Raw genomic sequence first — 60,717 nt, forward strand, 5'->3', positions numbered from 1 at the left:
CTCCCCCCATAAAATACCCAACTGCGGAAAAATAAACATTTACAATATTAACGTATAAAAATTCATATGTATACATATGTTCTGAAACGATATGAGCTTGAAGTTTGAACCCTGTAGAAAATTTCTGCTCAGGTTGTTTCACATTTCAGTGAAACGATTGCAGGTTGTGCAGACTAAACTGCTTTTGAATCAGTCTTTTGAGGAGAAATATGAATCTCATGTCAATAGGACAAGAAATGTTTCGGAAAATGTATTGTTTCTAATGGGCGAACACTTAAGGTCTATTCCCCATGAACTCGCGTTAGTCCTGGAAGTTGAGGAAGGGAAAATTAAAGGGAAATTCTTTGTGGAAGATGGGAAATTTGAGCATTTACGTGGGAGTATTTGGGAAGAGTTCTTATTGCATCACTGCACATAGTGCACAACTATGATTGTTGTCAGCTGATACCGTCATTTCGTGAGCGGCTGGATTGTATGAAAGAAGAAGAAAACACAAGGTAAGCAAAAATTTTCATAACACGTGCTCCAGTTACAATAAAATTATATTGATTCAAAGCATTTTAGGACATTCGATCATTAGTAGTTATAAATTACATCAAGTTCACACGTGCGAGAGTGTCTTTGATAAAGTTAAATTACATATTTCATTAGAAATAAGATGTATATACTTAAAAATTAGAAAGTAGATTTCTAATGTTACTGGGTCTTTTCACTCGTCCTGTACAGTCACGAAAGAAAGTACTCTTCAGCTGACAAAATTTCTTTTTCTTTAAACAATAAATTAATCTATTAGAATACCGATTTTGTTAAGTTATCAAATTATAACTATTCTAAGGATAACAACAAAAAGATCCAAATTAATTAATTTGTTTCTGAGTTATTGGCAAAAGAAAATTTGTCAACTGTCAAATAGACTTTCTTTTCCCTGTGCACAGTAGTGTCATTTCAGGTTTAGCTAAGAAGGCGGGGATGACTGATATAAGTAGTCAGTGGCGTACACAAGGGGTGATTTTGGGATTTTAACTCTCCTTGAGCAAGATATATATATATATATGAAAATAGTCATTTACCATATCAGGATATGTATACTATATAGACATCAGAAATTATATGAAGGTGGGGAGCTTGAACCCTTTACTTGACAAACTCCGGCAGTGAGTAGAGTAGAGTAGAGTTGAGTTGATTTTGAGTTTAACATCCTTTGAGCAGCCAGGCTATATGAGACGGGTCCTACTGATTAACGTGGAATCCGAACCACATGAGCTCCCGCCGGAAATCGAACCCGGGTCTTTCATGCCAAAGGAGCGTATGCTAACCGCATAGACATGAGTTTCACACATTTCATTAGTAAACGCACCACAATAATGTACCAAGGCTAAGGGAGACAGTGAATAAAATAGTGAAATGAAGAAAGTGGGAGGAAACGGAAGAACCTGGAGAAAGTCCACACACTACGTTTATCCACTACGAAGACTACTTGGGTTAAACTGAGATTGAATAATAATCTCACACACCAGAAGTGTGCATTCTACCACTGAGTCCCTCATATATAAATTGTGGGGAGCAGCGGCGCAAATCCAAGGTGACCAGAACTTTTACTTTCAAAAACGGGACGCATACGAATCAGCGACGGGGGGGGGGGACTTCCACATTGCATTTTGGGACTCAGCAGTGTTTCCAATTAACAAAATACACAAGTAAGAATGATAACACAGCGTTTCCAAGTTAAGTACTACTCAAAAATACTTTTAACTACTTTAACTACTTCAGAATTCCCACTCAATTCCCACTTGAACCACAGAACACTCAATTCTCATTTGAATATTCAGAAGTTCTAGGCACGGCTGAACCTTCCCAATGAGTGTTGGTACGGAAGAGTGTAGAATTAGCATTGACCATTTATATTTTGAATAATAATTGCGGGACACCTGCGTCATGTTTGCTTAGAAACGGGACATTTAGACGTCCCGTTTGAGAATCAGAAAAAAAACGGGACAACGGTTTAAAATAAGGGATTGTCCCGACTAAAACGGGACGGCTGGTCACCTTCCGTAAATCTGTCTTCAACATTGGGGAGGACAAGTCAAGGCTGTTTTCTTTTTCTTTTTTGTTAAGCATGCTCAAAATATTTGTGAATTTCAAAAACAATCCAGTGGAGAATCAGGAAACAGAGTAGTCTTCAACATTGGGAGGCGGGCAGTTGAGGCTCATTCTGGGGGGACATCAATTTCATCTTACCTTCCTTTGTGGCAATCGGATACAAATCATCACATTTTCCCCCCAAAAATACGTATCAAATCGGACTATTAGGGAAGGGGGGGTACAGTCCCCACTTCCAAGGTTGGAGGGGACATGTCCCTCGCATCCTCCCGGGATTTGCGCCAATGGTGGCGAGAAGGCAGTTCTCTACTTGCAGATTCAAATAACACTCCCGATCTTGCAATAGGGAGTTAGAACATTTGTGTTGTAGAAATGAAATGAAATGAAATCTTTGAGTTTTACGTCCCATGGTTATGCCGGTTAGACTAAAGGAGACGGTGATGATGAGTAATGAATAAAATGGTGGAATGAAAAAAGTGGAAGGAAACGGGAGAACCGCGAGAAAACCCACGCACACGGTGTTTGCCCACCACAAAGTTCACTAGGCAGGGGCTGGGATCGAACCAGGGACCCCAAGCACCAGAGGTGAACGCTCTACCAATGAGCCACCGCGGCCCTCATTTCTGTTGTAGAGTTTATTGTAGTTCGTGTACACTAAAATTTGCACAATATCTTGATATATTCCCTTGTACCCAGTCTATTATCATTTGCCTATATTTTGGGTGTGTAGTTCTAAATGCGAGCGCCGATAGGAGAATGAGCATTCTTTTTCACTCATCATAAGTACACAAGTATGGCCTCGAAAGCCAAAAAATAACTAGTTTAAGTATCGATGTGATGACCACTTACACACCAATGATATGGACTATATGGAGGAGGTTCAGTAGTAGAACGTTCACCTCTGGTGCATGGTATCCCTCGTTCGATCCCGCAGCTTCAAGTAAGCTTAGTGATGGAAAAACACCATGTGATTGAAATTTTCTCGGGGTTCTCCCGCTTCCTCCCACTTTCTTCACGCCATCATTATCATCCATCTCATCAACATCGTCCCTTCGTCTCGGTGTATAATTGTCGGATGTTAAATCAAAGAAAAAAAAGTCTGACAGGATTACACTTTCATGAGCCCCACATGTTATTGGATTTTTCAGTAGAAAAGTATAAAATGTTTGCCTGCTGATTACTGACACATTTATTGACGATATATTAGTAATAGTGAAATAAAACGATTTGTTGATTTGTTAAAAAAAAAAAAAAAAAAAAAAACTGAAGATCAACATCGTATGTTGGATGGTTTCCTTTTAAGTGATCAAAAGTCTTTCTTTTAAGTGCGAATTGTATCAAAAGTATCAGGACACCATTTTTCGAAACGGAAGACATGTTGTCCAATCCGAGTTAACCATTAAATCAGATAGGAGCTCTTTGTGTATACTTACAGCTCACGGACGTAACTTACAGCTCACGGGAAATCGTCATTTCTTTTATCAAGATTATTTTTTTTCAAGTGCATAAGTGGTCTGTGATATATCAAATATAAATAAAACGTTTCCCAGATTATATACAGTTTATAATTACAATAGATTTTACATTTCTGTTGTCATTTAAGACTTAAGAGCATTGACGATCAACAGAACTTGCAATGTCGACAAAAATTATTGCTCGGAAGGCTTACAGGACAATCATTGGCTTACACACATGCGCAATTACAGATTGTATTCGTTCTGTTGGCCGTCATAATATGTACAACAGCTGAAAATTGGACCGGATCTGGCGTAAACACACTAACGAAGATGCTGTTATAGAAATATATTTAAGAAAACTTGCAAGTGCTATTTTTATTCCAAATGCTCCCCTTTCTATATATATATATATAAAAGTTGATCCAATATGATGGCTTTCAAGATGGCACCCATGAACTGGAAGTACTCTCAAACATAGAGCCCATATTCCAATCCATAATGAACTCGGAATGGTCGACTCCTCTTCCGTTTCGAAGAAATAAGGACGTACAGGGTCTTTTTGACTTGCCCCTGTATAATAATTTTATTGGTATAATTATGAGCTCGAGCATAACGCAATATATAGAGAGCAAATTGCTATCAAATAAAGAAACAATTTAAATTTAGAAAAATATAACTATCCATTCATAATCATCATCATATGTATTCTGTCATTATTGGCAAGTCACTTGCCACAGCTGAGAAACTTCCGTTCTCCACGGTCTTCCGCTAACCTCTTTTCTGTTTTGATATTATCCATTGATTGTAATCTTCTTCACTTCTCCCTCTCTTTCCTGCCACCATATCCTCTAGCACACGTCCCTCATGATACAGTTCCTTCTTACCCAATGTCCCAACCAGTTTCTCTTTCTCTTCTTAATAATACGTACCTAAAATTGTTCTTTTCTCTCTCACCATTTCTAACACCCTCTCATCGTTTTCCAGTCGACCCAGCTAATTCTCATCATTCTTCTCCACGCCGACATTTCGACAGCTGCCAATCTTTTTTCACCATTTTTGCATAATGTCCGTGTTTCTGACCCATATACAGTAATACAATACTCCACACGAAGCATTTTATAAGTCTTTTTCTCTATTCTTTATTCAAGGTTCCACAAAACAGTATTTTGTTCCTCCTAAAGATTTCTTTCGTTATTCCTATCTTTGTTTTTATTTCAAGTTCATACTTCATATCATCACTAATAATACTACCCAGATATCGAAAACTAGACACCTGTTCTATTTTCTCCCATTATACTTCTATATTTGACACCAAATGTACAGGTATGAGGGCTTCTATGTGGCTAAGCGGTTAGCGGAGTGGAGTGGATTTTAGTTTAGCGTCCCTTCCAGCAGCGAGTCTATATGAGACGTGAACCTGCTGATTAAGGTGGAATCCGAACCACAAGTCCACGCCGGGAATCGTACCCGGGTCTCCCACGCCAAAGGTACGTACGCTAACTGCTTAGCCACGAAGGAGCTCTACTAAGCGGTTAGCGTACGCACCTTTGATGTGGGAAACCCGGGATCGATTCCCGGTGGGAGCTAATGTGGTTTGGATTCCACGTTAATCAGTAGGTTCCGTCTCATATAGCCTCGCTGCTGAAAGGGACATTAAACTCACAATCAACTCAACCCAATGTATGATTAATAGCACCATATCACCAGATCTAGAAGGTAAAAGTTGGGGGGTACTCAGAACTCAAACTATGATAAATATATCACGAATTTGTTATAAACTTTGAAAAATATATAGTTTACAGCTTCAATTATTATTGTCACTCAAAAAAACTGGGAGGCCAGCTCCCCCGGCCCCGGGCTAGATCAGCCACTGTATATCACAGATGAATATTAACTTGACTTTTATTAATTGAAAATCAGGTATTCTAGGGTTGACTTAATAAAAATGTATATTTCCCCATCATTCCAATGACAGTGCATCATCATTATTGTATATACTTATTGGGTTGAATAGGGTTATGTCCTCGCAGTGGATGCGCTGTCGGATTTTTTTTCTAACTCTTCTTCCTACAAATATACCTCGAGAGAGCACGGGGGCTCAATGGTTGAGAGATCAACTCTGGTGGAACGGATCCATAAATCGGCCGGCGGCTACGCGAGAATGTGGTGGACAACATAATCTCCATAGATTTCTTCCCACATTTTCATTCTACGGATTATTTCATAACCATTTACTTTCATTAATTAATCCGTCTTTTTTAGCCTAAAGGGCTAAGCGTTCTGCGGTACGTGAAGCTATAAATTTAATTTTATTTCAATAATGTATCGGTAGGTGGAATTTCAGAAGGGAGTAATTTTTTCCCCACTGGTTGGCGTCGCGGCGGAAAGCAGGCGTCTTATTACTTACAATGTTGCCAAATGGGAAACCTCTCCACCAAAACCTTTATTTAAAACCGTTCCACGGTAATTTCTTTCGCATCGTATCGGCGAAAGCATAACAACTTCAGCAGTATCAACTTTGTGGCAGAGCGTTTCTACTGAGAATGGTATTTAGGTGAGAGGCTTGAGGGTAAATAGAAATGGACAAATTCAGAGAAAAGGCCTTACTCCTTGAAAGGTTTTGTTTACATCTCTATTGCTGGAATATTAACCAAGAATGATGCGAACAAAGAAATGTGTTCTTGATTCCGGACAACGTTTGCTTGCAAGCAAGTCTCTTTCTGTCGAAGGTAGCTGACTAGTAGATATTTCGCGATTTAACAATTACATCATCATGTACCGTTAGTAATTGTGGAACTATTTAAGAAATATGTTTTGAGAGTAGATGAACCAGGAGCTTACTAATATATTCTTTTTAAATAATAGCCTACAGTATATTTGTGTTTTGTCCCTCGGAGGGTCTACTGGAATAAGTAAATTAAGTACTCTTTAATATAGATTGCTTCTCTGGTAGCCATTTAGATATAGTGTCATGGATGTTAGTAAATAAAGATGGTTGGTTGTTAAGTAATACCATTAATATAATTTTACATCAACCACGATTAATGCAGTGGCGTATCTAGCCCGGGGCTGGGGAGCCTACCCTCCAGATTTTTGAGTAACCAAAATAATTTAAGTTATTATTTAATATTTTTGAAAGTTTATATAGTTAACTGATGATATGCTTATCATCGTTGGGTTCGGGCTGTCCCTCAGTTTTTACCTAGATCCACCACTGATTAACTGAAAGAGCTCTCTTGTGGCTACATGTCTTTAACGCAGGAGACCGGGTTCGCTTCCAGGCAGGAGCTCATATGATTCGGATCTCACGTTAAGCTGTAGGTCCACGCCTTATAAAGCCTTGGTGCAGAAAAGTTCCCTTAAACTAAAATTCAATCCAAACTATCAAATGAAATGGCAATAATATTGTATGTACTATCAGGCCGGTAGCCAACCTAAAAATGTAGGGGGAAGGGCCGGTAGAAGTCATATAGGGGGCTCGATCCAACTATATTATAGTCCATCACCATATTATAGATCATTTGCAAGCCTACCGTGAAAATTTTAGCGGGTTAGTAAAAATTTAGGGGGGTTCGGCCCCCTAGACCCCCTTGGATACGGACCTGTGTACTTTTTTTTTTTTTGAGACAGATTATACCAGTTGACGTCTCCAGCGGCAGCAACAATGCTCAATACCACTTAGAGCCACCATTTTATAGGAACTTAGACTTAAACTATTACAATTCTAGACTGCGCGGGAGAAACAAAATGTCAGAAATTGGCCAAAATGAAATAAGTCAAAATTGGAGATCTATGTGTCATCTCAAGAATTCAGACACACGGTAGAAACTTTAAGTGGTGATGGTGGTGGTTTTAAAGTCCATTTTAGGACCGAGGATATATGACATATTGAACCTACACCTTAACGTGAGATCCGAACAACATAGCTCCTATCCGGAATCGTACTCGGGTCCGCCGAATCAAAGACGCGTACACTAGCGATACACCGATAGCGGATCTTTAAAAACTTTAAGGATAATGGGAATATCTACGGAATTTCCCTTGGATTTCACTGGGATGTCTTCAGGCCTGTAACTAGGAAGTAGTCAGTGGAGGTTAATCTCCTTGGAATGTCTTCAGTCCTCTTGAAACTTTCAGTTGTTTGTTGATATATATGTATGGATGCAAGATGAACACAAGTTAACCACCCCAATATATATATACATCGGTCCCCCTTGTCGTAGTGTTTTGGCTACGGATCTGCCTGTCAAGGAGCAACATTTGGTGATTCAAAAATCAGTCTCTGATTGTCTCACAAAGAGCCCAGTAATGGCATACACAAACTCCTGTTTCCGAGATAACAGTTCCACAGAATGTCCAGTTGCAAAAGTAGGATCCCGTGAACGTGTCGTTATTTCAACACAGAGTATGTTGCTGCTCAGGTTTTATCTGAGGTAAGTAACCATCGAAAGAGCAAAATACTGTGAATGATAAATCCCATATTGTTGTAACTAGGGTTGCCAGATGTTAAATTTTTCCATAAGTTTTACGCATTTTCTAACAAGCTTCATACTGGATAATACATATCACTAGATTCTTTTTCTATGAAAAATTGGCAACCCTAGATATAACGCAAATGTATTGTGTAGTAACAATGTGTGGTTTGGGCTAGTGATGTATCACTCACGAGTGAGCTGACTCTTCTGACTAACTCTTTTGGATGAGTGAGTGAGTCGTTGTTCACTAGAAATGAGCAACGATTCTTGGAGAGTCGTTACTCTTCGAGAGTCGTTGTTCTTCGGGAGTCGTTGTTCTTTGTGAGTCGTTGTTCTTTGTGAGTCGTGGTTCTTGTGGTTATTCAGGAATCATGGTTCTTTTTGAACCACTGTTCTCTGGAAGGGACGATTCTTTAGGAGTGACAATGTTTGTAGAATGTGAATCTTGCACGTAGCTTACTCGCGAACCGTGCTCATGCTTTTTAATCTTGTTGGTTGATTCAGTCAGTTGCTGTTTTGGAGGGGTAGTTTCGCTGGTTCTCACTATGGTTCTCACTCAAGTACTCCGTCTCCTCTCACTTTCTCATTCCACCAATTCTTTCATCATCATTCAGTTGCTTTAATAATCGTCTTCCTTAGCTTACAGGGCTTAATCGTTTACCATTAAACTAAAATATTTCATTTTATTTCAGCAGCGGGGCTATATGAGACGTGGACCTACTGAAAACGTGGAACCCGAACAACATGAGCTCCCACTTGGATTCGATCGCCGGATCTCTCACGCCAAAGGCACAAACGCTAACCGCTTAATCACGGGGGAACAGGTTACTATGATTAAAATGTGTATTCTAAGGGGGATGTGGTCGCCAAGATTTTTAGGAAAATTTATAGTTTCTCACGATGTTGTAATAAAATTATAATATTTTTGGCATTGAATTTAAAGTTGTAACATTTTTGCTTTAATTCTAAAATTGTATTTCTATAGCATTGAGTCTTAAGTTATAATATTTTGGATTCCGTATTTTGATTCGTTTAGGCTATAATTTGAGTATAGTTTTTTTTGCATTTGTGATGTATTTTCACACTTATTAATAGTAATTTTATTTAGTCTAATTTGTATGTGTATTTTGTATCTGAATTGCATTTTTGTATGTTACATCTGTTAATTGTAATTTGCATGTTTAAAAGTGTAACTTCCTGTGATTTTTTAAAAGTTAAATTTGTTAATAGCTGTATACTTGTAATCTAAAATGGGAGTTATACCTTTAAAATTCATGTTATGTGATGCATTTAGTCTGATAATACAATTTCAGTTTTTAACTTTCCCCTCTCCCCGTTGTAAAAATATAAGTGAGTCACTGAGTCGTTCAAATGAATCGATTCATTTTATTGAGTGAACTATTAAGCGGCGATCTCAGAGGTGAATCGGTTTGCTCATCACTAGTTTGGGCACGAGGATTTCAAAACTATACACTGACTTTCAAGAATTTTTACTATGCACAACAAAACAAATAAATAAACATATCACACTTCATTTGAAAAATGTATTTCTTGACTGAATTTGCATAGATATTACGCAAAGATAGTTAATTATTACAGTAAATCTTTAAAGCTCACTTGCAGTAAAACTTAATTACAGTAAATTTACTGTTTGCGGCGATAGCTCATATGGTTAGTATCTAACATTAAGCTGCAATTCCACATCTCTTATATATAGCCTCGGTGATAGAGCTATATTTAACTTTTATTATTATTATTATTATTATTATTATTATTATTATTATTATTATTATTATTATTATTATTATTATTATTATTATTATTGCCCTAAAAATGAGTGACTATGTGACTTAACTCTTGAACTGCCCGACCAATCTGGATCAAATTTTCAACATAAATGATACTCGGCCTGATGACTTTTATCATTTCACTTTGATGGTGCTACTTAGAGGAAGGGGAGGTATACATATATTTAAAGATGATATTATAAAATGACTGATATTAGTTTCGAATCCATAGTTTTCGCAGTCGCTGACATGAACAGTGACACTTCCGATGCCGTTTAAATTATAATTCAGCTCGCAATAGTAATATTACATTTTTAAGACAAAAAAACTTCGTCTATCAGAGAGCGCTTTAGTAATAGTAAAAAGTGACTGACTATCGGAACCTATTACTAATTTGTCTTATTTTAACACAGCGAGTCGGGTAATTGACGATAATATATAAATAATAAAAAATGTATAATTTTCAGTTTCAATTAATAAAATAATTTTTGATTTTATTATTCACTAATTTGAAGTAACTTCTGAAGAGCAGTATGAAAAAATAGAAATTGGGTCGAGAAAATTTGCCGCCACCTAAAACTTGTGGTTCCAGGCTGCGGTTCATGTTGACACATGCGTAAATACGGCTCTATTTGGTGTTGAATTGGACGCTAGACTCCAAAGCGAACAACAACCGATTTAACAATAATAATAATTACTATTATCATTTGTTTGGTTGGTTATTGAAGTTTGGTCCCTCTTAAACAAGTACCGATGCAATATGAGACATGGACCTATAGTTTAACGTAACAATCAAACCACCATAATGAACTCAAATGTTCTCCCACCGGAAATTGAACCTGGAACCTCGTGTACCAAAGACGCGCTTGCTAGCCCCTCTCATATTTTTTAAATCGCCCCAGCCGGGGGCAATGGTCTCCACAGTAATCCTACACAACAGGGACATGAATACAAAAGGAAAAAAAAAGAAAAAGAATATCGGCAGTTAAAAAATGCCCATGCTCTTCAGAGGACTTCAAACCCCAACGGATTGCGCCTCTTGTGAACCCAAGTCGAAGGCCCAAGTGCACACTGCTATTGTCACCGCCTTTACTAGTCTTGCGAGGAGGGTTGTTAATATTATTATCACTTTCCTGACCTATTGATAATGGTGCTAGAGTAGGTGCAGCACCTTTCCAAAGCAAAATCTAGGGACACTTGATGACAGCAAAATGTAGGGACATTTCTCAATTTCTGAGATGGTAGAGGGAATCTAAAGCTCAAGAGAACATACCATTTACACGTACATTCTACTTAGACCTTTAAAATGAGGGGATTCTAGAACTTTCTGGGAGGAATTCTCCCCAAGCATGTCTGATAAAATACTACTTTATGCAGCTAATGGGGAAAGGGGAAGAAGATGAGATGTACCAGAGATTCGTAGTGATGTATTACATAGTGTTGCCATATTTTAAAATTAAAAAAAGCGTAGTATTCTAAACCGTAAGTACTGATGTGAACTTGTGTATTACAAATACTGACCTAGGATCCTATGGACAATTTTTTTTCTAAGTAATTTCTTTGTTAAGTGACACTTCCAATGTAGTTTTCTAACCAAACTAAAGTAATGCAAATGTAGTTTTTGCCTTTAATGTTTTATTAAGTTCAACAAATGTGAGTCTCGAATTGTAAAGTAAGTATTACAGTAAGATATCTGTAATTGTAAGAATATCTGTAAGACAACTTTTCCACAAAAAAAAAAAAAAAAAAAAAAAAAATGCAGACATTGTTTATACGGTTTTCTCTTTAAGAAACACAAAATAATTTCTAAATTTTTATCATAAGAAAGACAAAATATACAGTATTTAGGAATCTAAGTCCATCTCTTATAAAATTTCTAATCATTTCTGAAGATTGCTACTTGAAATCGCACTTAACATACAAAATTACCACAGTTTCACAATATATGAAATACAGCGTAAACATTTTAAAGGAAAAAAATATTAATAGTGAATCTAATCTAAACAAAATGCTAAGGATACCGTAATTCAATTTGCAATTATTTCTGGATATATAAAGACTAGGTAAACACATAGCTCACAGCGTGAGTCTGAGCGCGAGTCCAATGAGATTGACACAGAGATGAGCGGTTTACGTTGAATACAACAACATTTAACCAACAAAGTCGTTCTAGATTTTTCTCTAATCCAGAAAGGCGGGAGGTTTTTCGTGATTAAAAATATGATTAAGCGGGGGAGGAATATAGGACCTAAAAATCAGGTGGTACCCGCTAAAATCGGGTAATATGGCAACCCTATAGTGTTACCTATCTTTCTAGTGAAGATTGAATCTTATTTATCTAATTGGTAAAAGGAAAGTGAGATAACTTACATCGTATAAAGTTTATAATATATAATAAAAATATGGTCAATATAAATAGGACGCAGCCTATGTATAGGTCTCTATCTAAATACAAAGCTGTCTGCCCATTTGTCTGCTGCTGTTGCTACGTTTACTGTTATTTTGAAGGCTCTGTGTATTCATGTGGAAACGTAATTTCAGTAATAGTAGTTACCAACTTCATCAGTGAAGAATAAACATGAAAGTCGGGGCATTTTGAAGTCCAGATAGAAACACGTCTGGTCGCGGAGCATTTTCTCTGAAATCCAGCGCAAGGAACCGAAGGAAATGGTAGGCCCATTTCATTATTATAATCTTATATATTACTGATGTAGGTCCCATTGGATTACTTGTCTCGGATATAAACCGGATTACATATTCAAATCTCACTTTAAACTTGAGGTTCCGTCTCATATACCGTCGGTGTTCAAAAACGACTTTAAATTCAAATTAATCTTAAATCAGAAATTGAACTACTATTGACAATCAAGGTAAAACATTAGAAGAGATGAATTGATAAACCTTTGTTTCTCAATGAAACGTTCGGTACTCTTGTTCCTCATTTTTCGTATTTATTAATACAATCAAAAATAACTGGAAGAGGAAAGAGTAATTAATGAGATTTTCACTTTATTTAAATAGTTACTTATAAATAGTGATTTCCGTATTCTGACCGTCAAAGCCCGAGATTTTAATTATATTTTGTGTTGTTTAATTTTCAATAGAATATTCTCTATTCACAGCAGTATAATTATATATTTGCAGGATGGATTTCTCCAACATTTTTCATCCTCCCCGGAATGAAGAACAAAATCAATGCGAGAGATTTCAGACAGATAACACGTACCGTACCAATCAGGAGGTTAGTATTTTATATTTACTTTAAGTTGTATTAAATTACTTTTATCGCTTTAGAATTTCGAAAATTCTGAGTATTAAATATAGTTTTATTTATGTGTTTCCGCGGCAGCACATTTGGTACATTCTGCGTTGTAGACGAATGATTGGCACAGTTAGAAATTAGGAAATGCAACAAAAATAAAATTGAAAAATAGCCTACGTTGGTCCAACGAAAAGTTTGCCCCCAGCTATTCAACAGTTTCGACCTCGCGCTCTAAATCGTAATTATATTTCTTCCGTTTGTGTTACGCAGCCCATTGAGTTGGTTGGCAAATGGTTGGCAAAGCTTTCAATTACTTCGTAAGGTCAATATTGCCTCACTTGGGCCTGCTTTCTGTAATGCTATCTTTTCTTAAAGTATTCGTGTCCTGCTCACGTAGAGGGGTACAATTGGCCTAAATTTTTTCTCGAAAATAAAATGCCATTATTATACAGGGTGCTTCAAAATAACACGGACAACGTTTGGGAGGTGATTCCTGCCTGAAACCAAAATAGGACAAAAAGTATAGACCAACCTGGGTGCACAAATGCTTCCTTTCAGAGTTATAGACTGAAGAATACACGAAAAAAAAAAAGAAGTTCAAAGGTCCATAGCTCCAAAACTATGGGACCTACCGTAGTCGGGTCAAGACTTCACTTAGGAATCAGTATGTGCCTTATCCAAATATCTAAGTTTCAGAATCCTGCGATACTTCCGCAACAATTTTTATAGAGGTAGTTGGTGAATACTTCAAATCATATGCCCGTAGCCAGACTCCTCTATAAAAGTTGTTGCGTGAGTATCTTTGAATTCTGAAACATGTATTTTTGGATAGTGTACATATTAGTTCCCGACTAAAGTCTTGACCCGACTACAGTAGATCCCATAGTTTTGGAGCTATGGACCTTTAAAGTTCATTTTTTCATGTTTCCGGCAGCCTGTAACTCCGAAAGAAAGCATTTGTATACCAAAGTTGGTCTATACTTTTTGTCTTATGTTAGTATCAGGAATCACCTCCTAAACGTTGTCCGTGTTTTCGTATGGTATTTTCGACCAATATATATATAGTACGGGGCACTTTTGGTTTAGATAATATCCATCACAACCAGGGGTAAAAGTGGATCTGAAAAGATAAGGGGACGCATATCGTCACACCGTTCCCCATACCTATTTTCGTCCATTGTAATTTTATTGGGAAGTAGGGGGAGTCATAGATATTTTCTGGAAATGGGGTAATGGTGTCTCGCCGCATTCCCCCTCACTTTTACTCCTGATCACAACTATATATAATAAGGGGGATATTTAGGGGCCAATATATACAGAGCGTTCAAAAAGTCTCTATACACCTCAATTGTCACATATTCAAAGCAACGAGAAAATTATTTTACTCAAAATTTATTATATGTTATGGCATAAAAGCACTATGTAGAAGTGCGTAGCATATACACACACATTTTCACAGCAAATGTTGGAAATGTCCCCCATGAGCCTCCAAACATGCTTTCACACGTTTCTTCTTGTTCTCAAATACTCTCACAAGTTGTTCATGTGGAATGCTATGAGCAAAATCTCGGATAGCTGTTTCGAGTTCTTGTAGCGTGTGGGGGTTCCCTTTATAAACAGAATTATTTTCATAATCCCAGAAGTAAAAATCCGGAGGAGACAAGTCAGGAGACCGAGGTGGCCACAATCCCTTTGAAATTATTCGATCTCCAAAAACCTCTTGTAATAATCTCATGGATTGGCGAGTTGTATGTGCTGTAGCTCCATCTTGTTGTATCCAAGCATTACGAATTTTGTCTTCCGTTAGTTCTCCCATGAACTGGTGAATAATTTCACAATAACGAGTTGAATCTATTGTTTGTCTGAAAAATATGGGGCTGACTATTCTTCTTCTGGATATTGCAATCCACACTCCTACCTTCTGGTCATGCAGAGAAACTTCATGTATGACATGTGGGTTTTCTGCACACCACAAACGTGAGTTCTGGGCATTGACGTAACCTGATAAATGGAACCAGGCCTCATCAGTTAAAAAAAAAACATTATCCAAAACATCGTCAGACTTGTCCATAACAAACCGTGTAAACCATTCACAATACTGCACTCGTTTTACACTGTCGGGAGGAAGTAACTGCTGCATCGCTCTCACCTGATACGGGATAAGACGCAGTTTCTTACGAACCGCCTTTTGTGCCGTACTAACACTTATTGCTTCTTCCTGGGCAAGTTTTCGAAGTGGTTTATGGGGGCTACGTTGCATTGCATCCGATATGTGTAGCATTTTTGTTTCATTGAGCACTGACGGTCTACCACTTCGATCATAGTCCATTACCGTTCCAACGTCTTTAAATTTATCGATCAGTGCTCTTACAGTGTGACGATTCGGAACAGGTGTATCCGGAAACCTAGCTGCAAACTTATCTTTGACTGTCTGTTTGTACTCACCTTGTTCACGGAACACATGTTCAACCAGGAATATTCGTTGTTTCAAAATTAACACCATTGTTTCAGAGACCGCTAACTAGATGCAACAATCACTTCAAAGTCACTTTGCCGACTGGAATCTAAGAAAGGAACTTCACGCAAGGCGATAATATAGCAGTGTTGCAAACCTTCGCATAAAATTTTATTTCATGTGACTTTGAATGCGACTTTGACTTGCCACGATTCAGGTGTATAGAGACTTCTTGAGCGCTCTGTATTGTATATATATATTTCATTTTAGATTTTCTCTGAGAACACATTCTCTTCTGCATTTTGGAGGCACATGAAATAATAAAACTAATTTCAGTTCATACCAGATCAGTATCGTACCGAGTGAGTCACGCTTATTGTTATCGTGTTTGCTACTGGTATTCTTTTTCGCAACATGAGAGTATTGCCAATATTGGTATGGCATTTTTATGACGATATCTATCTTTTTTATATATAGCAATTGCATGTTTTACATTTAAGAATGAGAAAGTTAAACACAAGTCTATATATTACGGGACAATTCTTTGTTCCGAAGAACGTTGTCGGAACGCCGGTATACAGCAGATTAGTTAAATAACGGTACTGTGTATCTCATCATTCGTAACTGCTTTTTGTTAGATAAAAAGATCCAATATAGGTCTATTTCAATCAAAAATTTTCTTGTATGCCTTATATCTGGAGAACAAGAGCCTACATATAGTGTAGCCAAACCCAAGCTATCACTTAACACAATGTGATATGTTTATTCCGTAAAAAAATACGAAAACTAATGACCGTTGAAAAAAAAATGTGGCCTCTGATCAGGCACATAGCTAGGATTTTGCAATAGGGAGGGGGGTTCGTGACGAAATACTGTGGTTATCACACTAGGGGCTCGATCGTTCTAAACTATTTTACTGGCAACATATATTCATTCGTTTAGCCAGGATTCCGTAATGGCGGGAGGGGGGTTGACATAAAATACTGTGGTTACACACCAGGGAATCGATCAATCTAAACTATTTTACTGGCAACGTACCCATATTGGTTTTTAGGACAATAAAATAGTGATATGTTAGTAAGTATTTTAATAAGAAAAACTATGAAGAAATCTTGAGTGAAAGAATATAAACAAAGTATTGAAAAAGATATAGTCTTCCAAGATCATTCGAACTCGGTTCTACTTGTCTTCTTCTTTTTCTTATCTTCGTTTAATGCTGTCAAGGATAGCAACGAGATCTCTTTCGTGAGTAAAGACATCCTATAAAATGGATTAGTGTTACCGCGAAATTCAAAATGGCTTATAATATCATTGGTGATTCTGGACATTTCTTAAGTTCTACCTGAGAGTCTGTCTTATCGAACCGGTTTATCGATCGTATTTGTAGCCCATGGGATTAGCATGGAGATAGATGGAATTCGGAATGTTTCGTTACAATAATATCCATTTTCAACTTGATCCCCCCCCCCCCCCCGTTTCCTCCACACTAAGCTCCTCATAAGAATGAGTAACCAAATGCTTGCTGTAGCTTTATATTTTTGACGCTGATTCATCTTTTTCTCGCTTCTTTTGTTTCATCTTTCCTTAATATTTTCATTTCTGCATCCGAAGGGGGGGGGGGGTACGGACCCCCCGGACCAACCCTTTGGCTACGTGTCTGCTGTGATCCAAAATCTAATTATTGGGCAAGATCGCAATCTTTTGATGCATTTTTAAAAATCATTTCTACAATATCTTGCATCATCAAATTTACCATGTGCGGGTGCAAATAGAGAGTATTAAAAGGAAAGTAGAGTTTTATTACTATTATTATTATTATTATTACTTAGCTCCTGACGCATTTCTAGCGTGCGTCACCCCAGTGTGCATTGTCCTTGGTTCTATTTTCGCTGAGAGCACTAAAATTTTCTGATATTGACAGCATCATGAGGCAATTGGAAAGCTATTTAAATGAACAGGTAGCGAATTCATATCCAGAAAAAACGAAGTAATGGCGCCTGGGAAGCGATGTGCTGACTATTCATCATCCAGTTGAATACGGGTGGCCCAAAAGTAGGTATACACCCCTGCATTGATCAAGTAGAAGATCCTAGTTTATGGGTTTATTTGTTTCGGCTCTTACGAGCTTAAGATGAAGTAAAAACATATTAAGAACAAATAATAAAGAAACTAAGTCTACCTAATGGATAACAATGAGAAATGATACAGAATGCAGTACGGTACCGTATACCTACTTTGGTGCCACCATGCTGGTCATAACCTTCCATGGGTGCAGCGTCAGGAAGTTAAATGGTACGTCTTAGCAAATTTCATCAGTATTTCAAACTGTGTAAATAAATAAAGCCTAAAAGAATGTGACTTCTTTCTTATCTGTCTTTTCTGCAAATCCCCTCACCTCTGCGCATTGGAAGTCGTGTAGCAAGAGCCCATGAAGTACTGTGGTCGAACATATGGCCCCATTTCAGCCGGTGACAACACATAATACTTGGTGTGTGTGTGTGTGTGTGTGTGTAAGCGCACTTCTTCGTTATGGCAAGTATTATTGCCCTACCGGTTATGATTCTGCATATGCCACTGACCAGTATTGCTCTAATTATTCTATTTGTAAAGTTCGTAATTACTATAATAAGTTGACGGGGTTTAATTTTTCCCTTTATCTATACATATACTATTATGTAAAATAAAATAAAATAAAATAAAAGTGACTCATCAAGATAAAGACAATACTACTATTGCTAGAAACGTAAAATTTGGAGACAGGAAACTCTTTTGTCATGAAAATAAGGGATAAGAAATGATTTTTCTAAAGGGAGTTTAAATGCACAGGGTTTTCAAATCTTTTTCCAATAATTATGTCTCAATAAAAAGATAAAACTTGGAATGTGAGCTTCCCCTTAAAAATAACTGAACACGTGTTTCAGCATTTCTTGAAAATTCCGCTTTTATAAGGTAACCAACAAAATTCTGTCGCTTTTTCAACCACCACCTTCGAACTTCGATATATCGCCTAAGACGTACCTTGAGAATCAAAAATAGTCCCCATCAGCAACGACCTTCTGCCAACGTAATGGAAGCCCATGGATTCCGTCACCTTGGAGCAAATATGGTGGCCGTGCAACGAAGAGGGTATCAAGTGCACTTTACGCCTCTACTACGGATTTGAATTAGCGTTTTCTAAAGCGATTGTCCAAGGAATGGAACAGGTGATAATCTGACGGTGCAATATCCGGGGAATTTGCCGGATGCAATAGTGTTTCCCATCCAAGGCATAGAATGGTATCCCGAGCCATACTAGCCACGTGGGGTTTAGCGTTCTCCTGTAACAGGAGGATCCCTTTGCTGGCTCCAGAATTTTGAGTTTTTCTGGAACACGGCTCAACTGCTGACAGTACACAGTTGCATTGATGCTCTGACCAACTGGTAGCAATTCCCGATGCACGATGCAACGAGCAGTTTACCAAACACACAAGGGAACCTTCTTCTGGTGCAGTGCTGGTTTCGGCTGTTTTGGAACCGGTTCATGGGACGCTAACCAATGATGACGGCACCGTGGAGCTTCATACAAGACCCACTCCTCATCACATGTCAACACCATGTCCAGAAATGGCTCCTTCTTCAGACGAGACAGCAAAGAAACACAAGTGTATGCTCGCGTTGCCTTCTTACCCGGAGTCAAATCATGTGGGATCGTCGACCCAACTTGTAGTACTTCCCAAGTTGATGGAGGTGCTGCTGAATGGTTTCTCCACTCACACTGAATTGTAGTCCCAGTTCCTCACATGTCTGTCCACTGTTCGCCTCAATTGCTGCCTGAAGATCTTCATTTCGTACATGTGTTGGTCTTCAGGCACGTGCTGCGTCTTTGAGTATTTCGTCACCATCCTTAAACTTGTTAAACCACCGCTGCACTGTCCATGTAGTCACGACATCGTCACCAAAGGCTTAGCATATCTTCCGCCCCACTGCAGCGGCGTTTGACTCCAGTTTGAACTCGTACCGTACAGCATACAACCTTTTATGGCGGTCTGTGGAGGTTTTATGTTCACTCTGTCTTTACGCAAGTTCACGGTGTAACTGAACTGGCACAACCACGTTGTATGTTGGATATACCCACACCAACAACTGATCTTCGCCTTATCTCCATTCGCATTCAGCTCACGGTGTGAGGGCCAATGGAACACAGACTTGCACAAAAAGCGACAGAACTTTCTTGGTTACCTTTATAAATGGGGAAAGATTGCAATTTTTATCTTACAAATTCGACTCTTCATTGTGAGTTTACCAAATGTAAGGATTCATTCAAGTTAGAGATGTGAAATTCGATATTTAAACTCTTTATTAAAAATAAGAGGGTACATGTTTCAATAACCCCGTTTCAATAACAGTTTCTATAATATTCAAATTTCTCATTATTTATACAGAAAAATTCAATATGAGTATTCGTTTAAGTTAGAGGTAAGAAGTTTGGTACATAAAGTCTTAATTGAAATTATTCAAAAACTAGTTTAAGCGTTTTTCAAAAATTCGGCTCCTAAAGATAGACATTTCTAGTTTTAAAATTGTCGATACTTTATTCTGAAAACGCTTAATGTGAGAATTTTGCTTAAGCTGGAGGCGTGAAATTTGATATATAAACTCATAATAAAAAATGAGTGAACGTGTATTGCTTCGTTGTCGAAAAGTCCTCTTCTAAAAGGGAAAAAGAGACAATTTTGAAAATATTCAAATTTCTGGTTTTATATTCATTAAATCTTATTCTTCTCATGTGAAGAATATGCAATTTTAGTTGATCTATTATAAGCATTCGTTTTTTTCTGTAATAGATATGTTTAAATAGAATGGAGTCTTGCTGTCAGACAGATCGACAAAAACCTTCTTACCCAGGAAAGAAACACTAATCGCAGGGGTGTAACAACGCCGGAAGGGGGAGGCAAATGGGAGATTGTTCCTCCTAAACGACTTCCTGCCCCCACATAAATGGAGTTCGACTGTCCAATGTTTATTTAATCTCGTAGTTGTTGGATGATGCAGTCAATTGTATTTTTATTTTGTTTATGAGCAGCTGAGGATAGAATTTCCCATAGAGTCTACATGGTTAAAAATGACTAACTACTGCTCTTCAAACAAATTTTGCTTATCTTTTCCCACCACTTTTCATTTATGATCAACGTACTTATAAGAACAACCATTGCCAATAGGTCATGAAAATTTCCTACGGATTAACCCTAGGAACACCAAGGTATTTTTGGGTTACATTAAACACCACACCCTCACAGGCCCCCCTTGGTGTTCAAATTCCACCAGATTCCTAACAAAGATTAAAACATACAATAATCCCATTAACAAAATATAAGCCCTTTTATTTTTCCCCATTATATTTATTACTTAAATATAATTAAATACATTAATACAGATTTTAGTAGTTATTTATAATATATTTTATTAATTATATTAATTTTAAGAGACTCAATGGCAAATTATCCATCTCGGTTCCTGGTTCGGGGGGGGGTGCGGTGGCTCAGTGGTAGAGGGTTCATCTCGGGTGTTTGAGGTCCCTGTTTCGATCCCAGCTTGCGCCGTGTAGACTTTGTGGTGGACAAACACCGTGCTCGTGGGTTTTCTCGGAGTTCTCCCGTTTCCTCCCACTTTCTTCATTCCACCATTTCACTCATCTCTCATCATCATCGTCTCCTTTAGCCTAACCGGCATAAACGTGGGACGTAAAACTTAAAGATTTCATTTTTTCGGTTCCTGATTCGGTGTGGTCTCCCTGCGTACGCCCCCGGACTGGCTTACAGCTTCGCCATATGATTACTCGATTAGATACAATTCGCGCTTTTTAGTGGTCACTTAGCACAGGTTGGTTCATAGTTTTTGCACTATAGTTTTTATGGCATACGTCCGCACGTTGTATTTATACACGTAAGGGATTCCTAGTAGCAGAGACAACTTGTAAACTACTTGTTGTAAGCTTGAATTGGAAGTCGTCCAAGTTTGCATCCAGCTTGATTGCAAAACGTGCAAGCATACCGCAAGCTGGATTCCAGTAACGAAGTTACATGAGGGCAATTTTGCACTCAGTGTTCCATTCATGCTCGACGCAAGCGCTTTAGAAGTCAAGTGAAATCAATAGCCAGTGATGCCATGACGTTCTGCGAAGGATTTAAAGCATCGTTTGCAAGTACAACAAAAGGCAGATTGTGTGAAAGCATATGTTTCAAGTGCAAGCGTAGAGATCCAAAAGCCAAGCATGCGCCAACTCTTCAAAATCTTTCTTGCTACTATAATGCGGTCCGTAAGTGCAATAATTTGTATGGATCGTGTGCATTTCCGGTTACCAGCATGAAATTTGGTCAGTGTTTAACTCGACATGTAAATGAGAAAAAATCCGGGAGACAGCTTCTTAATATGTTTCGTGTGACTCTGGGCGCCATCTTGAAAAATGGTCTACTTTCCACAAGTTTCCCAAATTTTGTCCAATTTACACCGTCTTTGGGCTCAAATTCACTGGCAAAATGACTATAGAAGACTGTGAACTGCTAGACAATAGCGGCAATAGCTTTAATTTCTTGAGGGGGCTAGTAAAAGATCACAGGTATTCTAGAGGGGCAGTTATTTTGTGTACACCTAAAATAAGACTATTGTGCTACTTGACCTATATATCAAGTCAACATCTCTGGGAAGGGTCTCACGACAGGCCCGTATCCACGGGGGTCATGGGGGGCACCCCTAAATTTCTACATCCCCCCTAAAGTTTTCACGGTAGGCTTGCAAGAGCAGATATTACAGTTAATATTTTTGGATCGGGCCCCCTAACTTCTTCCGCCTCCCTGCATTTTTTGCGATAGCTACGAGCCTGGCTCACGATGCCACCAGAGGGTGGCATAGTGAGAACAGAACAACAAACTTCTCTATGGGGAGCTTCCGATAACCCATTTACTCTTTTGAAGAAAATAGTCAGTTGTCCCGAAATCGCTCGTTTATTGGCTGAGTATGAACACAGTTATTCTGCTGAGTTGCACGTATCGAGATCATACCACGAGGATACGAATGCACTCTAAAGCAAGTACAGGACACATGTGAAGAACCTAATTGATGTACTTCCTAATACTGGTAATCCTTTTGAAGAAGAGCATCTGTCTACGGTTGGGTTCACCAGACGTATAGCGCCAGAAGATTCGTGTCAGTCTGTCCGCATCGCAGTTACCACAGGAACCTAAATTTACGAGGACTTCGTTTATAACCGTCTAATGACATGCAAGCAGTCCATACACGATGTTATAAAGAAAGTTAATATGCAGGTTTTCAACTGTTGCTCGCGAAAGTTCGTTGCAAAGATAAGATGAAACATGCTAGTGCACACAAAGATTCTAACATGTTCTGCAAGATGTTCATAGCATGTCAGGAAAGGGAGGGCGATATCAGAGAATTCTTTTCTCATGAGAACACAACTTATTCTCAATCAATATCTGAATTTGGAGATCTCAGACTTCCTACCTCTAAATCAGATATTTTGAAATGTTTTGAAAAATTTGAGGGGTGTACAAGTACTATCATCCCCCACTCCTCTTGTATTCTCGTCGATTGAGCGATGCTGGTACACCAACTGCAACCAGGAGCAGCGAAAACATTTGCAGAATATGCCGCAGTTGTGAATAAGTGTTTTTTTTTTACACTTCGAAATCCTCTTCCTCAGACTTAGATATTACTGGTATTTCTCCCTCATCCCCCATAGAAGCTGATGGAAGAATCATTCTGCACGTCCGTCATGCCGCCGAGAAGGGACACAAAAATATTACAGTTCGTACAGTTGACTCCGATGTTGTTGTTATTGCTCTCTTTGCGTTTCTGCATCTGTCACCCACTCTGAAGAAACTATGGATTGATTTTGGTTCTGCAAAAATGCGACGTTTCATTCCTATACACACCATGTGCACGAACTTATCTTTTAGAACGATAGATTTGCTGCAGTTTTTTCCACAGGTTTACGGGCTGTGACACAGTGTCAGCCTTCTGTGGCGTTGGCAAGACAAGTGCATGGAATACGTGGATGCGTTTAGCGAAGTGGATACGCTTTCCGGGAACTGTCAGTCGTTCATTCTCACGATGTTGTAAGCTACCAATCTCGCATGCTAATCCAGCGATTTGTGACGCTCATGTACGACAGATCAAGTACTTGCGAGGAAGTTAACGAAACCAGACGTATTCTATTCAGCAAGAAAAATCGCACAATAGACATAATACCTCCAACCGAAGACGCATTGAATCTCCATACAAGAAGAGCAACTCTTCAGTGCAAGATCTGGATAACAGTGCCTCGAAAAGGATGTGCATGATGTTGAACCTCTGAACTGGGGTTGTAAGGAAACAGATGACAGACTCGGTTACCAACCTGTGTAGACTACGTTGAGGAGTATGTCTGATAACAGTCGACAACTAGTGACATGCCGTTGCAAACTGCGCTGTACTGGGAAATGTACTTGTATTAAGAACGGCCTCGTCTGTGCGTTGTTTTGCGAATGTGAAGGACAATGCTCACAGTGATATCACTATGAACACAGCAGCTGAACTTTTTCTTTAACCCTTAAGAGATCCGGGGTTTTTGGGCTATTTTTTAGACTTTCAGTCAAGCAGCTACTGCATCGTCACTATTTATTCTAGGATCATGGTTCATACCTCATTCTCTTCAGAATGGAGGTGGCTTTCAAATGATACCACTTGCATGCTCATACCGGAAGTAGTAGTGGTCCCCGTATGCCCGATTTGACCTTGAACTCATTTTTGTGACGTCATAGGTCAAAGGTCAATGACCTTGGCCCGGGGTCAATGACCTAGGGGTACCTAGGACCACCCCCTCTAAATTTTGGCAGGGGTACCTTGGCCCACCCCCTAAATTTTGGCAGGGGTACATAGGACCACCCCCTTAAATTTTGGAAATTGTCAAATCTAAAAATTTGGTATGGTAGCCTAGGACCATAGTATGTACCCCTATCAGTATTGGGTGTCTATGTCGTTCCCTTTCATGGGTAAAAAATTGCCAAAAATTCAAATTTCGGGGTTTTTTGACCTAATTTATCCCCTTGGATGAGGTATTATTACCCTATATAGTTATATGGGCGTATACAGGGGTCCATTACCTTTCATAAGACATGGGTATATTAATGCACCCCTTGAAAAATTTGGGAGGGGTACCTTGGCCCACCCCTTCAATTTTGGAAATTGCCCAATTTAAACATTGGGTATTATAGTACAGGACCCTAATATGTATTATGATAAATTTGGGTGGTCCACCTTGTTTCCTTCTAGGGGTACAAAATTGCCAAAAATATAAACGTAAGCAATACGTTGTACCACGTGTTTGGTTTTCGACCTAATTTATCTCCTTGGATGAGGTCCTATTACCTTATATAGTTATATGGTCATGTATAGGGGTCCATTATCTATCATAAGACATGGGTACATTGGTGCACCCCTTGAAAAATTTGGGAAGAGTACCTTGGCCCACCCCTTAAATTTTGGAAATTGCCAAATCTAAAAATTTGGTGTGGTAGCCTAGGACCATAGTATGTACCTCTATCAGTATTGGGTGTCTATGTCGTTCCCTTTCATGGGTAAAAAATTGCCAAGAATTCAAATTTCGGGGGTTTTTGACGTAATTTATCCCCTTTGATGAGGTGTTATTACCCTATATAGTTATATGAGCGTATACAGGAGTCTATTATCTTTCATAAGATATGGGTACATTGGTGCACCCCTTTAAAAATTTGGGAGGGGTACCTTGGCCCACCCCTTAAATTTTGGAAATTGCCCAATTTAAACATTTGGTATTATAGTACAGGACCCTAATATGTATTATGATAAATTTGGATGGTCCACCTCGTTCCCTTTTAGGGGGTACAAAATTGCCAAAATATAAACGTAAGCAATACGTAGTACCACGTGTTTGGATTTTGGTCGATTTTATCCCCGTTGATGAGGTCCTATTACCTTATATGGTTATATGGGCGTATACAGGTGTCCATTACCTTTCATAAGACATGGGTACATTAATGCACCCCTTGAAAAATTTGGGAGGGGTACCTTGGCCCACCCCTTAAATTTTGGAAATTGACCAATTTAAACATTGGGTATTATAGTATAGGACCCTAATATGTATTATGATAAATTTGGATGGTCCACCTCGTTCCCTTTTAGGGGTATAAAATTGTCAAAAATATAAACGTAAGCAATACGTTGTACCACGTGTTTGTTCTTTTGGCCCATTTATCCCCTTGGATGAGGTCCTACTACATTATATAGTTATATGGTTATGTATAGGGGTCTATTTCCTATCATAAGACATGGGTATATTGGTGCACCCCTTGAAAAATTTGGGAGGGGTACCTTGGCCCACCCCTTCAATTTTAGAAATTGCCCATTTTACACATTTGGTATAATAGTATAGGACCCTAATATATATTACTATAAATTTGGGTGGTCCACCTCGTTCCCTTTTAGGGGTACCAAATTGCCAAAATTTTAGTACAACCACGTGTTTGGACTTTTGACCTAATTTATCGCCTTTGATGAGGTGTTATTATCCTATATGGTTATATGGGCGTATACAGGGTTCATTACCTTTCATAAAACATGGGTATATTAATGCACCCCGGGAGAGGTACCTTGGCCCACCCCTTAAATTTTGGAAATTGCCCAATTTAAACATTTGGTATAATAGTATAGGACCCTAATATATATTACTATAAACTCGTTCCCGTTTAGGGGTACAAAATTGCCAAAATATAAACGTAAGCAATACGTTGTACCACGTGTTTCGTTTTTTTTACCTAATTTATTCCATTGGATGAAGTCCTATTACCTTATATCGTTATATGGTCACGTATGGGGATTCATTTCCTATCATAAGACATAGGTACATTTGTGCACCCTGGAGGGGTACTTTGGCCCACCCCTTTAATTTTGGAAATTGCCCCTTTTACATGTTTGGTATTATAGTATAGGACCCTAATATAGATTAGTATAAATTTGGATGATTCACCTCGTTTCCTTTCATGGGTACGAAATTGCCAAATTTTAGTACAACCACGTGTTTGGTTTTGGCTCAATTTATCCCCTTGGATGAGGTCCTATTACCTTATATGGTTATATGGCCATGTATGTATTGGTCCATTTCCTATTATAAGACATGTGTACATTGATGCACCCCAGGGAGGGGATTCGGTATCATAGTACATGCCTCAACATGTATCATGATAAATTTGGATGGTCCATCTTGTTCCCTTTCATGGGTAAAAAATTGCTAAAATATAAACATAAGCAATATGTTGTACCATGTGTTTGGTTTCTGGCCCAATTTTTCCCCTTTGATGATGTTCTATTACGTTATATGGTTATATGGACATGTATATGGGTTCATTTCCTATCATAAGACATGGGTACATTGACGCATACTTTAAAAATTTGGGAGGGGTATCTTGGCTCATCCACTCGGTTTTAGAAATTGTTTAATATAAGCATTTGGTATCATAGTACAGGACCTCAATATGTACCACTATAAATTTGGATGGTCCACATCGTTCCCTTTCATGGGTAAAGAACTACCAAAAATCAAATTTTGGAGGTTATTGACCCCGTCTTATAAGGTTTTAACGCGTTATATGGATATGTACAGAGGTTTATTACCTTCATATGTTTATGTTCCCTTTTAAATTTGGGAATTATCAAATAACAAAATTCGGTAAACGTTTTCTAGGACCCATTGGTGTCCCTCTTATGGCCAAATATTCAAAATTTAAAGGTTATTGACCGGCTTTATTATTGAATAAGTACAGGATTTATTACTTTTTTCATAAGACACAGGTGTGTTTGTGTACCAATCTTAAATTTTGGGAGGGGGTACATTTCTTATTGTCATATCAATAATTGGTAATTGTTCTTAGAATTGGGTGGTATCTCTTTCTTTGGGTAAATCATTGTCAAATATGAGTATGATCACGTGATCAGTTATTGACCTATGATGGGATTAGGAGCCCAGGACATTGGTACATTTAAACTTTATAGGATAATTTGAGAATGCGTCATTGGTATTGATTATTACAGCCAAATATAAACGTAAGCAATACGATGTACCACGTGATTGACCTTGATGAGGTAGTGTACAGGGATACATAGCTAACCTTATTGAATCTTATGACTCATAGTCTTAAGGAAATACATGCTACAACACTGGCAAAGTTATTGTTGATGCAATTTGAATGGTGGATCACTATCTTTCGTGCAATCTGATTGGCTGATCACTATCTTTCGGGCAATCTGATTGGTTGCTGATGTTCAAATCTTTGCTGCATTCAGTTTTAAGTTTTGTTTAACATTTAAAAATCTTGGTTTCGTTCAACATTTTGCACTCACTGATAAATATGATCAAAACCGTTTATTTGTTAATCGAATAGTTAAAAACCGGATAAAGTTTGACGGTTAACCGTGAAACGTAAAATTTTTTTGTTTGAAAGTTTTTGTTTGAAAACTCTTGTTTCAAATTTGTTTGAATTTTTTTGAAAACCGTTTATTTGTTAATCGAATAGTTAAAAAACCGGATAAAGTTTGACGGTTAACCGTGAAACGTAAAATTTTTAGTTTGAATTTTTTGTTTGAAACTTTGCTTGAAAATTCTTGCTTTCAAATTTTTGTTTGAATTTTTTGTTTCAGAATTTTGTTTGAAATTTCTTTGACAACTTTTGTTTCAAAATTTTTTGTTTAAAAATTTTTCGTTTGAAATTTAAAAAAATTTTTGTATCAAAATTTTGTTTAAAATTTTTGTTTGAAATTTTTCGTTTCCAAATTTTTTTGAAATTTTTTGTTTCAAAATTTTGTTTGAATTTTTTTGTTTAAAATTTTTTGTTGAAATTTTTTGTTTGAATTTTTTCGTTTCCAAGTTTTTCCGTTTCAAAAATTTTTTTTCAAAATTTTGTTTCAAAGATTTTTGTTCGAAATATTTGTTTGTAAACTTTTTTGTTTGAAATTATTGTTTGGAAAATTTTGGTTTGACATCTTTTAAGTTTGTGCACTCATTAGTAAAGAACCGGAACTGTTTAGAACTAAAACCTCTGGCAACATTGTGGTGCACGTCAGAACATGATAATGCAACGACATCGGTTTTGCATCATCGTTCGAGTTAGTATTCATGATAACATCATCATGGCTACTTGTCTGCAGTTTCTAAATACGCGTGATGTGATGAAATCATTTACCAAGATTACTGATTTACAACAGAATGTACCTTATAGAATCTTAGCTAGCCAAAAAATCCCTACAAAGTTTGGATTAAGAATCGTAGTGAAGCTTGAAAATGATAAGAATATAATTTTACCAGCAAGATATTTACCCATGGAGGCATCAAAACAAGAAGAACTGCTGCGTTTCTTAAATACTGGATCTGTATCTTTATGTTATAAAGGATTCTTGGGTCGAAGTCATCAATTTGAATTTAGTACACAGCCAGATTCGTCAGCAAATCATGAATCAGCGCATTAGACGTAGTTGTATGAATTTGGTTGGTCGGCATGACGTCAGTAACTGTGATGAAATCATGAATCAGCACATTCGACATCAGCAATAACTATAAACCAACCAATACAGTGTCATCCCACGAAATCATTTGAGCAAGTGCTTTTCAGGAGGAAAGATGTGTACTTCTAACGATAAAGAGTTCATCTTCGCAAGCTATTATCCAATAAACAAAACATGTGATGATTGGTATCAGTGCTAGAACATTTGAACCAGTGATTCGATTGGGCAAAGCAGAACAATTTGGTGTACAACTGACCTGTGAAGAATGGCACGAATCGACCAAATGAATGATGAGCTAAATGTGACCATAGTCAAATCATTAGGCTCAAATCATGAAGTGGTGCTGCGTACAGTCCTCGAAGAGAAGATGGTGCTGATACGTAAAAAGAGTACATTCCAAGTCCCTCGCAACATGGTGTATCTAACACAAACGGAATGGAACAAATTTATAAGCGTATTTCAGTGTGTTAAACATGCAGTGGAAGTGTGCAACAAAACAAGTATATTCCTGAAAAAGTACTATTTATGCATATTGTACAACATGTATCTAGATATTGTGATGGTTGTTCGTGGGTGCATACCTGTATTGATAAACAGTTTATTTGTGATCAAATGGACATTGAGTTTCCACCAATTGATATTGCAATAGACCTTAAAAGACTTCAACTGGAATTAAAATTATATGCTAAAGACAAACTAGTGCACGAAGTTCAAAATACATTGTATCGACAATATCCAGAACCACTATCTGGTATGGATGTATGTGGAGTGTAATAAAATGATCCATTTCAATGAAGTGTTTTTTTTTTTCATTTCAAGTACAACCCCATGTTCTGACGTGTACTATTGCACCACAATGTTGCCAGAGGATTTAGTTCTAACAGTTCCGGTTCTTTAAAAATTCGAAACAAAAAAAATTTTAAACAAAAAAATTTGGAAACGAAAAATTTCAAACGAAAAATTTTAAACAAAAAATTTTCAAACAAAATTTTGATACAAAAATTTTTTTAAATTTCAAACAAAAACTTTCAAACAAAAAATTTGAAACAAAATTTGGAAACGAAAAATTTTTTCAAACAAAAATCTTGAAACAGAAAAAAAATTTGGAAACGAAAAATTTCAAACGAAAAATTTTAAACAAAAAATTGAAACAAAAATTTACAGACAAAAAATTTTAAACAAAATATTTTCAAACAAACTTTTGAAACAAAAAAATTCAAACAAAATTTTGAAACAAAAAATTTCGAAACAAAAATTTTTAAACGAAAAATTTCAAACGAAAAAATGTCAAACCAAAGTTTCAAACTTTTTAAATGTTAAAATAAAACTGAATGCAGCAAAGATTTGAACATCAGCAACCAATCAGATTGCCCGAAAGATAGTGATCAGCCAATCAGATTGCACGAAAGATAGTGATCCACCAATCAAATTGCATCAACAATAACTTTGCCAGTGTTGTAGCATGTATTTCCTTAAGACTATGAGTCATAAGATTCAATAAGGTTAGCTATGTATCCCTGTACACTACCTCATCAAGGTCAATCACGTGGTACATCGTATTGCTTACGTTTATATTTGGCTGTAATAATCAATACCAATGACGCATTCTCAAATTATCCTATAAAGTTTAAATGTACCAATGTCCTGGGCTCCTAATCCCATCATAGGTCAATAACTGATCACGTGATCATACTCATATTTGACAATGATTTACCCAAAGAAAGAGATACCACCCAATTCTAAGAACAATTACCAATTATTGATATGACAATAAGAAATGTACCCCCTCCCAAAATTTAAGATTGGTACACAAACACACCTGTGTCTTATGAAAAAAGTAATAAATCCTGTACTTATTCAATAATAAAGCCGGTCAATAACCTTTAAATTTTGAATATTTGGCCATAAGAGGGACACCAATGGGTCCTAGAAAACGTTTACCGAATTTTGTTATTTGATAATTCCCAAATTTAAAAGGGAACATAAACATATGAAGGTAATAAACCTCTGTACATATCCATATAACGCGTTAAAACCTTATAAGACGGGGTCAATAACCTCCAAAATTTGATTTTTGGTAGTTCTTTACCCATGAAAGGGAACGATGTGGACCATCCAAATTTATAGTGGTACATATTGAGGTCCTGTACTATGATACCAAATGCTTATATTAAACAATTTCTAAAACCGAGTGGATGAGCCAAGATACCCCTCCCAAATTTTTAAAGTATGCGTCAACGTACCCATGTCTTATGATAGGAAATGAACCCATATACATGTCCATATAACCATATAACGTAATAGAACATCATCAAAGGGGAAAAATTGGGCCAGAAACCAAACACATGGTACAACATATTGCTTATGTTTATATTTTAGCAATTTTTTACCCATGAAAGGGAACAAGATGGACCATCCAAATTTATCATGATACATGTTGAGGCATGTACTATGATACCGAATCCCCTCCCTGGGGTGCATCCATGTACACATGTCTTATAATAGGAAATGGACCAATACATACATGGCCATATAACCATATAAGGTAATAGGACCTCATCCAAGGGGATAAATTGAGCCAAAACCAAACACGTGGTTGTACTAAAATTTGGCAATTTCGTACCCATGAAAGGAAACGAGGTGAATCATCCAAATTTATACTAATCTATATTAGGGTCCTATACTATAATACCAAACATGTAAAAGGGGCAATTTCCAAAATTAAAGGGGTGGGCCAAAGTACCCCTCCAGGGTGCACAAATGTACCTATGTCTTATGATAGGAAATGAATCCCCATACGTGACCATATAACGATATAAGGTAATAGGACTTCATCCAATGGAATAAATTAGGTAAAAAAAACGAAACACGTGGTACAACGTATTGCTTACGTTTATATTTTGGCAATTTTGTACCCCTAAACGGGAACGAGTTTATAGTAATATATATTAGGGTCCTATACTATTATACCAAATGTTTAAATTGGGCAATTTCCAAAATTTAAGGGGTGGGCCAAGGTACCTCTCCCGGGGTGCATTAATATACCCATGTTTTATGAAAGGTAATGAACCCTGTATACGCCCATATAACCATATAGGATAATAACACCTCATCAAAGGCGATAAATTAGGTCAAAAGTCCAAACACGTGGTTGTACTAAAATTTTGGCAATTTGGTACCCCTAAAAGGGAACGAGGTGGACCACCCAAATTTATAGTAATATATATTAGGGTCCTATACTATTATACCAAATGTGTAAAATGGGCAATTTCTAAAATTGAAGGGGTGGGCCAAGGTACCCCTCCCAAATTTTTCAAGGGGTGCACCAATATACCCATGTCTTATGATAGGAAATAGACCCCTATACATAACCATATAACTATATAATGTAGTAGGACCTCATCCAAGGGGATAAATGGGCCAAAAGAACAAACACGTGGTACAACGTATTGCTTACGTTTATATTTTTGACAATTTTATACCCCTAAAAGGGAACGAGGTGGACCATCCAAATTTATCATAATACATATTAGGGTCCTATACTATAATACCCAATGTTTAAATTGGTCAATTTCCAAAATTTAAGGGGTGGGCCAAGGTACCCCTCCCAAATTTTTCAAGGGGTGCATTAATGTACCCATGTCTTATGAAAGGTAATGGACACCTGTATACGCCCATATAACCATATAAGGTAATAGGACCTCATCAACGGGGATAAAATCGACCAAAATCCAAACACGTGGTACTACGTATTGCTTACGTTTATATTTTGGCAATTTTGTACCCCCTAAAAGGGAACGAGGTGGACCATCCAAATTTATCATAATACATATTAGGGTCCTGTACTATAATACCAAATGTTTAAATTGGGCAATTTCCAAAATTTAAGGGGTGGGCCAAGGTACCCCTCCCAAATTTTTAAAGGGGTGCACCAATGTACCCATATCTTATGAAAGATAATAGACTCCTGTATACGCTCATATAACTATATAGGGTAATAACACCTCATCAAAGGGGATAAATTACGTCAAAAACCCCCGAAATTTGAATTCTTGGCAATTTTTTACCCATGAAAGGGAACGACATAGACACCCAATACTGATAGAGGTACATACTATGGTCCTAGGCTACCACACCAAATTTTTAGATTTGGCAATTTCCAAAATTTAAGGGGTGGGCCAAGGTACTCTTCCCAAATTTTTCAAGGGGTGCACCAATGTACCCATGTCTTATGATAGATAATGGACCCCTATACATGACCATATAACTATAGAAGGTAATAGGATCTCATCCAAGGAGATAAATTAGGTCGAAAACCAAACACGTGGTACAACGTATTGCTTACGTTTATATTTTTGGCAATTTTGTACCCCTAGAAGGAAACAAGGTGGACCACCCAAATTTATCATAATACATATTAGGGTCCTGTACTATAATACCCAATGTTTAAATTGGGCAATTTCCAAAATTGAAGGGGTGGGCCAAGGTACCCCTCCCAAATTTTTCAAGGGGTGCATTAATATACCCATGTCTTATGAAAGGTAATGGACCCCTGTATACGCCCATATAACTATATAGGGTAATAATACCTCATCCAAGGGGATAAATTAGGTCAAAAAACCCCGAAATTTGAATTTTTGGCAATTTTTTACCCATGAAAGGGAACGACATAGACACCCAATACTGATAGGGGTACATACTATGGTCCTAGGCTACCATACCAAATTTTTAGATTTGACAATTTCCAAAATTTAAGGGGGGTGGTCCTATGTACCCCTGCCAAAATTTAGGGGGTGGGCCAAGGTACCCCTGCCAAAATTTAGAGGGGGTGGTCCTAGGTACCCCTAGGTCATTGACCCCGGGCCAAGGTCATTGACCTTTGACCTATGACGTCACAAAAATGAGTTCAAGGTCAAATCGGGCATACGGGGACCACTACTACTCCGGATACCAGGAGCGGGAAAAATGATGTCAAAGGGAAAATTTCGGAGGGAAATTTTTTTCTCGCAATTTGGGCCCCCCTGGAGCGACCCTGTGTGAACGTAGCCATCTAAAAAAAATCTGATAAATAGTACTTGGTATACTGAATGGGTGTGCCAAATTTCAAGTTTCTATCTTGAATACCAAGGGCGGGAGAAATTTTATCAGGAATTCCCACCATGCCCCAAATTACCGTAAAACACCATGATCTCAGGTAAAAAATTTCGTGAGACATCCCTAATTACCCTAGGGTCACGTTTCGCACATCATTCTCTTCAGAATGGAACTGCCTTTCAAGCGGTATGACTCATGTGTCTCCATCATGTATCTAAGGCGGGAAAATGAGGAAAAACGGGATTTTTTGGGTCTAAATATCCTTTTTCCAACTTTTAGCCCCCCTGGACCCCCCTGTTTTAACGCAGAGATCTGAAAAAAATCTGGTAAATACTACTCGGTGGGCTGAATGTTTATGCACAATTCCAATTTTCCAGGTGCAAAAGTAAGCCCGCCAAAAAAAAAAAATATATGCCGACAATGTCCCATATTCCCGTATACAGAGGGAAATTTTTAAACATTCCCTGAGACATCCCTAATTACCCTAGGGTCATGTTTCGCCCATCATTCTCTTCACAATAGAACTGCCTTTCAGGCGGTACCATTCACTTGTCCCCATTGTGTATCTAAGGCGGTAAAATCCCGTGAAAGGGATTTTTTGGTAAAAATTTCTCTTGTTCAACGTTTAGCCCCTCTGTACCCCCTGTTTTAACGCAGAAATCTGAAAAAAATCTGGTAAATACTACTCGGTGGACTGAATGTTTGTGCACAATTTCAATCTTCTAAGTGCAAAAATAAGCCAGCACAAAAATAGTACCGAAAATGTCCAATTCCCCTATACAGAAGTATATTTTGATAAAAATTCCCTGACACTTCCCTAATTACCCTAGGTCCATGTGTCGCACATCATTCTCTTCAGAATAGAACTGCCTTTCAGGCGGTACGATTCACTTGTCTCCATCGTGTATCTAAGGCGGGAAAATGAGGAAAAACGGGATTTTGGGGTAAAAATATCCCTTTTTTCAACTTTTTGACCCTCTGGATCCCCCCCCTGTTTTAACGCAGAAATCTGAAGAAAAAATCTGGTAAATACTACTCGGTGGACTGCATGTTTGTACAAAATTTCAATCTTCTACGTGCAAAAATAAGCCCGCCAAAAATACTTTACATAAACCCTCCCCAAAAAAGTATTACACGAAAATATAAATTTTAGACTTATGATGTCATCACCTCCTACGTCTCGACACAGGAAGGTGTGAAACCATCCTAATGTCTTCTGCAATGCCTCTGGACTTAAAAAAAAAACGGACGAAAAAGCTCAAATAGGAGAGAAATAGCGCGATGTACCATGAAAAACGCATATGGTACAAATTGTACCATGAGATCCCCAAAGGGTTTTAAATGTGAAAGTGTATATGAGTTATGTAAATATGTAACATTTAGGCAAACGCATTAAAGTTGTAGAATGATAAACGGTATTAGTTTGTACTTGATATACAACACATCTACAATAAAAACTCACAGTGAGGTCGGGTGACCGGGAAGGCTATTCATGCAATTAACCCTTATGGGACCTTGCCTTGTATGTAAATTTTAGATTTTCAGTCAAGCAACTATTACAACAAGACTATTTATCGTAGCATGTTCAATGGTTCATACCTCGTTTTTTTTGTTTTTTTTTTTTGTAATGAAGCTGAGTTTCCAACTGTACTAGTCAAATTTCCTTATTTTGTATCTAAGGCGGGAAATTCCCGCCCAAAGTGGGAAAAACGGAAATTAGAAAAAAAATTGGCATCAATATCTCCCTTCGAACATGCAAGTGGTACATGACACGAACATGAAAGTGGTACCAAAAAAATTTTGCTTTATAGTAAATAGAATGAGGTATGCCCCCAAAATGAGTGTAGATGCTCTAGCCGATTTACCAATTTCCTCCAATAATACAGTCAGTCAATTGTTTTTCAATAAGCTTCAGCATAAAGACTATTCTTTGTAGGAACATGAATCGTACCTTGATGTCTTTGGAATGAATCAACCTTTCGAGTGGTACTACTCGCATGTGGGTGCCAGTGCCTGTGGACGGAAAATTACCTCCAAAAGGAAATTTTGTCAGAAAAAAAAATCACTTTTTCAAGTTTGGGTCCCTCTTCCCCCTATGTTAACGCTTGCATCTCAAAATCGCCTAAAACATACTACATAGTGTGTGTAATATCTGTGGAAAATATCAATCTCATATCTTGAAAACTAAGGGCGGTAAAGAAAATTTTCCCACGTGGAAAGCATAACCCGTACTACTTTAAGGAAAAAACAAAAAATCCCTGACACGTCCCTGTTTATCCGAGGATCATAATTCGCAAACAATTTCGTGTCAAATTAGGGTAGCTTTCAAATGATACCACTCGCATGTCCCTATTATGTCCCTGAGGGGGGAAATCCCGGAAAAGGGAATTTTTCCTGAAAAAATCGCATTTTTTCAATTTGAACGCTATTTTCTAGATTCTGGTATACAATAGGGAAATTGTAATAGCACAGTTGGAAACAGTGCTTCATTACGAACACAACGAGGTACGAACCATCATCCTAGAATAAATAGGAACGTGTCCAAAAATCCCGAAAAAGCTCTAAAATTTACCCATTTTTCATGTTCGTGACGTCACCAGCCGTAGGCATCGCACGCGTGACTGGAAAATGTCCATGAAACACGTTCTTTGATGCTTCCACGCTTGAATAAATGCAAAAAACCCGGTGTGAAAAGCTTAACTAGAGACTTATAAGGCAAATTCCAAACGCCGACGCTATGGTACAGATCTGTTCCATCGATCCCCAAAGGGTTAAATGACTAAAATCGGAAAATTTTTGCTATTTACTGTTTCTTATTCTGTTTGGCAGCAGACTGGAGAAGAAGAAAAGTGTTTTCTAAAGCTTTCATGTAAATATTTAGATTAAGTTGCTAGAAGTTAGCCATTTTCCAATATGGCGTCCAGTGTCGGCCATGATGATCCTACGAACTGTCTCCCGGTAATTTTCCAATCTTGATTGGACATGTAACAAAATGGCGAACTTTCATGTTGGTAACCGGAAATGCAGGATACTTACGCTAACATACCACACTACTAAGGTTAAGCGATCCTAAAGTGAATCTGCACTAGAAATGCAACTCCTTGCACAAGAAGTAATTTTAGGAGTTTATTTAATGATGAATCATAAATTCATGAATGGTTGCCTAAACTAGGATAGTACCGGATGAAACTCGTTTGATAAGATTAGAATATTAATAATACTCCATCATATTAAAAGTTGTAATATTGTAATATTAAAAATGTGTAACATTGAAAAACAGTTCGAAACTTTTACAATTCTTTGTAACTATGCATATTTAGCGTCTCCTAAAACCTCCGCTTCCATGAATAAATAAATAAATAAATACGAGATAGACACTTTTTAAATCTCCTATTTACTGTGTCCGATTAAACACTGTACCCGCATTATGATTTCAACTCGAGTTGTTGTTTCAGGAATATTGCCAGCTTTTCCTATACAGTTGGGACAACGAGCACTTAGCCGATTCATTTATAACATGAAATTCATTTTAAATAGTACAGAGAAGAATTACAACACCTATCGTGTTTAATTTTGATGTTCTGAGTTACTAAGCTTCCATTGTAATTTAGATCGATTTTATTTTTTATCATTGAAAATATATATACTTCCATAACAGGTGACTTACCACCACTGGCAAGAATATCATCCAACAACTGACGATCGCAGCAATCAACAAATAAATGCACGACAAACTTTGTGGATTCCTCCTGATCGCAGAGATTGGACTTCGAGAAATAATAAAGGAAATCGTTCACAAATGGAAATGCAGAAAGAAGAAACTTGCTTAGAAAGTCCCAATGTAGGTTTGAGCAATATCCTTAATTTATCAAGGAACTGTGATGGGGAGACGAGTGCCGATTTATGGTGCACAGAAGACAGCAACGATGTTTTTGTTTCTCACGGAAACTTTCAGAGAAATGAAAGGCATTCTTCTAACTGGGATAGAAGTGATTATGGGAGGTAAGTTCATATATCTAAGTTTTTGAAACAACTGTTAATGGACTTCTGTTCTGTTGTTAGGAAGGGTATTGGTAACATATTGTTTGTTAATTTTCATCAGAATGCTTGCTCTACGATCCGTTATAGACTCAAAGTTTATTTGTTTTTAAATGTAGACTTTTAGTTAATTTGTGAGACAAGGTTTTGTTAATTAAACATATGAATTAGGTTTTCTTCTATTCTATTCATCTCCCTCGCGGGAGATTTTATAATTAAAAGTCACAGCACTAAGGCCAAGTTGACTGCTTCACTAGAATACGTTTTCTTACACTACTGTAGTTCGACATAAATATTACTGACTCATTGTTGGACTTGAATTGCTAATTTTTCAGCTTATTGGTGATCAGTTATCAGTAATTATGGTAGCACCAAAATAACTTTACAGATCGAAAATGTGTAATCCAAAGTTTCTATAATAGTAGAGTAATAAATGAACGTTTACGCGCAGGCACTGTATTGGTTAGAAAAATTTTCGGGGAGGAGAAAGTCTAAATAACTATTAGCGGCAGCTAGCATCTGCTTACATGCAAAGTCATTTTAGTAAGAGTTTCCTATAGGCATTTCATTCAATTGAATCGTTCAATGATCCAATTCATAAATAATAGTAGAATCATTACATTTTATAGTTCAAGGGTAGGAATCGGTTCTTTATGAATCGATTCATTAAGCGATTCAATTGAATGAAATGCCTATAGGAAACTCTTGCCGTCATTTTAATGACGCTATAACGTAACGCTGATTATCTAGGTCCATATTGAGTCAGACTTAGAGAGATGAAAAATAGGACAGGTAGCGTGCTCTTTTAAGCTCTCTTGGAGCTGAGGTAGTGTACTGTATTAGAGAACGGCTTATGTATGAGAGTTGCTCATTTTTTTGAGTTTAACGTCCCGTGATTATGAATTGAGGCTAAAGGAGACGGTGATGATGAGATGAATGATGAAAGTGGGAGCAAATTGGAGAACGCCGAGAAAACCTATGCGGACGGTGTTTGTCTACCAAGGGATTACTCTCGCACGACGGTTGAATTCCGATTGTGGTTAGATTCCCATATGTTAATAGTGAATTATGAAAGAATTGGTTGAATGAATAAGTGGGAGAAAACTGGAGTATCCCAAGAAAACTCACGGACAGGATGTTGTCTACCACAAATTTACTTCTTCGAGGATCGAACAAGGGACTCCAGTCACCAGAGGCAAGAACTCTATCACTGAGCTGCCGTGCCTCCCTTGTATAAGACGTAAAACGCGAGAACTTCATATTTCTATTGCTCACAGCCGTAGATTTACGAAGTCGGTTTGGAAACGGCAAAAGCTGTTCATATTTCTTTATTGTGTACAGCAGTAAACCTATCTTTCCTTTGTTCAGATTGGTAGCAATTCGAATAACATAAACAGAACAACTCTCTCGTTTTTGATTTGCCGCGGGAGACCTGGGTTCAATTCTCGGTGGAGCTCACGTGGTTCTGACCCCGCGTTAAGCTGTAGATCCGAGTCTCATATAACCTCGGTGCTCAAGGGAACGCTAAACTCAAATCCAGCAATCTTTCGTTTCCGAAAGATTTAGTTACGTATAAGGAGGAAATATTTTTGTTAAGAAAAAATAAACTATTTTTTATTTTTACTTTGGAACCCCTGTCATTTCACAGTTCTGTGTCGGACAACACTTCAAATTTTGCTACTGTATAAATATAGGAAATAACATTAGATGCGTGACATTTTATCCATAAACACACAAGGAAACTGCTTTCAAATTCAAATCAGGTTAGATAGTGTTATGTTATCATTATATACAGTCTCATACCATAATAAAACAGTCCCAGTGAACTAAAAATCAATAATCTTGAAATATGTTCTATTAAATTTACGCTATATGGTTACTAGTGACTTACAAATGATGTGAGTTATACAGAACAGACCCATTTTTTTTTTAATCATATGAACGTATTTACACAATTCACTGAGCCAAATGGTGAATTTAGATTTCCCGTGGGGAGCTTTTTCGAAAAATAGTACTGTAAATATAATGGTAGCCCACATTGAATATGGATGAAAAATATGATTTTGGAGGAGAATTTTCACTTTGACCCTTTCCTGAAAACATCACTAGGCTGAATGATCTCTACAACGCACATCTATGTTAATTTAAAACCTCCTAAAATGTAACTCTTCTTTACAAACAAGAATAACTCTAATATTAAGTGTTGTTTGTACTGAATTAGGTGTTTAGCATAACGATACGAACAGGTGTCGAACAGGAAGTTAGTTCAAACCTGATCTTGTTTTTGAAACCATGATTATCAAATAAACCAGCACAGAATTGGCACTTAGTCAAGGACTTTTCTAGATTATTTTAGAAAATAACAAAATTAAACGTTTGATTTATAAAAATTATTAACACTTTAATTGGAAAATATTGAAAACTTCCCGTAAAAATGGATTGGTTTGTTTTTGTGGTTGAGACACGTCTTTCTGACCATGATTTCGTAATTTGTAAAGTATTTAAGTATTTTGGATGCAAAATATTGGATATTTATTTCTAAGCAGCATTGCCTTAAAATAGCTAATCATTCGTTGTTAGGGAGCAACATTGCCCGTAAAACGAGGTGTATTAAAAAAGAAACCGAACTTTTGCTATTACATCTTTATTACTCATTGTACAACATTTTAAGCACTGTCGCCCTCAAAGCAGTCCCCTGTAGTCACAATACATTGTTTCCAACGTTTCTTTCATTTTTAGAAAGCCCCTTGGAACGTACTTTCTGAAATGGTGCGCAGGTGTCTTTGTCGCATTGTCCTGAATCCCCTCTGGTTTGTGAATGACGTCCTTTCAAAGTGATTTTAAGTTTGGAAAAAGTTTGCTGAAACTAGATCCGGAGAATAGGGTGGATACGGCTCAACGGACGTTTGATGTTTTGCCAGGTAATTGCGGATGAGGAGCAAAGCGTGAGTAGGTACATTGGCACGGTGCACTATCCAAGTCTGTTTTCCCACAATTCAAGCACAATTCCTGGGCACAACATTCCTCAACCGCTAAAATGTTCTGGTAAAACTGTTTGTTTCCTATCTAACCACTGATACAAATTCACGATGGACAATGTCTTTTCAATAAAAGAACTCAACCAACATCACTTTGATCTTTGGTCGACTCATTTGTGCATTTTTTGAGACTCTGAATAAACTAAAAAGCAATTGAAATATCTCTGTAAATTTTTCCTAATTTCTTCGCAGAATTTTACATACGCAGGTTGTTCAATCTCTTTCATTGTCACTGTGTCATTAATCTGAAGAATAGCTTGTGCACGTGCTCACTTCAACGGCTGTAGCTCGGCGATTAATGATCATAGCAAAACGAGGTAAATACCAATTTGTTGTCTAAACCTGCCATTAAGTGTGCTTGGTAGTCTAAGCGCGCTCCTTCTGCCGGTTCAAAAGTTCGGTTTCTGTTTGAACACAACTGTTAGAGTGACTTGAAGGGCTTGGAGGATAAAGGTGTTATGTAACAAATTGAATATGATGGAACAATCTACTTTCACAACTTTGTCCGTTAACATACCACCTTCATCGTTTCTAAATATCAGCACTAGGACGAGGACTCACCAAATAATGTGTTAGGTAGCATGAGTAGCATATAACACGTTCACGAACAGCCAGAATGCAACATTTCTAAAAATGTAACAAAACACCTTTATCCTCCAAGCGCTTGAATTCTAATTAGGGCTTTTAAATATCCTCCGACAGACCAAGAAAAAATCGCGCAACTCGGACAGTAAATTTCCGTAGTGCTGAATTTATCTTCTCTGGTGACGATCATTACAACTATCTAAACAAATGATCCTCGAATTATGTACAGTGTATGTGAATATTGATAACAACAATGATGCAAATAAACGATCACAGGTACATTCGTGCGTGCGAATTAGGTGAGGATTCGTGCGTATAACACAACAGAAATGTTGCTTGTAAGCAACAGGGCCAATTAAAGGGTCATTAAGCTACAAGCATCTAATCTTTCGTACATCACATTTCACTTTTTTTTTTTTTTTTTTTTTTCAAAATTTAGTCTTTATGAATCGAATAAAAATAAACGTAATTTTATCCGTTGTTTTTCACTCCCAAAACAGGAGGAACAGACTTGGTTGGTTGATTTTAGGCTCCATTCAACAGTAAGGCTTTATGTGACGTGCACTTGCAGCTTAACGTGGAATCTGAGCTTCATTAATTTCCCACCGGCAATCGAACTCCGATCTTTTGCGTCAAAAATGCTTACGCTAATCAGCCATGAACAAGCTCACTGGAAAGCAGACGTTAAATTCATTGAAAAGGTAGCAAAACAGAGGGAAGTTGGAGGGGTTTTTAAAGTAAAACATTGTATCGTTTTGTTGTTTCATAGTGATTGGCAAAGATAGCAATAACTTACTATTTTTTTAAAATATTCATGTGATGACTTTACGTGTGTCATTTAAAAACTGAAATTGTACCATCAATAGCATGTATTTGAAATCGTTTAACGTCCCACGATTTTGCGTTTTAAGCCAAAAAAAGGCAGATGATAATGGGAGTAAATGATTATAAAGAATCGGTGGAATGATAGTGTAGAAAGAAACGATAGAATCCCAAGGCAATCGACGGGCATGATGTTTTCCACCACAAACTCAATTGGCCTGGAATCAATTCCATCATAAGTGAGTGCTATGCTAATGAGCCATGTAGCCCTGCTAATTACGTGATGTAGTCGTTCATGACTTAGGCTGAATCTTGAATTCGGATACTTTCTCTACTACCCTGATGTTTATCACTGTCATTTCTTCAATTCACACCTACCACACCATTTTTCAGATCCCTAGAAAGAACAATCCCACGCCGGTTTTTCCTTATCGATTTGCTCCACTATACATCAACTAGTAGCCGCCACCTAACTCTTTTCCCTTATTACCTTTCTATCTTGTTTCATGCATGCACATGATCTCCAATTTCTCTTTTATATCAGATCTGTAATATCTCTTCCTTGTCCATTCATCATTTCGACATTGTATGTTCTCACTCTTACCTTCACATGGAATAACTTCTCTAACCGAACTCATCCTTGATTCGGTAACCCTTGTCCATTCCTCATAGCATTCGGGCGAATAGTCTGCGTGTCGCCTACAGGGTACACCCATACCTTTCTCCGAGGCTTTGGTTACAGGACCCGTCATGATGATTTTTACGTAGCTTTTACGACCGGATGAACTTCTGAAATCAACCCTCCGTATTTTAACAGGCTTGGACTGGCACCAAGTTGAGCTGGATTACTCCTCCCCCCAGTGGCTGTGTTAACACGCGATAATGAATGATACATGAAAATATACAGAAACTATCCAAGTTTCAGATACATGTTACAAAGGCTAGATCGATGGCTTCCTTTCGTTACACGATACACATTTATGCGGTGGTTCAGATCAAAGGTCCGCTAAGAACTTTCTTCGCGAAGTACACTATGAGGGGTGTCATCCCCAGTGACGTAACTACGGGGGGCAATCAGGGCTTGTGCCTCGGGCGCTGGTTTGGGGGTCGCAAAACGGGCAAATATTTATTTTCACTATAAGGCAAGGAAAGGAATTTTAGCAAACTAAAGATAATTTAAAAAATACCTCAGAAACTTAACAGGACAACAACGACTCACCAACCTTACAAGGGACATCACCCAATTGTCCGGCTCCGATTTCAATGATTTTTTTTCTGGTAGAAGACATGTATTCATTATTTGTGATGACAGAAATTTTTTCCATGGTGCATGTTTTCTATTTTTTAAAATAATTTTTAAGAGTTGTGATGTGGTTATTAGAGATTACTGCAGAAACAGAGTGTTAATGAAAGAACAACCATGTAGATACATACAAGGCCTAGGGAGAAGTCGTATGGTAGGTATGACCTTGACGGCAGCCATCTTGAAATCCGCCATTTTGAATGAAGGTAATTATTTTTTTTAAATTGGGAATAGGGTAATATGATACATAATTTCCGCTAGAATTTAATCAGGAAGACAGTGATGAGGTTAGTTTTAAGATATGCCCATTTGGGGAAAAGTTACAGGCATATTAATTGTTTATACTTATTGTGTGTGTGAGTCCCTTACCTCCGCTTCTAACCCGCGTATTAATGATAATAAGTGGATAAAAGCTTCGGTAATACATATTATGCCTAGAGGGAAGTGATACGGTAAGGGTATCCTTGACGGCAGCCATCTTGAAATCCGCCATTTCGAATTAAAGTGAAGTTTGAAAAATAAAAACCATAGCATGTGACACCTCATTTTAATAGTAAATTTTCCCGAAAAGCCAATGATATGCTTATTTTTAATCTATAATTAACCAGTGTGAATTTATTACTGCTTCTAATGTGCACCAAACGTCCATTATTCGATCTTTCAAATTGGCAACACTCCTAATTTTCACCGCATGTTTTAAGATTCCAACTGGCACTTTGCAATTGTTTCCATGGTTTATGTATTCTAAATTTATCATGCTTTTTTTTTTTTTTTTTTTTTTAAGTTGCGATTTGTCAGTCTATCGTGTGACGAAAGAAAGCCACATGGAAAAATTGTAACAGTATGTCTGAAAATTGAAGCATTTCTGTATATTTTTATGTATCATTCGTTATTGTATGTGTTGTACATTTTAATACCACCATTTCAATCCCGTTGAATTATTTATAATCACTCTGTATACACATTCAATATTAGTTTGGGTATGGTAATCATGATGATTCGGTGGAAAAGGGTTCACTTCTGGTGCGAGAAGTCCGTAGCTCGACACCAGGAAAATAAGTCTGTGGTGGACAAGATCGTGCCCGTGGGTTTTGTCGAGGATCTCTTGTTTCTCATTCCATCAAATTTTTCACAATCATTCATCTTCATTAATCACTCATCTCTTTTAGCATAAAGGGTAATGTATGAAGTTAAACTAGATTATTTAATTTTTATACTTGTTTGAACATTAGAACTACCATGACGCTACAAAAAATTAATCGCTGTTATTCTATTTCTGTTATATGCTATTCTCGTATTTGTTCCATGCCACTATAGTAAAATGGGCTTTTTTGAGCTTTCGTCTCCTTAAGCCTAAAAGGCATAATCGTGGAACATTAAACTTTAAGAAATAATCATTTCATGTTTTCCCTTTTTGTGCTTGTTTTACAGAAACTCATCCTATTTGAGCATTCCTTCTGTAACTACAGGAAATTCTCAAGGTACTTTCTCTGAACTTTTACAAGTAAATCAAAGAGAAGATAGAGGTTTTGCTTCTACAGCAAACACACTTGAAACCACAGCTGAGTTTCCCCAGGAAAACGATTACGGTAACATAAATATATCTGTTCCAAATGTATTAGCGGGAAATACACAAACTACTTTTTCCTCTGAGTATTGGCAGCAGAACGAGCATAATCAAGATCATTCCATTGTGGATGGAAACCGGTATTTCATGCCTAATCCGGCACCACAAGTTTTAAATCAGTGTCCTAGTGGAGAATTTCCTCACAATGCTCATTATTATCGCTTAGAACCTGTAGATGTCATGTATTATCAATGCAATGCAGAGGGCACAATAAATGAACCATCGCAGCCAGCAGTTTTCGAACAGTCAGCATCAAACCAATATGCACAGGTAGGTGTGGGTACTGTTAGTTTGCCTCATACAGATTCTTCATTTACCCGTCCTTACGGTAATTTTAATTATTTTCCTACTATGGAAACACAATTTTCAACTACTAATGATGGAGGTGGAATTAATCTGTATCAAGGCAGTGCACAAAGTCAACATTTGTCTTCTTTTGAGAATATGTATCATGGAGTAGTAGAGTCATCCACGAACTATGCCAAGTCAAATGTTGATGAGATTATAACTAAAATACCTATTACTCTTCCTTCTTCGAATGAAAAGCCGAAGCGTAAACGAGGTAGACCACCGTTGAAACACTTAAAAGAAAGAGGCAAAACTTCACCCAGTGAAGCAGATTCTAGCAATATTGTCAAATGTAATAAAAAATCCCCAGCTTCTAAATCTCCCAAATCAGGTACTAAGGTTAACAAAAGAAAGAATAAAACACCTCAGTGTCTTCCTAAACATATCACAGTTCCGTTTCAGGAATCCACAAGGAAAGTTATTCGCAGAAATATCTTTAATTTTACAAGTAATGCAAATTCTAGAGGAGTTCATGAAATTAGTGAGGACTTAGAATCTGTACAAGAGCCAAATGTTGTAAATAGGAAGAAAGGTTCGAACTTTTGCAATATGAACGGTAAAGATAAGGTTGCTTCTCAAGAAAGTGTAGTGATAGCTCAGCAGTCAGTTAGTCCAGGACATAGCGGTACATCCAACTCAACAGAATGTTCTGAGAACTTTAACTTGCCTTCAGAACGTATAAGTGAAAAGAATAAGGAAAGCTCCGATAACATCAACTTATCTTCAGAACATGCAAATGAAGCGAATAAGAAAACGTTGAACATTAAGGAAAATTCCTGGGGTAAGGAATGTCAACAAAGCAAAAGTGTGATTAATTATGCACATACAAACAATAATGAATGTGACAATTACAGTCATACAGATAAATCTCAACCTAGTTCTGATAAAGAATGTAAAAATATTTCGCCTGGCGTCAAAAACAACAATGAATTTGTTATAAAACCCAAAAAACCCTACAAAAATTACAAATGTAATGTCTGCCATCAAAGGCTTCCAACACGTTGCTCTTTCATAACACACGTGAAAAGTCACAGAAAGCCTTATTGCCATCGCTGTCTTGTATTGCTTAGTACAGACAGACAACTTATGGAGCATGTATGCACTGACTATCAAGATTTAGTTTCATCTTATGTTCCCAGAGTTACTCTAACCTCTAAATACGGAAGAAAGCGATCTGTGATTTCTGATATTCAGTTTATCTCCGGAGTTCGCAAAAGATGTCGAAAATCTAATGAAAGTACATCCCCTAAAGATTAGAACCACTAACATAGGAGAAGAGCGACAAAAACGAAAATTTGAGTGTTATACGTATTTTTTTTTTAAAAAATTCCAAAAACTTTTTAATAATTTCTTGTTGTGTGTTAGAGACTTGAATACATAGGTTAAGTTTGTTCGTGTACTTAAACCGTATGATAAATTTGTTTTACGATTTTGGAAACAGCGACTGGGCATACTTAAATAAGTTAATTTTGTAAATGAAAAGTTTTCTTGAGTAAATTTTATATTTAAGTTGAATAATACACTCAAAACTTTTAATGTAACGGTTATTTAAATTTAGAATTATAGCCTGTTTAACGAATTTAAAATGGTACGTGAAATTTTAATTTTGATTAACGCTAACAATATATGATTAAAGTCATTTCTGTTGCAACCGGATCAAAAACAAATGTATGTGAGCATAAATAATACAGCATATTAATAAAGAAATAACAAGAAACAAATTCTGGTGACTGGAACGCGGATTTGAAATATATATGTTCTTTTATTTTCATTAACTGAAGGTTAGATTTATATACATAGCCACTATTGATAAAATAGTACCGTTACATCATGATTTATCATTCGAAGCAGTGTGTGCAGTACAATAATACATATTGAAATGCCTAATAAATATTCTTGTTTGAAAATATACGTTAGAAATGCTACAAGGTGTACAAAAATTATTACATGTTCGATATTGCATCACTTTATATTTTATAGGTTTTTGTAACCTAGTGCTGAGCTCCTGAATATACATATAATAATTATTTGCTGTTTATATTAACCAGAGGAAGAATAAAACTTATACAAGACTGTTTTATTCTGTGATACATGGCCAGTGTTTAGTTTATATATATACATATAAAAGTTTTAATATTGCTTTTAATAAAGTTCTTACCTCAAGCATATATATATTTCTTTTCTCTTTCTTCTTTATTTTGAACATTCGTGTGCATTCCCAGTTTCTTCCCTTCTGTTTCAAGGCATTTTGGGTACTAAATACCTTATAAAACCGACTGAAACTGAAGATATCCTACGTTTGATAAAAATACAACAAAGAACTATTATCGGAAGTCACGGACAGTAAGGATTCACTTACAGTTGCCTGTGTAATTTAATGTAAGTAAAAAGAGCTGTTTGCGTGTTGTTGTATTGCTGGAAATTGCAGAGAAAAAATATGAATTTAAAATCTTCTGAAAGAACGTAGGCTACATACGACTTTGGAACATTCCCAAGACAAATCAAGCCACCATTACAACTTACAAAACTGACTGCTGCTGTGTCATCTCTAGCAATTAGAACTGTTGGTTAGTTAGCTTCTGGTGACAACAGAACTTTATGAAAGGCACTCCTTAAAAAAATTCCAAGATATCCATTATAATTTACAAAAAAAAAAAAAAATCACTTCGAGTGAGTTACGACTCATCCTCTTCCGACTCGAAAAGAATGGGTGTGTCTTGTGTTCGAATGAAATGAATTTTATGATGTTCAGATTCGATTGTATTAAGAGAAAACTCTTTATCCAAATTAGCAATTTTTGATAATCATATATGATGGCGGATTATGTCTCGTCTTGAGCGGTATGGATCCTCTGCCTCACACCAATAGGGGTTGATACACGCACAAATACTTGCACATTAATGAGAAATTTATACTACATTATGTTCGGTCAAATAGTGATCCTGGATTTGAAATATATGTACCTAGTGCTTAAGACAAAACATCCAGTCCTTATAAATCATAAACAGCTAAAGATAAAAAGATGAAACAAAAAGTGAGGTTTAATTGTCTCACAGGCCACTCTATCATGGGGCAATGGAAGTTACTTGAAAATATAAAATGCGAAGTTATTTAATTGTATACATCATAGGTAAAAAAAATGGTAAAGCAAGCAATGTTTCTTTGTAACAATTGTTTCTGTGGGACACCGATTATGATGATCGGGGATAACCAAAGTTTGACATTGTTAACACGACTTGAACAAAGCAAGATACTTTTCAAATCAAGTAAGTACATCTATTTCTTTGGGTATTACTCTTTAGTTTTACGAGTCCTATTTCTTTGGTTATTACTCTTAAGTTTTACGAATCGCAAAGTGAAAGTCATGCTTCGACTTTCAAGCTTCATGATTTGTTTCGTTAAACAAAATCATCAACAGAGAGAAAGGATAAAAAGTGGTTAATTTAGAAGGAAAAATCTTGACCACGAGTTTTCACGTCGAGAATGACCTGAAACAAGGAGATGCGTTCTCTCCATTATTATTCAACTTTATTCTGGGATACGCTATAAGGAACCATAGATATCAACCAGGGCCTAGAACTAAATGGTATTCACCAGCTTATGTCGTATGCTGATTAGGTAAATATAATAGGGGATGATAGAAAAATAGCAAGAAATGCATAAGTCTTATTAAACGCTTGCAGAAACATGGGTTTACGGAGAAGCAAATGCAAATAAAACTAAATAAATGGAAGTTCGTCAGGATTGTAATACTGCAAATTATATATGTGTTGAAATTTCAAATAACACTTTCAACAAACTGGGTATTTTTAAATATCTAGGATCAATATTGACAGACGAAAACCGTATTCACGAAGAAATTAAATGTAGACTAAAGAAGGAAATTCGTGTTTTTATTCAGTTCAAAATCTTTTGTCGCCGCAAATTGTGTCGAGGAATTTGAAGCTTAAAATATATAAAATGATAATCATGTCTGTTGTGCTGTATGGTTGCAAAACATGGTCGCTTACTCTAAGGGAAGAACATAGATGAAGTATTTGAAAACAAGATCCTGAGAGGTATATTCGGACCCAAGAGGAACGGGAATGAAAAATGGCGGAAACTTAAAAATGATTAACTGCGTTCTTAGTACCGTTTACTAAACATTGTTAGGGTCATCAAATCTAGGAGGCTCAGGTCGGCAGGCCATGTAGCCAGAATGGAAGAAGGTAGGAACGCTTGCGAAGTTTCCACTGAGAGTACAACCGGAAAACGACCATTAAGAAAACCAAGGTGCAGATAAAGGACAATATTAAGATGAATCTCGCAGAAATAGGAATATAAAGTAGAAACTGATCCAGTTGGCTAAGGATAGAAGTCAATGGAGAGCTGTAAACACGGCATTGTACCTCCGGATTCCATAGGCCAGAGAGAGAGAGAGAGAGAAAGACTATACATCATCCACGCGATTTATATTTCACTTCGCAAAATTCACTTTTACACTGAACACTTGTGCGTGATCATCTGATTTTGTAATATCTGCTTTGGTTGTCCAGTCTTTTTCCTATACTATGTTGCATTATCAGATATACTTAAATAGTGGACATTTTATAAGCGGTGCTCTCCTCTCTCTCTCACACACACAGGTATACACATAAATCTTCCAAAAGTTGTTCATTTTGTAATGATATTTTCAATGGTATATCAAATGACGTATTTTCCCATTAAAATTTTTCGAGTGACCCCCATTGCTTCATGATAGAGGGTCCTATGGGAAAAACAGCAGTGTTCATTCAATGTGCCCATTTTCCTATCTCACTTTTTGTTTCATCTCTTTATCTTCATCCGTCTATGATTTATTAGTACTGGGCATTTTGTCTGAAACACCCATTATACGTATATTACATAAATTTTATGCGAAGAATCGGCATTTCAGCTAATATATATTAGGTGAAATGCCGATTCTTCGCATAAAATTTATGTAATATATGATATTTGAAGGTATAGAAATAAGTAAAAATGAAGAGCAACGCCGTCGGGAGTTGTCACACTCAATGTTAATGAAATATATAAACAAACGAAGAATAATCAATATGAATGCAATAAATAAACAAATAAATAAATAACGAATAGCAACACCTTGAGGCGTTGTCTCTCAATATGAGTGACGAATAAATACGGAAGAGCAATGCCAAGTTATTATTATTATGTAATGTAAGATATCCAACCGCTATAAAAAGTCCGGTTACTATATCGGTTTTCATATTTGACAGGTTTTAAAAGGTTGGTCAAAGAAAGTTCCTTTCTGTTGGAAAGTGAGAAAGGCAACCATATGTTTTTTTTAATTATAAAATGCATTTTCAGTGACAAATTATAGAAACCAAATTTCCTTTTAAGGTTTTTTCTAATTGTTTAAGTCTTGTTGTTAAAGTCTTCTAATTGTTAAAGTCTTACTTCAAACGTTGTGCATGGGTGGATTGGGTTAAGATTATGGAGGTGCTCAGGACAATCGCATTCACCCAAGAGGATCCTCGGCTCAAAATGGTTGAAAACCCTTATATATGTGTGTAAAGTTGGTGTTTATCATCTCTGAGTATTTTACAAAAGTTTACCATGAGAAACTCACTCAATTGAGAAATATTCTGCTATATTTTTTAACTGAATGATTCTTACTCTTCAATATGTTGTACTGAACAGTATAGTCAATATAAAGTGTACTGGATCATTACAAATATACTATACATTACTTATAAATACGAGTAATTATATCTAACATTATCTGCTTAGCTTTGTGTTTTGTGGTTTCTGACTGTTTTCGCCTCCTATTCAATGATGATTTTTCACCGGAATGAGTACTACCTATTGGGAGAGTACTATGAACTTAACTACCATCTGAGAATAGGAGAGGCAAACTGAATGAATATTAGAGAAAAATATCTCAAGTTTAGGCACTAAAATTATTACTTCCATTCACTTCTTTCATTTTTTTTTTTTAAAAAAAAGAATGACATTAGTGGGGTTAGAACGTGTTTATGGAATTTGAAATCTCATTTAGAAACGGCCAGGCGATTCCTTTAAACTATTTTCTTTTTACAAATTTCCTTACTTTAAGCTTGAAATCTCCGGTGTTCACGTTTCTATGGACATATATTGGTTTCTTAAGGTGGTAGGATTTCTATAAACTAAATTGTGTTAGTATTATAATACAAGCCGATTATGCAGCTCTGCAGAATTATTTCACTTTCTATTTTCTCAAGAGTGGACGCAGACAGCTCAAACGAGACTGAATGAAATACTGGACTTGAGTTATAGGAGGGTTTTTGATTTCTGAACTTAAAATGTTTATACGAAACTCTATTCAGTCCCATTTGACCTTAACTTCATATCGCTAAATTGCTTGATAATTACAGGGTGGAGCATTTTTGATTACCTTCTGAAAATAATACATGCATCCCCAGAACCAATGCAAATCCAAATTGGTTTACTTGTCCATCTACACTTAAGCCACGCAGATCCTATTACCGGGCCTTCATGACTTTGGCACAAATACCTGTCAACATGATGTCCGGCAAATGGATATTTTTCGGAGATTTATATTTATATTTAAAAATGGAAACTTGACTATATTACGTAGAGGGAAAAAGACAGACGACTTGTGCAAACAGCTTTGTGGCATTGACTGTCAGTAACCATGGAGAAGGGAACCATCCAATAGCGGACGTTTTTCAGGTCACATCATTTCGCGTTTTGGTGACATTCAATGGCCAGCCAGATCTCCCAACCTAAGTGCCTCAGACCTCTTTCTTTGGGGATAGTTGAAGGATAAGATGATTGTAATCAGAGTGAGAAGTGTGGAATGGTTGTAGAAAGGAATAAGAGAGGAAACATAAGTCTAGATGTTCTTGACCGTGTCATGCAAAGTGTCTCCTAAGCATCTTGTACGATGCATTTCTAGAACGCAAATGGTCAAGTACAGCGTAAAAGAAAAGAAAACAAACTACTTGGAGATGCATTGTCTAAGGTCGACCACATTATATTTAAAATTGATAATCCAAAATTATATTCCTTATGTGATATATGCTTTGTTTCACTCACAAGGGACGTCCGCGAACTTGAACAGGAAACACCAGATGAAATGTTCTACAGTAACTAATTTCAGGTCACTGAATTCAGTGATGATAGTCGTTTCCATGCAAAATCAAGCAGTCAAGCAGTGGCGGCGCCAGCTCATGGAGTATGGGCCAATTTTCTAGACAACGTATGAGAAGAAACGGGACAATTGAAATGCCCGATATAGTAAATATGATTAACAATTGAGTCTACAATATGTAGAAGCTCATGCGAATGCCTTACGTTAATCTCAGTGTTGCCAACTCATTGAAAATCTTGTGTGAAAATGGTAATGGAAGAAAGTGTCAAAATTATGTCATTTTTGTAATACATAAAGAATCCGACATATTATTCCGGAATGAGGCCTTGTCATCTTATAAAACAGTGTTGCTAACTTCAGAAAGTATAAAAGAGGTAATAAGCGTAAGGTATAAGCAAAAAAAAAGAAAGAAAAAGAAAGCTTTCAATCAGACATGATAAGCGGGAATGAATCAACCAGCACAGAAAGAAAGTGTAGTATTATTGATGTCCATTTAATACGCTGTATCTGATGAAAGGCGCCATCTTTGCGTATGGACATTAAGAGTAACAGAGGAAATGAGACCTTGTCATGTTATAAAACAGTGTTGCTAACTTCATTAATTATCATGATGATGAAGTATAGTGTTCTGTCCGAAGGCAGGTCTTTGACCTGAAGGTCTCTGGTCAAGGTGAACCCATGGTGGTTTAACGTTGGCTTCCATGGGATGATGATGACGCCCCAGGAAGGGACGTACAATTTAAAGTGAGATCCGAACTACTTGTGCCCCCCATTGGGAGTCGAACCCGGGACTCCTTGATTACCAGGCGAAAAACGTAACCACTCATCTACCTTGGACAACTAATAAAGTATAAATAAGGTAATACGTAAGTTATAAGCAAAAAAAAAAAGAAAAAAGAAAAGAAAGAAAAAAACCTTTCAATCAGTCAATGCAAGCGGGAGTGAATCAGCCAGCCCAGAAAGAAAGAGTGCTGTTACTCATATTCATGTAATTCGCTGTGTCTAGTGTCAGGCGCCATCTGATAGTGGTATTTGGGAGCTCCAGCATAAAACGCTACAGACGCGTGCGTGATGTTCTAGCAGTTGGATCTCGTTCCGTGCAAAGTATGGTTGTGTGCAATAGTGATAACTAGAGACCGGATGTTTAGGCACTAAAAACCTGAAAAATAGGCAGGCAAATAGGCACTAAAAATTTAAAAAATAGGCAGTAAAATAGGCACTAAAATGTAACTCGAAATAATGAAGATAAATGCTCAATACCATTAAAAAATAGATTCAAGTCATATATAATGTTTAAAGAATATAGAAATATACTTGTTTGTTATTAATTTCTTTTATTGTATATATAAAAACGAAGCTTGTTATGAATTCCATATATACTGGGTGAACCTGAAAGATGGGCACATACTTCGGGAGGTAATTCGTGACATGAAAAGAAGACAAAAAGTTCTTTTGCATGTTACGGAATTCTGCGTCGTGAACGAGTGACAGGTGGACCAACTTGGAATCGAAAATCGAATCCTGACAATTGGAACGAGACATAAAAGTGTGCACATACTTCGGGAGGTGATTCTTGACATTCAAGAGGACGTTTTGTTTTCTTTTCATGTTACAAATCACCTCCCAAAGTATGTGCACATCTATCTGTTCCGTCCCAATTGTCAAGATTCGATTTTCAATTCCAAGTTGCCACTACTGTCACTCGTACACGACACGGAATTCGATAAAATACAAGAGGACTTTCTTTGAAGTTCACCTTGTATATATATTGTAACGTACCACGTGCCTGTGTTTTTAAACACATAATACATGTATATATGTGTGTATTATTTATTTTATATAAATTATATATTTTCCCAATGAAGGATTATTTTGAAGAAAATGCATAGAATAGGCAACATTAGGCACTAAAGCAATTATTTAGGCAGTAAAGGTCAAAATAGGCAAAATAAAATTGGCTTAAATCGAAACTATAATCCCCCATATAAACTTTAAAACTTCATTTTTTATCATATCTTTAATATTAAAGAATGGGCATTTTGCCTAACATCCGGTCTCTAGTGATAACAGTATAGAGTGTCAGAATGGGATGCATTAATCCCATGAATGTCGTAAAAATAATAGAATCAAAGTTACAACGTGTCAAATGTGGAAAGTGCCCAGGAGTGGAAGATGCACAATTCGAGAGTTGTATGAAATAATAACCCAGAAATACAATTGTGAGGGCAGAAATACGGGAAGAGATGTGTGAGAGATGGATTGATTATGAAGAATAGGAACAGCTTCTACTCAACGTTGGCCAGTCAACAAATACAGGACACGCATCCCCACAACATTTGAAATAGAACAGCGCTATGGAAAGTATGAACAATCCCCACCGACAAAGCCTATGTCCAGTGTTATTGAATGTATAGCTGACGCAACATAGGAGGAGATTACGATGACTACTATTACTTTGGCTTCAACTCGTACAGTAAATTGCAAAGACGATATAAGTGCATTAAAACTAAAGCCAATTGCAAAGTAATCTTGGATTACATCAGTAACAAAAGACAAAGTGCGATCTTCAAGGGCAACAGAGAGTCAAAATTAAAAAGTATAAAACAGTACGTGATGACACAGTTCGATAGGGCAAGGAATATGGTTCATCCGTTCACTACTGGCACGTGCAAATGTGGGCCCAGGAAGCCGCGAGACATTTTGGGCTTGACAATTTCAAATCGTCTATTACATTCATAGACAAACTTAAGGCTGAATACGGCATTGCTGCACGACATATTACTATGTTCGTCACACGTAAAGATATAACTGATGACTAGAGTATTCGTCAGAATGCACGAGAGTTTGTTGAACATGTAAATAACTATACTGCACAAGAGACTTTGGTGCAAGATAGTGATCAAACACAGTTTTATTATGAGCTGTGTTCATCGTCTACACAATCTCACAGAGAAGAAAAACACACATGTGGCATATTGCACTCTGCTCATAGCTCTACCTACACTTATAGTATATAATTGATGTGGCTATCTTAATGGGTGGCACTTTAAACTAGGGATGGCCATTTCCGGAAAAAGAGTTCTCCGGTTTCTGGAAATCACATTTCCGTTTTTCCGTAGTTTTCCGTTTCGGTTTTTCCCCAAAAATTTCAGTCTTCCGATTTTCCGGAAAATTTCTGTCTTCTGATTTCCCGGAAATTTTTCGTTTCCCTTTTTTCGGAAAATTTTCCGTCTTCCATTTTTCCGGAAAAATTCCGTCTTTCGATTCTACATTACCAGTTTCCGGAAGAATTATTTTACGTTTTCCGTTTTTCCTTGAAAATGTAATCATCCCTAGTCTGTGGGAGTTTTAACCTTTTTAAGAGTTTTGGTATATTTATATAGCATGGCGTACTATCGTCTTTGACCGCTTATTTAGGTTCTATAACAGGTATTTAAGTCTATAACAGGTATTTAGTTTTCAAGTCAAGGATGGACCAAAGAACACCGCAGATGCGTTTTGGAACCGGATGGTCAACTTGGCGGCGCCAAGTTGGGCGAAGGGGCGTGACTTTTTTCTTAAGGCAAATTTCAAAACTTTTTCACGTCTTTAGTTTTCAAGATATCAGATTGAAACTTTGCATAAGGATTGTGTGTGTACCTTTGGGTATTTATCAATTTTTTGAGATCCCTACGTAAAACCCAGGCCGGGCCCAAGGGGCGCAAGTATTACAAAAGGGTTATTTTTTCAGAAAAATTTCCCTTTTTTTCCGATTTTTCTAGTTAAGGTTTACGATACGGACACGTGAGGGGTACCGTTGGAAAGTATGCTCTATCGTGAAGAAACGAGGTATGAACCATGATCCTACGATAAATAGTAAGGAAGTAGTAGCTGTTTGAGTGAAAGTAAAATTTATCTTAAAAAGTGGAAATCCTAAAAGGGTTAAACTTCTTGCAATCTGACACCTTTGTTACATTTCTATCTGATAATACATTGTTAACAGCTCTTCTTTGTTCTATCAGTCTTTCAAGCATTCCATGTATGCTTTCCACCGAGTTTTAATTTGCTGTATAAGGGAATGTACTGCCAATCCTAATAACCGTTACTGTTTTTCTAGTACTGACATTGCCAACGTACTATGTTTAAAAAGGGAAACAATTCGACTACCAACACATTTTCTTGATTTGCTCTATTGTAAGACTCTTATTTATAGGGAGTTGTAGGGTGTGAATAAAACAGCATATGCTTGCATACGGAAGTTCTCGTACCGCACTTGTGATATTACTAGCACTGCCGTAGACAATTGCATGTATTTTATCTGAAATGTTCCACTACTCTGCAACATGTGCTAAGTGCTAAGTTAGGTTTACCCCTGTGTGCCTCACTTCTATTTCAATTGTTTGAAGGACTCGTGTTTCAATATTGAACTTAGATGGAAACATATAGTGGGCTGTGATTGTAATAGATATAACTTTCCGTAGCATGCGATGTCCAGCTATCTGTTGTCAAAGCAATCGATTCCGCAGCTTCAAGCTGATCTTTCAGCTCACACTTCTTAGAAAACAAGGCCTCAATACGGCGAGTCACAGTTTGAATGGATTATAACTGGTAACTTGGTTCTATTTCATTCATAAATTCAAGAAATCGAACTGCTTCAACGAAAGGCAAGGAAGAATATCCTTTGGTACCGTATTACTTATTTTACTATCAAGCACCTCTGCTCTTGCGGGATAACAAGGTTTAGGGTCTCTGAGATAAGACAGAATTCTTTTCTGTTTCTTACTATTATGTTCCCTTATTTGTAAAACATTTTTCCTGAGATCTTTCTGTTACTTTTGATGCATTTGAGCTTGTGCCAGTTGAAGCAATAGTATGAGATGTAGAGGTAGAATCACCTGGATTATCATCTACGTTTCTGAAATCAAAAAATAAACACTTTGATTGCATTAGGAGTTGACAACTTAGTAACAAACATTAATGTAGAATAACAAGTAAAACTTTCAAATGCATACAGAAACCTAGATAATAAGTCAGAATTGATGTATCGATGACTAGGTGGAATCGTCCTTCAGTTTAAGAGAAATTGGCGGAAAGAGTTATGAAGAGAATTATGTGGAATAGATCATTATATGAATAGCTGGCGCTAGTTTCAAGTAGTGCTACATACTACGGTATGTATAGTCAATAGTACCGGTATTTGGAATTTGTGACGCTTATAGTTGCAAGATGGTAATACTAGGGTACAGTGTAAAATTGAATTACATCAGTACAGGTAGAATTGAATTTATCTTATGGGTTTAAAAACTCTATGGCACAGGTCGGGTGTAACTAAGTAAAAATCTTACAGAAAAAAAAGTCGGGACGGTGGGCGCTCGAATCGAACATCGGCCTTCTGAATGTTAATCCGATGTTCTAACGCCTGAACTCAGTTGGAATCCGTAGTGTACTCCAGTCCATGAGATGATACAAGACTACTGCGTGTGGATTCTATGGAATCTAGAGTCTCTGAACCTTTGGGGGTCCATTCAGATGCAGAAGACATATGTGAGGGTTTTAAGGCAAATTGAATTCAAATTATGCAAAATATTGTATATTTATAAGTACAATGCGGGGACCACAGATTAGGGGGAATTTCCCCCCGAGGATCGACGACCTTAACAGCTCACCGTGATCATGATAAGCAATGAAGAAATAATTGGAATATAAACATACCAGTTGCACTAATAACACACTGCCAGCTCTCTTTAATGTTAGGGGTCTGCCCTTAGGCACACGCATAATTGGGGATTCCTCGAAACACATGCATGATCGAAATTTCCCGGTGCATACGGATGATCTGCAAGCCCTCACGTAAACAGAAAAAGTACGTGATTAAGCAAGTGTACAAGTAGATGTAGCAGGAAAGAATGTTTCGTCGCTGATTTGCTCGACCTTTCCTCTCCTATCTACTGTTAAGTTTGAGTTGCGTTTCTATAGCACAAGATGGTAAAGACCATTGCCTCATTTACTTGTTTTCGCGTAGCATTTTTCGTTATTTTTCTTAATGTAAGATGACCAATGTCACTATCCCAAGTGAATATTTTCATTTTCCGGAAAATTTTCCATCTTCCGTTTTCAATTTTCCGGTTTCCGGAAAAATTATTTTCCGTTTCTCCGGAAAATGTGGGCATCCCTACTTTAAACAAGGAGCTCTACATATGTTTCCAAGAGCCACAAGACAGATTTGGCCTACATATTGTTAAGACAATTGAAGAGACATGCCCTTGTAACATTTACGTGGAGGCAAATAAAAGTGGCAAAATGTCGAAAGTACATCTGGAAAGTTTATTAATGGCTGTCATTGAAGACTATATCAGCGATGAGAAGTGTTTGTTGTTGTGCGATTCTTGGTCCGTACACAGAGATCGTTCGCTGTTACGAAAGTGTTTCCCAAACAAAGATGTTACGTTGAAGATAATACCACCCTAGACAACGAATTATTATAAAACCTTGATGTCTGGTTCTTTCGGCAATACAAGCTCTATTTCTGCGGATCGTTGATTTCGTACAACTCAAATGTGACAAATCATAGGTGAATTTACACGACCGTTATTCCATTCTCAAGCTGCACTCTGTAATCTACAATCAACTTTCAGCACTGATCTACAAGCCTATGTTGCAATATACCTGGCAAAAGGCTGGGTACGACATAGGATCAGTCATATTGTTATTTGATAATGTCATTAGTGTAGCATTTGATATAGGATTGTTACCATGCAGAAGCGATGCTGACTGTGAGTCAGTAGCGATGGTCAAATGTGCATACTGTAGATTGTCTCTGGGCTTTGACCACTTCCTTGACAACCCACATCTGCATTTTGAGAATTAATTCGTTCTTTACACTTGCAGGTCAATGTAGGCGCGTAATGTACTTTTAAATTCTCCAGTATTGTATCATTATAATGGTATCACAGTCGTCTCGACGGATCCGTGTTTATTTCCGTGCTTATAATAATGATATCTTGTTGCAGTACTTCTTTGTTACTCTTAATGTCCATACGCAAAGATGGCGCCTTTCATCAGATACAGCGTATTACATGGACATCAATAATACTACTATTTCTTTCTGTGCCGGTTGATTCATTCCCGCTTATCATGTCTGATTGAAAGCTTTCTTTTTTGCTTATATCTTACGCTTATTACCTCTTTTATACTTTCTGGAGTTAGCAACACTGTTTTATAAGATGACAAGGCCTCATTCCGGAATATGTCGGATTCTTTATGTATTACAAAAACACATTATTTTGACACTTTCTTCCATTACCATTTTCACACGACTTTCAATGAGTTGGCGACACAGTGATTAACGTAAGGCAATCACATGTACTTCTACGTATTGTAGACTCAATCGTCAATCGTATTTAGTACATTGATCATTTCAATTTTTCCGTTTCTTCTCATACGTTGTCTAGAAAATTGGCCCATACTCCATGAGCTGATGCCGCCACTACTTGACTGCTTGATTTTGTATGATAACGACTATTACCACTGCATTCAGTGACCTAAAATTAGTTACTGTAGAACATTTCATCCGGTTTCTCCTATTCAAGTTCGCGAATGTTCCTTGTCAGTACAATTTGCGTAGGAAATACATCTAACAATAATAATTACAG

At 37.1% G+C, this 60,717-nt stretch overlaps 1 protein-coding gene across 1 annotated transcript; it reads left to right on the plus strand.

Annotated features, from left to right (window-relative positions):
• Positions 1-439: 439 nt before the first annotated feature.
• LOC145668526 (uncharacterized) lies at positions 440-48,119 on the plus strand. The gene is made up of 4 exons (XM_081736505.1): positions 440-497; positions 12,964-13,060; positions 37,855-38,198; positions 45,414-48,119. The coding sequence occupies exons 1-4, from the start codon at positions 475-477 to the stop codon at positions 47,212-47,214; spliced, it is 2,265 nt and encodes a 754-aa protein (XP_081592631.1). The 5' UTR covers positions 440-474; the 3' UTR covers positions 47,215-48,119.
• The last annotated feature ends 12,598 nt before the right edge of the window (positions 48,120-60,717 follow it).

The sequence above is a fragment of the Thermobia domestica genome, chromosome 13 (genome assembly GCF_964235325.1).
Source record: "Thermobia domestica chromosome 13, izTheDome1.hap1.1, whole genome shotgun sequence".
NCBI lineage: Eukaryota > Metazoa > Arthropoda > Insecta > Zygentoma > Lepismatidae > Thermobia > Thermobia domestica.

Bases quoted from the DNA above. Each gene is read 5' to 3' on its own strand.
- LOC145668526 (XM_081736505.1), top strand. From the start codon at position 475: ATGAAAGAAGAAGAAAACACAAG. The intron at 498-12,963 runs GTAAGCAAAAAT...ATATATTTGCAG, and splicing joins AAAGAAGAAGAAAACACAAG to GATGGATTTCTCCAACATTT. The intron at 38,199-45,413 runs GTAAGTTCATAT...CTTGTTTTACAG, and splicing joins GATAGAAGTGATTATGGGAG to AAACTCATCCTATTTGAGCA.